The following is a 63,817-nucleotide window of genomic DNA, read 5'->3' as shown; positions in this document are numbered from 1 at the left end:
GCACGTACGACGGTGTCTACGTGGGAGAGCTACATTTTGTCGCCCTTGTGTGGCAGAACCACCTGAATTATCCCGGCTCAAGTGCGCAGTCCATCACCAGAAAGGCAACACCGGCTCAAACACACTTCAAACGGAACAATTCTTGGTCTGTCGGGTAACGTCCCGATACAACCACCGGTTCTCGGATCGAACAAGCATACCCCGCACGAAGGCGAGTCCAGAGATATTACAACCACAAGTTTACAACATAGGCAAAGTAGTGATTACAAACCAGTTCAAACCATTATTACAAAACCAAATTTAGTAAAGCAGTTATACAAGTCATAAGTGTAAAACTTCAGAGTTTAACAGTGGAAGATAAAACACGACGGCTACAACACGTCGCCAAAGTATACCAGGCTAGCCCAAGCATGGTATTACTCGTCAAAGTCATTGCCGGCCGAAGACGTATCCCACTCTACGGACCAGCCAGGAGGCAAGGAGCAGGGCCAAGATAAACTAGCGACCTGGTCCTCAATACTCATACCTGAAAAAGGGTTTTAACAGCAAGGCTGAGTATTCTAATACTCAGCAAGACTTAACCGTCAACGGGTATACTTAACCCACTTTAGCTAGACTATGCAGGGTTTGTGAGGCTCTGGTTTCCTTTGCTGAAAAACAATAAAGAGTAGGTCCTTATTTCACATTTTAGCTTTCCATATTCTCGTTGATTAACCATTCTATGTAAGCAACTACTTTTCAACCATAGTAGAACTTTAAGCAAACATCAAGATTAATCATAATAATGTTGCTCTTGTTACTCTGTGTGGCAAAGAGATCAAGCAGTCCCAAACTGTGAGAAGCAGACGATTCGAATCGAATTTGTTAACCTGGCCAGGCAGACCTAACACACACGTTTGGAACACCGTCGGGTCGTTCCCAAACAACCGTTGATCTTTCTTTCCGGCTTGTGGATAGGGTCACTCTCCCCGACTACAGGGCTCCAAGGTCCACCCATAACGGTCCACCCTTGTCCCTTGAAGTCGCAGTGTTGATCAACAATAACATTTAAAAACCTATCTCTAAAGAGAGAGTGATAGGTATATCCACTCCCCGGTCCAATCGGCTACTAGGCTTACCGCGTACCATATTTATGGCATGTGGCTAGTACGTTCAAAAACTTAACCAGCACTACCACACACCGCGACCTTAGCAAGTTCATCAACACAGACGGGGTCTCACATAAGGTCATGATATCGAACACAACCCCGTCCGTCGTCCTTATATTGATAACAGAAAGTAAACAAGTAATTTCTATAAAGCTCGCGAGTGACAGGCAATCACTCGACTTTTACCGGTCCTATAAGCTTAGCAAGTAGTCGAACTCAGGTCTAGTGTTCAGTACATAGGTTCCTAGGATCATGCATCTAGGGTTTCAATTCAAATCCTAAGAACTGTAAATGCACAAGTAAGTAATAACAGTAAATGATAATAATTTGAAATATAGGTTATGTCCGGGGCTTGCCTTCTCGGTAGTCGCTAGCTAACACAGCCTTAGGCTCTTCCGAACTTTGGTTCGGGGCTTCAGTTAGTTCAGCTGCGTTCACCTGGACTTCTGGATCACCTCCGTCAGACTCCGGGATCAACTCGTACGTCCCGTCCGTCAAAGCAGTCGTATCTATATGGAATGCAAGAGACAGAATTATAAACACATTCACATCACGATAAAGTTGTAGCTTAACAACTGGCAAACATTCATAACACATGGGCAATCATTTATAGAGTAGCTAACTAACAAATCTAACTACACAAGGCATCATGATCAACAGCACAAATGAAGTTGACTAACTTCATAAACAAGTGGGGGTGGTTTCTTATAACAAGCAAGTCATGGTTTGCTAATAAATCCACCACTCAGTGCACAATAAGTAATAAATTTAGAAAAAATTACCCTAAATAGAACATGAACAGAGTAGGCTATCCTGTAAAAATCATGCTAAAACTTATAGCCAATTATTCATAACAAATCAATCATTCAGATCACACCTAGAACACGATTGAATTACACAGGTTAAGCTAAAGCAAAACAGAAGCTCAAAATTTAACAGCAGACCTACACAGGGATTAGTTAGCTACTGTGAATTTTACATGATTTTATCCACACAGAATTAATTCTGAGAAAATAAACAAAACAGGCATCAGATTAGCAAGATTCATTTTTAGCTCCTGTTCTAGTCATGAACTGGGGCTCAAACTTCATGTACAAGCTAAGCTATTCAAAACAATCACTCAGAATTATTTTCATGATTTATCATCAGCATAAACTATTTATCATAATTAAAGTCTACTAAACATGGATTAAATCAAATAAATAGCTACACATGAGAACTGATCATGAAATATTTATAGAAACACTAGTGTCACATGAATACTACACCATAAAATTTTCAGAGCAAGACATGGTTTCAAGAAATAGTTAAGAAAAAGATAAAATCAACTAATATTTATGCACTAGTAACACAAATCAAATTCTACAGCAAAAACTTGCAACTAATGCCTAACATATTATGATTCTACTGCATATATCTCTTCAAGAGGATTCCAAAACATCAAGATTTGCTATTTACGAATTTTCTACGAATTGATATTGAATTTCAAAATTCACAGCAAATCATAACAAACAAGTCCCTATAGCACTATTCCACTGAGTCTTGGGGTTTGCAGACAGCCCCCTGGGCTTCTTTGAATTCCAACCCGAGATCCTTAGCCAAGGTCAGAGAGGGGGAGCGACGTTGACCGGCTGATTCCGGTGTCTGGGCTCACCGGCGGCGAGGGTTGGGGTGGGGAAAACAGAGTAGAGGTCGCCGCGATGCTTTGGAGGCTCTTGGGTCGCGAAATGATGGCCGGAGGGGTTCGGTCCACGGCGAGCGGCGGCCGGTGGAGCTCGGAGCACGGCGGCGGGGTGGCTCCGGTGGGGTTCGGGCGAGGGAAAAGGGCTGGGGAGCTGCGCGAGGTCGAGGCGCGGCTAAAGGAGGGGTCAGCGTGGGCGTGGAAGCTGCGGAGAGGCGGGTCGACGGCGGCGTGGAGCTCGCCGGGGTTCTGTGGGTGACGGCGGCGGCATTCTGTGGCGTGGGAGCGAGGAGGAGGCGAAAGGAGGAGAGGAATAGGTCTCTGGGGTCTTTGTGGTGCTTGTGCGCGCGCTAGAAGGGGTTCTGGGGCTCTGCCCGGGGCTATCCACGGCAGCATCGCGGTGGCGGCCGCACGGCGGCTCTGGGCGGCGTGGCAAGGCGAGGAGGCACCAGCGCGCAGCCAAGGGCGGTGGAGGAGGAGCAGCTCGACGCGTGGGCGCCAGCGCGATGCAAGAGGGGGCCGGGCTGGCTCAGGGGCGGCTCTCCCCGACGGGCGGCGCTGCATAGCGGCGACGAGGGAAAAAACAGAGGAAGGAGCTAGAGGAAGGGGATAAGGATCTAAACGCAATTTCCAAAAATTCCAGGGACCCCATTGTAAATCAGCGATAACTTTTAAAATAGGGCTCAAATGAAAAAGTGCCCAACATGAAAGTTGTTCAACTTTTCAAGATCTACAACTTTGATGTTGTGCAAAAATTTATTTGATCAAAGATTCAAGAGCTAATTTTCAAAACATAAGAGAGATTTTGAATTCTAGGAATTTTGTCTTTTTCAATGCAATTTCACTTCAAACTTAGGCTGATTTGAAAATTTTCCTGCCATGTAATGATTACACTACATTTTGCAAATACACCCTCCACAAAAGCAATAATTGCACACCCTATTCAAATAAACTACAAAAAAGGAACTTGCATAAAATCATAATTACACATATAACCTTTTATATTTACAAAAAGATCTTTTTTCAAACAATTCACACATGAAGCATAGCAAACAAAAGCAGTTTTTATTGTGCAGACACCTAGGGTGTCACACCTTGCCTCACAAACATTTTCCACATCGGGCGTTGGCCACCACTGCCTCAAGGTACGGTTGTGAATGCCGGGAATATTTCGGATCGGGAATGATATATATATACAACCCATTCATTCATGATGGATATAACAAGAAACTAGGATTTATTTTATATCGGAAAATAATGGCAATAAAATTGACTCATAAAACGTACAACAAGAGATCGGGAATCAATCCATGAGTCGAGGGTGCTCCATCCTAGCTACGGGTGTTTGACGCGTGCACGTACGACGGTGTCTACGTGGGAGAGCTACACGTTGTCGCCCTTGCCTCACAAACATTTTCCACATCGGGCGTTGGCCACCACTGCCTCAAGGTACGGTTGTGCAAGCCGGGAATATTTCGGATCGGGAATGATACATATATACAACCCATTCATTCATGATAGATATAACAAGAAACTAGGATTTATTTTATATCAGAAAATAATGGCAATAAAATTGACTCATAAAACGTACAACAAGAGATCGGGAATCAATCCATGAGTTGAGGGTGTGGAATCAATCCGAACTCTTGTTGTGCCCATTATAAGTATATTTTGTTTTAATTAGTTCCTTTCCTGGTCCGAAATAAATCTCAGTCTCTTGTTATATCTATTATGAATCTTTTATTATACTCCATCCGTCCCATAAGAAGTGCAATTCTGTGTTTGAAAGAAAATCCTACAAAGAGTGTAATTCTAGAGGTTGGATCTCATTTAACTGCCTAATTAAATGATGAAATTTGATTTGCATGCAAAGACTAACAATATGTGGCAAACAAATAAGCGTATGAGAGTCTTTTCATGTCACCACTAATCTCCCTAAAAAAATCTAAAATTGTAAATTTTATAGGATAAAATATCTATCATTTCCGGTGCTGAATAAATCCTAAGTAAGCGAAGGGCTTGGCTGGCAACCTCGCTCGAGCTTGGCTCATTGACAGCTCGTCCGCTCGGGGCTGAGCCGCTCAGGGGTCAGGGTTCACTGGCTCAGCCGTTCATCTCCTCCCTCTGTTTCTTAATTCTTTCCCTTCTCTCGGACTCTCTGCTCTCTTCCTTCCCTGGCGGCGACGACTCGGCGAGCGGCGGCACCATTTTTCCTGTCTTCGCCCAGCCTTTTGCCGGCGACGAGCGCATCGTCCAGGTATGCCTGCCCCCTTCTCTTTCCTTCTGCTGTGCGAGACGGAGCACCCCAAACCCTAACAAAACTATTTGTATTCGGATCTGAATCGAGTTACAATATATTACCTACTGACTTTGATTTCGTTTGCAAGAATTATCGGAATCTCCCCATATCGAAATCTCCGATGATGGCTGTGGCAAATGGAGTGGTCGGTTCATCTGCAAAGGAACCCTTGCTTTCGTTTGGTGTAATTGCTGATGTGCAGTATGCCGATATCCCAGACGGCCGCTCGTTCCTCGGTGTCCCGCGCTACTACCGCCACAGCATCAGTGTCCTCCAAAGGGCTGTCAGTAGATGGAACAAACATGGCAACATTAAGTTCTCGATCAACTTTGGCGACATCATCGATGGCTACTGCCCGAAGGACAAATCGTTGTGGGCAGTGCAGAAGGTCCTTGATGAATTTGACAAGTTTGACGGGCCGACCTACCACATGTTTGGCAACCATTGCCTGTACAACCTTCCTCGCAGCAAGCTGGTGTCTTTGCTGAAGATGCCAACTGATTCGGATCATGCTTATTATGACTTCTCGCCATGTCCCGAGCTCAGAATTGTTGTTCTGGATGCTTATGACTTCAGTTGCCTTGGCTGGCCTCATGACCATCCTGTGACGGCAGCAGCAACGAAGCTCCTGGATGAAAAGAACCCAAACACTGACAAGAACAGCCCTGATGGTCTGGTTGGCGTCGCCAGGCGATTTGTGATGTTCAATGGTGCAGTTGGCAAGGAGCAGCTGTCATGGCTCAATGATGTCCTCCAGGACGCATCGGCACTCCATCAAAATGTCATTATATGCATCCATCTCCCGATGGATCCCGGCGCATCTTCCCCAGCAGCTCTCATGTGGAACTACGATGAGGTGATGGATATTGTTCGCCGGTACAGCTGTGTCAAGGCCTGCTTTGCGGGGCATGACCACAAGGGTAGCCACTCTGTGGACTCGCACGGTGTGCATCACCGCACTCTCGAGGCTGCATTGGAGTGTCCTCCAGGCACCAGAGCATTCGGGTATGTCGAAGTGTATCCTGACAGGCTGCTGCTTGTTGGTTCTGACAGAATGGCGGATACTGAGATCCCTTTTTGAGCCATTAGAGTGATCTGTCTAGCACAAGAAAATTCTTGTGGCTTCATTGTTTGACGGAATAATGTCACTGATACTGAATTATCTTCAATAATGAAATGAAATCCATATGATCATTAGCTTCTGTCAAGGATTGTTCTATTGATACTTGTAGACAATCATATTGTGATGCTCTTGTCTGCAGCTACTCTACACGAATATTTGTCTAATATCTGTAGAAGGGATCAAGGATTGCTTGGTTTGAAAGGACTAAAAGAAGCAGTTGCAGCCATGGGTTGACATCATATTTTCTCAATGACTCCAACCCCATGAGGCTGATCAAACTTGACATTTGTACACTGTACTGTTAACTGTTTCCTTTTCGGTTCTTGGCTTGATTTTCAGACTAAATGGTTGCATTCACAGCATCTTCATTTTGGAATTCCTTGTTGAAGTGCACATGAGGTTGATCAAAACTTGATGCTTGTACAGCCTTCAGATTATTCACTATTCCTACAGTTTACAGTTTCTTGTATTATGCAGTTTCATATTTATGCCACATGTGTCCGATTCAGAGCAAAAGTTGATTGCAGGGGCATAATATATATGATCATACTGTCGCTATATCAGCAGCTGTGCACGCATCAGAATAAAACACGAATCTTGGCGAGCCGCGAGCTCCCTTGGTCAAACTGGTAGACCCACCAGAAAGCGTACGCTACCTCCCTACCGCAGCCGATCCCCTCCCCCCCCCCTCCCCGGTATAACAATTCGCGCGTTTTCCTAGCATTGCCTCCGCGACCTCCTCGTCGCAATTCCCCCAATTTCCCGATTCCTCCAAAAAAGTTTTTCCCCAATTCCCCCCTCCCCGATCCAGGAACCACGCGCTAATGGCGACGAAGTGCGCTGCCGCCGCGGTCGATCTGGCCACCGGGCGCCCCCGCAAGCGTGCAAGGCCTGGCTGGGACGTGGCTCCGGCTGCCGAGGTAAACGCCCCTTACCGACTCCGCTGCTCTCCGACGTGCTATTCAGGATACGTTTTGCCTAAATATGTGCAAGGCGATTTTGCATGGATCGATCACCTGTTTCGTTAGCTATGTCATCACCTTGTTATGATTTGTGGATAAATGGATCCTCTAGATCTAGGTCTTGGTGTTGTATTTAGAGACTGGATCCGCAGAATTTCAAAATTAGCATGTTAAGGTTCTGGACAGCGCTGTAATTTCTTTAGCCTGATTGACTAGGATCAGGCTTTTGTTTCAGGTTTGGCCTAGAATCTGCATGCTTTTCTTTCTTTCATTTTTTGAGAACACACCCTGGAGCTTGCACATAGTTTTTTTTTTAAAATACCAGAATATTGGGGTCGATGCACATTAGATTTTGCATCTGTGGATAATTCCCCTTTTATGTTCTGCTTTAATTTTTGGACTGGACTATTGGCATAAATTTGCTCCTTGAAATCATGAAATAGCAACATGGTTTTAGATAATTCATCCAAAGCATGCTGTTGCAATTATTATTATGCTGGATCTACATGATTATGATCTAACTGAATTAAATTAACCAAAGAAGCACCCACTGATAGCATTTCTGAATAGCGATCTATGAAAGTTTGCATGTTAGTACAATTATTGTAGCTTGCCGAATTCCATTTTTGCTGTGTGCTCAAGTATGGATGGAATGAACGGAAGAATGCACAATACACTGCTATTGTCATGTACTACGCCTGAGTTCCTTGTGCCATTCTCCACTATATCTCCGTTTTCTTATTTGGCTCACTTATCGCTGTTACCATCACATGGGGAAGTATTTGTTTATATTTTTCTTTTGCATGAAAAGAATGAATGGATGGATGTGTGTAGGCTCAGATAGGAACATTTTGTGGGCAAGAAGTTGGTGATGTGACCAGACTGCTATTGTCAGCAAATCCTTCCGACCATACTTGTTCGTCTCTGCTCCCGAAGGGTGTGGCTCGAAATGCTTCCCCTCCTTGGAGAGAAGACGATAAAGATGGCCATTACATATTTGCTGTTGGAGAGAATTTGACCTCTCGCTGTAATTACACTTGACTATCATTATTGGATTAATATCTCTGTGATATGTGATGTTTATCCTTCTTGGATTTCCCTTTTCGATTCCTTTGGAAAATTTTGTGGATTCCGTGTTAGCATTTTTCTCTTTGGAAAGGACTTTGCAGTTTAAACCTTTTATTTTCTTTCAACATACCTCAATGCTAACATGGTTGATCTATTTGCTGTCATACCCTTGAGACCATTTTTTTAAACAACTAATTCATTCAGCAATGGGTATTTAAAAAATGTTTTACTTGAATGTTCCTATTTCAGTTTGCCTTTCTAATCAGTAGTGGTTCAAGGTTTTCAAGGCCGCCTGTGTTGACTTACTTTATAGCTAAACCCAGTTATATTACCGTTATGTTTTATCTTGGCTTAAGCTCCTTTCTTCTTGTTCCATTGTCGGCTATCTGTTTTCTTATTCCTAAGTGCTCTGAACATGTTGCACTCATAGAAATGGCACTGTTCTAATATATCTTTTTTTTCCCCTTTCTGCAGACAAGATATACAAAAAAATGGGTGAAGGTTAGCATTTCTTTTTTTATCATGTATTCATATTATAAAATGTTAACTGTTTAATTTTGGTTTATGAAATTGTGAATATAAGGTGGTATATTATTTTCTTTGAAGGATGGTGTCCACCGAAACTATTTCTATGATGGAATTGAGAATAAGTTCCCGTAATATTTGATCTCCTTTTGTTGTTTAGGTACTTTTGGTCAGGTACTAGAGTGTTGGGACCGAGAAAGAAAAGAGATGGTGGCTATTAAAATTGTTCGTTCTGTAAAGAAGTACAGCGATGCAGCAATGATAGAGATTGATGTCCTGCAGAAGCTTGCAAGAAATGATGCAGCAGGCAAACAGTAAGTCCTACTTTACTTGTCCCTAAAATGAAACCAAAGAAATAACTTCCTAGAACTAAATTATGAGCTGTCTTAAAAACTACTATGTTGCTACTGTAATGAAGGAAGGTCACATGCTTATGAGTGTTTTTGCAGTTGTGTCCAAATACGGAACTGGTTTGACTATCGTAGCCATATTTGTATTGTAAGTATATGGTTGATTTATAGAATTTTCCCCAATCTGTCAAGTAGACATTGGGGTCAAATCAATCAATAAATTTCGGTGAATGGACAGGTCTGCGAGAAGCTTGGCCCAAGCTTATATGATTTTCTACGGAAAACTGGCTATCGCCCATTCCCAATCGATCTAGTTCGCCAGATTGGAGAGCAACTTTTGGAATCTGTTGCATGTGTGTAGAGACAGTACCATGCAAACTTCAAATATGTCAATTTTTTCTATTAAGATTCTTCCCCCATTTTTTTATTCCATTTCTGATGTCTTAATCATCTTTAGCTTCAACTGAATATTTTGAGTTCAAAATATGTTAACACATTTGAAAAACAGTGGATTGTACTTTTCATATTTTTCCTTTCTTTAGCAAACTTTTTCATATTTTTCAAATATTTTTTTTGCCTATTTTTTTGCTGTTTTCTTTATCATTTGGGATTGTCAATCTTTTATGCCAGTACTCGTAACATGGTTTCACATAACTTCTTTCTTGTGTATCCTGATGTTTGCCTTTCCTGCCTTGCAGTTATGCATCGCTTGCAGCTAATTCATACTGATCTGAAACCAGAGAACATTCTCCTTTGTTTCTTCTGATTATGTCAAGTTACCTGATCCCAAGGTACTTTTGCCATGTACATGATTATGACATATTTTAGACATATTTTGACCATGCTCACTGCTATGGATGCATTTGCATGTGGAAAGGAGAGATGGCCGGCTGGGGGCCTGAGCTCTTGGCATAGCAATAATTATTTTTCCTTATTAGTCTTGCTTGATTCAATGGGATACACCAGCTCTTGTTTTTGTAGAGCCTGCCCTTACAAACTTGATCTCATTTGGCTATAACAATCCAAAGTCTACCTCCTACTTAATTTAGCTAACAAGCAAACTTAATCTAATTGCATGTGGTTGCTGCTTGTGTGCTTGGACCTACATGGTGCTGTGGCTGCTAAGGCATAGCCCATAACTCCATAAGACATACCAGTTTACTATCGAGTTCATTGTGATTTTTCTTGAACTATACTGTCTGCTTCATTAGTTATCTTCACTACAAAATTTCAATCTAGGATGGATCATTCTCAAGGAAACTGCCAAAATCAAGTGCCATCAAGTTGATTGATTTTGGAAGCACGACATACCATCACCAGGATCGCAGCTACATTGTATCTGAAGGGAATAAGTCTTGTACTCTTGGTCTTTGTGGGGCTGCAGCATCTCCTTTTTTGCTGCAGCACGCAGTGGGTTTGTGCTGCCCCTAGAGGACAGCATCTTGGACTGTTTTTCAGTTTGCTAGGACAGCTGCAGTTAGTAGGACAGCAGCAGTTAGCATCTACTTTTCTAGGACAGCAGGGGCATCTTAGACTAGGCAGTTAGCAGCCACTTGGCTGGCTGTATATATGTGTGGCCACCCCTCCCGTTGGATGGCATGGCATTGTGAGTGTGAATGAAGAAAAACCCAGAAAACTTCCCCAACTTGAGTGTCATCCTCAGCTCAATGAGAGTGAAAATTGAGCTGCTAACATCTGGTATCAGGGCCGTACTTTCCTGTAGACTGGATATCTCCTGTTCTTCTCCCTCCCAAGCAGCAGTAGCAGCTAGCGCAGCAGCAGCAGTTAGCGCAGCAGCACCTGCAGCAGCCCCTCTTCCACCTTCCTCACCCGAGCAGACGCTGCGTCTTCTCCACGCAGCAGCCCCTTGGAGGCGCGCCATGTCCGACGCACCGTCTCAGCGCTCGGCCAGGGCGGAGGTGGAAGCAGAGGCGGCGGAGGATGCAGCGCGTGCGGCGGAGGTCGAGGTTGAGACCTTGTGCGGCAGCCTCAGCGGCTCCATCGCCGGCGACACCACCGCCGACGGGGACCTTGAGGAGTTGGAGAGGGAGAGAGCGCGGGAGCGGACCGCGCGGTGGGCAGCAGCCCACCCTGGCGGCGGCGGCCTGGAGGGCGGCGCGCCCGGCGGCGGCCTGGACGGCGGCGCGCCCGGCGACGGTCCAGGGGGCCGCGCACCCGGCGGCGGAGGCCGCGCCCCTGGCGGCGGCGCGCAGGGCGGAGGCGGCGCCCCTGGCGGTGGCCGCGCTCCTGGCGGCGGCGAGCAGGGCGGTGGCGGCGCTCCTGGCTGGGGTGCGCGCGGCGGCACCCCCGGCTACCATGGCCTCCAGGCAGTGGTCAGAGACGTCGGTCCCGGCGGTGGGTGGCCCACCCTCATCAAGACCAACTACGTCGAGTGGGCCGCAGTCATGGAGGTGAAGCTCCAGGTGCGGCATATGTGGGAGGCAGTCCGGTACGGCGACGTCGACTACGATGAGGATCGACGGGCGCTGGATGCTCTCATCGCAGCAGCCCCGCCCGAGATGCAGTTCACGCTTTCCAAGAAGTGAACTGCCAAGGAGGCCTGGGACTCCATCGCTGCGGCACGTATCGGCAACGACCGCGCCCGCAAGACCACTCTCCAGGCACTTCGCAAGGAGTGGGAGAACCTGGCCTTCAAGCCCGGTGAGGATGTTGATGACTTCGCCCTCCGTCTCAACACTCTGCTGCAGAAGGTGGTGCAGTTCGGCGACGACACCTACGATGAGGAGAGAGCCGTCGAGAAGCTCTTCCGCTGCGTCCTCGAGAGGTACAGGCAGACCGTTCGCTCGATCGAGTCTCTGCTGGACCTCTCCACCATGACGATCGAGGAGGCGATAGGTCGCCTCAAGGTCGTCGACAACAACGAGCCACAACCTCCCTCAGGAGGCATCTCCATCGGTGGGAAGCTCCACCTTACTTAGTAGCAGTGGGAGGCCCGGCGCGGTGACAGGAGGAGGGGGAGCCCTCTTCCTTGACTGGTGGCCGCAATCGCGGCAAGCCGCGAAAGGGGCGCGGAGGTGCCCAAGCCAGGGCACGAGGGCGCGCCGAGGGTGGCGCCCGCGGAGATGCTCAGGGCGGCGCCGCCGATAGGCCCAAGGCGGCACGAGACGACGCCTGCCACAACTGTGGCAGGCCCGGCCACTGGGCCAGGGACTGCCCGCAGCGGAGGCGTGGGGGCCAAGCCCACGTCGCGGAGGCCCAGCCGGATGACGAGCCAGCTCTGTTCCTACTCCACGGGGACATGGAGCCGCATCCGGTGGCACCGCCTGCCACCGCTCTACTCCACCTCGACGAGCCACGTGCCCGAGTCCTCGGCAACGGCTCCGACGACGACAGGGTCGATGGCTGGTACCTCGACTCCGGCGCCACGCACCACATGACCGGGCGGCGGGAGTACTTCTCCGACCTGGACGTCGATGTAGGTGGCTCCGTCAGGTTCGGGGACTCCTCCGCCGTGGAGATCAAGGGCGTGGGCTCCGTGATCTTCACCGCCAAGTTCGGAGAGCACCGGATGCTCACCGGAGTCTACTACATCCCGGCGCTGCGGAACTCCATCATCAGCCTTGGGCAGCTCGATGAGAGCGGCTCCCGCGTGGTGATCGACAGCAGGGTCCTCCGCATCTGGGACTACCGTCGCCAGCTTCTCGCCAGGGTGGTTCGAGGGAAGAACCGCCTCTAGATCCTCCACGTCGGGGTGGCCCAGCCTCTTTGTCTTGCAGCTCGCAGGGATGACGAGGCATGGCAGTGGCACGAGCGCTTTGGACACCTCCACTTAAAAGCGGCTCGGCACCAAGGAGATGGTGCGAGGCCTCCCATGCCTCGACCACGTGGAGCAGCTCTGCGTCGTCTGCGTGCTGACGAAGCAGAAGCGGCACTCCTTCCCCCAGCAGGCGAGCTTCCGAGCCAAGGAGCGGCTCGAGCTCGTACACGGGGACTTGTGTGGCCCGGTGACACCGGTCACACCAGGAGGACAGCGCTACTTCCTGCTGCTCGTCGACGACCTCTCCCGCTTCATGTGGGTGATGATCCTCGGCAGCAAGGGAGAGGCTGCGGACGCCATCAGGCGTGCTCAGGCTGCTGCGGAGGCGGAGAGCAGCCGCAAGTTGCGTGTGCTGCACACCGACAACGGCAGCGAGTTCACGGCATACTGCGCGGATGAGGGCATCCAGCGCCACTACTCCGCGCCGTACAGCCCGCAGCAGAACGGTGTCGTCGAGCGGCGCAACCAGACGGTTGTGGGGATGGCCCGGGCCCTCCTTAAGCAGAGGGGGATGCCGGCTGTCTTCTGGGGAGAGGCGGTGGTGACGGCCGTTTACATCCTCAACCGCTCGCCCACCAAGGCACTCGACGGTATGACGCCGTATGAGGCTTGGCATGGGCGTAAGCCGGCGGTCTCCCACCTACGGGTCTTCGGCTGCCTCGCGTTCGCCAAGGAGCTTGGCCACATCGGCAAGCTCGACGACAGGAGCACTCCGGGAGTGTTCATCGGCTACGCGGAGGGTTCGAAGGCCTACCGCATTCGCGGCACGGCGCGCGACGTTGTGTTCGACGAAGGGCGTGGGACAAGGCGGTGGACGACGGCTCGGCTCCGACGTACGACGACTTCACCGTCGAGTACGTCCACTTCGAGGGAGCTGGGGGAGTAGGCAGCTCTTCTTCGCCGAGCGTGCCTACCCCGGTCCCCGAGCCTCCACCGACTCCGGCGCCCGCCACACCGGCGGCACCACGCCCTTCTGCTACGACTCCGGCTGCGCCGAGTTCCTCGGCTGCACCACCACAGCTGGCGACGCCGCGCACTCCAATACCGATAGCCACTCCTCCGGGCACGTCTACTTCGACACCTGCTCGTGCTGAGCACAGTCCGGTGGAGTTCGCTACTCCGCTCTCTCACGACGAGGAGCGCGTCGACGCGTACCACGACGGCGAGCCGTTGTGATACCGTACGATGGAGGACCTTCTCGGTGATCAGCCGGTGCCGGGACTGGTGCCTCACGACCTGGAGGCGCAGTTGCTCCTCGCGTGCGACGACGGCGAGTCTCGGTCTTTGGTAGAGGCCGAGGGACACGCGGCATGGCGTGCCGCGATGCAGTCGGAGATGGACACGGTTGAGAAGAACCGCACTTGGGAGCTTGCTGACCTCCCTCGTGTTCACCGCGCGATCACCCTTAAGTGGGTGTTCAAGCTGAAGAGGGATGAAGCCGGCACCGTCGTCAAGCACAAGGCTCGCCTGGTGGCACGAGGTTTCGTGCAGCAGGAGGGGGTCGACTTTGACGATGCCTTCGCTCCCGTGGCACGGATGGAGTCCGTGCGACTTCTCCTTGCGTTGGCTGCCCAGGAGGGCTGGCGCGTCCATCACATGGACGTCAAGTCGGCGTTTCTCAACGGCGACTTGAGGGAGGAGGTCTACGTGCACCAGCCGCCGGGGTTTGCGATCCCCGGCAAGGAGGGCAAGGTGCTACGCCTGCGCAAGGCCCTCTATGGCTTGCGGCAGGCCCCAAGGGCGTGGAACGCCAAGCTGGACTCCACGCTCAAGGGGATGGGCTTCGAGCAAAGCCCGCACGAGGCGGCCATCTACCGGCGGGGCAATGGCGGAAATGCCCTGCTGGTGGGTGTCTACGTCGACGACTTGGTGATCACCGGCACCAAGGATGGGGAGGTGGTGGCGTTCAAGGAGGAGATGAAGGCCACCTTCCAGATGAGCGACCTGGGGCCTCTCTCCTTCTACCTGGGGATCGAGGTGCACCAGGACGACTCCGGGATCACACTTCGACAGACCGCCTACGCCAAGCGCATCGTCGAGCTCGCTGGGCTCACCGACTGCAACCCAGCTCTCACTCCGATGGAGGAGAGGCTGAAGCTGAGCCGTGACAGCACGGCAGAGGAGGTGGACGCTACTCAGTACCGGCGCCTTGTGGGGAGCCTCCGCTACCTCGCCCACACACGGCCGGACTTGGCGTTCTCCGTCGGCTACGTTAGTCGGTTCATGCAGCGACCGACGACGGAGCACCAGCAGGCCGTGAAGAGGATCATTCGCTATGTTGCGGGGACTCTCGACTACGGTCTCCACTACCCGAGGTGCCCCTTGGCTGGCTGTATATATGTGTGGCCACCCCTCCCGTTGGATGGCATGGCATTGTGAGTGTGAATGAAGAAAAACCCAGAAAACTTCCCCAACTTGAGTGTCATCCTCTCAGCTCAATGACAGTGAAAATTGAGCTGCTAACAGTATCTACTAGACACTATCGAGCACCTGAAGTTATTTTGGGTATGAAATTGACTGTATTTACTGCCTAATTGCGTACATCCTTTTCATTGCTTGTGGATTGAGAGCTTAATATTTGTGTCACTGTTGTAACTTGTAAGGACATGGATGGAGCTACCCATGTGATATCTGGTGTTGTGGACTCATTTGTGGGCCGCACATATGAGAGAAGGAGGAAGAAAAATGTGTGAGAAGTGTTATGGGCCGATCTAGGCCCACGAGTACTGTAGCGCGTGCGTGAACAGTGTCGAATCCTATTTGATTAGGTTAATTTGGTTTATTAGGAAAGAGATAAGATAGATTGATTCGGTTAGGATATTGCTTAGGGGTCAAGTCAGTCGTCTCTATAAAAGAGACTATCTTGTATCAATGAAGAACAAGCAAGATTAGAACCAAATACTTCCCAGAGCCTCCAACGTGAGGGCGGGTAGCCTCTAATCTTGTTATCTACCATATCATCTGGTATCACGATCCTCCGATCCTGCGCCTCCAACCCCACCACCAACCCTAGCCGCCAAAACCCCTACACAACCCCTCCCTGCGCACTGCCTCCGCTAAACCCTCAACCAGCCGTCAACCAGCCGCCGGATCAGAGACTTCCTCACCCGGCACCACCTCTGTCCGCCATGGCCGATGCCCAGGTTCCGGCGGACATCAGCGCCAAGCTCGACAACCTCCTCCACGCGGTCGAGCTCAACACCCATGAGATCAGCCAAGTCAAGAACCAGTATTCAGCACTGGACGTAGCCGTCAATCGGATCCAAACCCGGGTCCTGGAGAAGTTTCCCACAAACCAGTTCGAGGCCTCGGGATCTGACCCGCCATCCCCCCACCCATCGCCCGCGCACAAGCTCAAGTTCCCCGACTACTACGGCAAGGACGATCCGGCAATCTGGCTGCACAAATGCGAGCAGTGCTTCCAAGCCTATCGCACCCCGGAGGCGAACAAGACCTAGACGGCATCCTTCTACCTCCACGAGGCAGCCGCCCGATGGTACTTTCGGCTGGAGCGTAATCGCGGCGTTCCATCGTGGCCGGAGTTCGTTCAGGCCATCAACCGTCGCTTCGGGCCGTCCATCCGCAGCAACCCCCTCGGCGAACTGGCCCAGCTCCGTCGGACGGGTTCGGTCGACGACTTCATCGACCAGTTCCTCACCCAACTCGCCCGCTGCGACGACGTCTCCGAATGGCAGCAGACCGACCTGTTTATGGCCGGTTTGGGCGGCACACTGCAGATCGATGTGGAGATGCAGCACCCGGAGCACCTCGAGGACGCCATGAATCTCGCTCGGGCATACGAGCGGCGTTCGACTTCGATCGCCACGGAGTCGCGATCTGCGTGGTGCCCTCCCCCCCCCCGGGGTTCCAGATCATCGTCAGCAGCGGCGTCGCCGGCCGCCCCAGCGTCCGCGGCGGCCTCCCAGCATCGGACGGCGCCCTCTGCGTCCTCGGTTGTCCCACCACCGCCGCCAGATCCTTCGCCAGCGGCCCCGTCGTTTACACGCTTCCGGCGGCTGTCCGCAGAGGAGATGGACGATCACCGCACCCGCGGCCTGTGCTTCAACTGCCCCGAGAAGTTCGCTCCCGGGCACAACAAGGTGTGCAAGGGCAAGGGGGTCTACACCATCGAGATATCCGAAGACTTCCCCCTGGAAGACGACGCCTCCGACAACGACTCCGATCCGGCCGTCGAGGTGTCCATGTGCGCCATGACAGGCCTCGGCAGCACCGACACTTTCCTCCTTGAGACCGACATCGCGGGCGTCCCCATCACCGCCCTGGTCGACTCGGGATCCACGCACACCTTCATGGCGTCATCCACAGCAGACCGCCTGGGCTTATCTCTAGAGCCCTTGAGCGGCATCCACGTCAAAGTAGCCAACGGCGAGCGGCTGCAGTCATCCGGGGTTTGCCGTGCGGTCCGCGTCATCATCGGCGGCGAACCCTTCAACATTGACGTCTTCGTCATCCCACTGGAGGGCTACGAGCTGGTCTTGGGGTACCGTTGGCTGCGCTCCCTCGGCTCTTTCAACTGGGACTGCGCGCGCCAGCGCCTATCCTTCAGGAACGGCGGCCGACGGGTGCGCCTCGTGGGCAAGGGCGCTCCTTCTAGACCGCGCTTTGCTGCGGCCGTGGCGGCGATCGACTACCTCCAGCTCCTCCTTGACTCGTTCGCCGACCTCTTCGAGCCGCCGACTACTCTCCCACCGAGCCGCAGCTTCGACAACCACATTCACCTGCTGCCCGGGACGGCTCCAGTGGCAGTTCGACCGTACATATATCCCCAGCTGCTGAAGGACGAGATCGAGCGCCAATGCGCGGACATGCTGCGGCAAGGCATCATACGCCCCAGCACGTCCGCGTTCTCCTCCCCGGTCTTGCTGGTGCGCAAGGACGGGACATGGCGATTCTGCGTCGACTACCGCGCCCTCAATACCGTCACCGTCCGCGACATGTTCCCCATCCCTATCGTCGACGAACTCTTGGACGAGCTCCGCAGAGCCGTATTCTTCACCAAGCTCGACCTGAGTAGCGGCTACCACCAGGTCCGGATGTTCGCCGCCGACATCGACAAAACGGCCTTCCGGACCCATCATGGCCACTTCGAGTTCTTGGTGATGCCCTTCGGCCTCACAAACGCGCCGTCCACGTTCCAGGCGCTCATGAATGAGGTACTGCGCCCTTTTCTCCGTCGCTTTGTTCTTGTCTTCTTCGACGACATCCTCATCTACAGCAAGACATGGAGCGAGCATCTGCAACACGTCCGTGCCGTCTTCGACACCCTCCGGGCGCACGAGTTGGTGTTGAAGCGGTCTAAGTGCTCTTTCGGCGAGAAGAGCATGGCTTATCTGGGCCACATCGTCACCGGCGATGGCGTGGCCATGGATCAGTCCAAGGTAGCGGCTGTTCAGGCCTGGCCGCTGCCTAGGACACTGCGGGCGCTTCGGGGCTTCCTCGGCCTCACAGGCTACTACCGGAAGTTCATCAGCAACTACGGCGTCATCGCGGCGCCCCTCACCAGCCTCCTCAAGAAGGAGGCCTTCTGCTGGACGCAGGAAGCAACGGACGCTTTCCGCGCCCTCCAGCACGCCCTCACCACAGGACCCGTGCTACAGCTTCCTGACTTCGACAAGCCGTTTGTCGTCGACTGCGACGCCTCCGGCTCGGGCTTCGGGGCCATGCTACATCAGCTTGACGGCCCCATCGCGTTCTACAGCAAGATGGTCGCGCCCCATCACATGAAGCTGGCGGCCTACGAACACGAACTAATCGGTCTTGTGCAGGCGGTGCATCACTGGAGACCGTACCTGTGGACACGCCCATTCATTGTCCGGACCGACCACTGCAGCCTCAAGCATCTCCTGGACCAGCGGCTGTCCACGATCCCTCAACACACGTGGGTCAGCAAGCTCTTCGGGTACTCCTTCACGGTGGAGTACCGGCCGGGGCGCCAGAACGTCGTCGCCGATGCTCTCTCCCGGCGTGACGAGGATCAGTGCGCCATCAACGCCTTGGCGCTGTCACGACCAGAGTTTGAGCTCTTTGACGAGCTCAAGCAGGAGGTGGCGTCCCTCCCCTCCTTCAACGCCAAGCGCAAGGAGATCGCCGACGGCTTGGCCGGAGCAGCCTGGACAGAGCTGGACGGACTGGTGCTCCACAAGGGACGCATTTTCGTCCCCGATGACTCATCCTTGTGGCCGGTTCTTCTTCAGCATGCACACGGGACCGGCCACGAAGGGGCCCAGAAGACGCTGCATCGCCTGCGGACATCCTTCTACAGCCCACACGCGTCCAGACTCGTCACCGACTACGTCCGCAGCTGCGTTGTCTGCCAGCGCAGCAAGACAGAGCATCTTCACCCCGCGGGCTTGCTGCAACCGTTGGAGTTGCCAAGCTCGGTCTGGGCAGATATTGTCATGGACTTCGTGGAGGGTTTTCCCAGGATCGGCGGCAAGACGGTGGTGCTCACTGTCGTCGATCGTTTCTCCAAGTACGCCCACTTCATCGCACTGGGGCACCCCTACACGACGATCTCCGTCGCCCAGGCCTTCTTCGACAACATCGTGAAGCTCCATGGATTGCCGTGTTCCATCGTGAGCGATCGCGACCCCGTTTTCACCAGCAAGTTTTGGACGGAACTCTTCTCCCTCGCCGGTGTCAAGCTGCGCCTCAGCTCTGCCTTCCACCCTCAGACGGATGGACAGTCTGAGGTCACGAACAGAATCTTGGGTGTCTATCTACGGTGCCTCGCTGGTGATCGACCACGGCAATGGTTGCGGTGGCTGCCATGGGCCGAGTATTGCTACAACACCAGCTACCAGACTGCGCTTAAGACCACGCCATTTGAGGTGGTCTACGGGCGTTCTCCACCGACTTTGGCATCTTACAGGCTAGGTTTGGCGCGGGTGGTGGCCCTGGACCGCCAGCTCTATGAGCGTGACGTCTTCCTCACCGACATTCGTGATCGCCTTCACCAAGCCCAAGACATCATGAAGGAGACGGCTGACCGCTCTCGCCGTTTCGTGGAGTTTGATGTCGGAGATTGGGTATGGTTATGCCTCAACCATCGGGCTGCGGCGGGCATTACATCCAGTGCGGCTGCCAAGCTGGCACACAAGTTCTATGGTCCCTTTCAGGTTGTGGAGCGCATTGGGGACGTCACCTACCGTCTACAGCTTCCAGCTTCAGCCCGCATCCACAACGTCTTCCATGTGGTCTTCCTCAAGAAGCATGTGGGCGATCCTCCTGTTGCACCAGTACCCCTACCTCCGATCGACTACGGCCGGGCTGTCCCTACTCCTCAGAAGGTGCTGCGCGCAAGGCTCAACCTTGGCGTGTGGGAGCTTTCGGTGCAGTGGCTCGGCCTTCCGGCGGCCGACACGACTTGGGAGCCCTTGGAGTCATTCAAGGAGCGCTATCCATCATTCCAGCTCGAGGACGAGCTGTTTCGAAAGGAGGGCGGAAGTGTTGTGGGCTCATTTGTGGGCCGCACATATGAGAGAAGGAGAAAGAAAAATGTGTTTGAAGTGTAGCGCGTGCGTGAATAGTGCCGAATCCTATTTGATTAGGTTAATTTGGTTTATTAGGAAAGAGATAAGATAGATTGATTCGGTTAGGATATTGCTTAGGGGTCAAGTCAGTCGTCTCTATAAAAGAGACTATCTTGTATCAATGAAAGACAAGCAAGATTAGAACCAAATACTTCCCAGAGCCTCCAACGTGAGGGCGGGTAGCCTCTAATCCTGTTATCTACCATATCATCTGGAGTGTTGGTTGTACACTCGTTGAGCTTTGCTCGGTATGTATTTCTCTTATTTTGTTTGTAGGTATCCTGGGAATGGTCCATGTCTGATTTAATCATTGGCCTTTGTTTACAGGGTGAGACGCTGTTCCAGACCCACGAGAACTTGGAACATCTGGCAATGATGGAGAGAGTTCTAGGTCCTCTTCCGCGGCACATGCTGGAAAGAGCCGAGTATGGTTTTTGTTACCAGTGCTATTGGCATTATTAACTCCTAATGCTGGCTTTGAGACTTACTCTAGCTGTTTGCTTTTTATAAACTCAGCCAACATGCAGATAAGTACATCAGAAGAGGAAGATTGAACTGGCCAGAAGGAGCAACAAGGGAGAGCATTAGAGCTGTTCTCAAATTGCCACGCCTGCAGGTAAATGTGACAGGACTCCTAATCCCTGACTGGTTGATGGTTCCTCCTAGATTTTGAATTTTCTTCACTTTATTTTCCTACCTTGCTATTATGCACAATGACACTCGAGTTTTCTTATTTAGAGGCAGTACATCTATTTCTCCTCGGCATAGAATCTTCTGAATTTTTTTTAATTGTTCTAACAATGCTCCTTTTGTCTACGACGCAGAACCTGGTGATGCAGCATGTGGATCACTCTGCTGGGGATTTCATTGACCTGCTGAAGCGCCTTCTAGCATATGAGCCCTCAGCTAGGATGACTGCTGAAGAAGCGTTGAGTCATGGTTTCTTCACAAGACATGGCAATAGGCTGTCGCTATGACATCCCTGATTCTGAAGAAGCGTGAGTCATGGCTTCTTCAAATGATATGGCAGCTATGACATCTCTGGTTACGCTATGCCATGGTCATCCGATCAAAAAACTAACGGAAGAGCTAGCATGCAGTCGATAATTCAGATGCTATCTGAGCAAGTGCTGGTAGAAGTAGAAGCTTGTATGTTGTGATTGAGAAAACAAAATTGTAAAGCTCCCTTGCTAAACTCCGCCGTTGTAAGAACCTGTGTGCAAAATCATAGAGAGATGCCGGTCGCCGGATTGATATACGTGTACTAGGAGCACACGTTGTGTCTGTATACTGCAGTGTGGAGTTGAATTCAAACCCAAGTTTCTTAATCAACTGTTACGAATTGTTCGGCACAATGCAAGTTGCAAATTTATAAATATTCGCAGGTGAAATGAAACTTTTTATTTTGAAGAAATTGAAATGAAATTTGTTTGTCGTTTCCGAGGCGTTGTGCGGAGTTCCTAAAGCGTCGGTTTATATATTACACAAGATGAGATTCTATCCTCTCACTAAAAGAAATCCTTTCACTAAAAAAACGAAACAAAAAGGATTTCCTTGTTTATCTTGCCAGTGTTTCATCATACTCCTTTCTTCCCCGTCCCCGGCGAGGCGGCGACCTCACCCACCTGTCCATGGAGGACGGACACTGAAAAGTAGCCGCTCGCGCCAAGGTGGCGGGTCCGAGTCATCTTTCCAGGAGTCCAAACAGCCCAACAGAGCAGATCATTTCGTTTCCTGTGCAGAAAAAAATAGAATAAAATCCGAACCGGCACCTAATCAGGTCAAGCTGGTTCCCACCCCGCTAACTGAACCTGACTAAGCTAGCAGACTAACAGACTGACATGAGTATTGCTCACTGAAGAACCAGACATGGAAGAAAAAGAAATCCATCGACACAAGAAGGATAAAAATCAAAGAATGACAACATACATGCAGGCTTTGGTATTGCTCACTGAATAAATACTACTATGAATGTGCAGGATATATGAACCATAATATTGGTATTGCGCCCCAGCTGGACAGGGCATCACCAGCATCAGTAGGAGGTGTTCCAACAGAATCGGGCAGCTAATGCATTCAAACATGTTGCTCTGCTTTGTTAAAATAGTACTACAATTTTGTGTTAATTCAATAATTAATTCACGACTCCAGACTCGAGAGTTTGTTCTGTACACGAGTGTGGATTAGGTTGAGATGCTGCTGCTATCAGCTACTATCATGATACACATAATTAGCAGCAAAATAAAGTCGCATTAAGATTTAAGGCAGGCATGCAGTGGCCACAGCTGTAGTAGTTGCTACAACAATAAATAAATGTTATAGAAAACTGAATCACCACAGTTCAGTTCACTGGTACAAGGGACGTACCGATCTGCTGTTGGTTATCTACACAGTCCTTTGAAAGAAATTCTAAATAAAAAGAAAAGAACACTGTTAGCAATTGTGACACACATAAGGCAGCACTTCTACCCAACTATAAGAAGTAAGGAACTATACCTTCTCTAATCCCCTCATAAGTTTGAATGTCTTCAGCAGCCTCTCTTGCACTCACTTTATTTTGATATGTCTGTAACCAACTTTGTGTGCAAATCAATGCTTCCACCGTGCTAGTTGATAAACTGCAGCGAAGAGGATCTATAATACGTCCACCCGTGCTAAAAGCTGACTCCGAAGAAACCGTAGAAGCCGGAACAACAAGCACATCCTTTGCCAACAGGGAGAGTATAGGATACTTATTCGAGCTCACTTCCCAATAATCTAAAATGTCAAACTCTTTAGGTCTCTTCTCTCGCTTATCAGCTAGATATCTCGACAACTCTGAATCATTTGGTTCCGTCTCAACCTCCTCCATGTGTCGCTCAAATTGAGATGCTAGCATATTCCAGGGATTCTCATCCTCCTCCTCATCTACATTGATGTGAGCTGGTATTGATTTGAACCTCTATTTCTAGAAGAAGAGGCATTAACAGATTCAACATAGCAACCAAACAATTCGTTAAGAGCTGATTCAATTTTCTCAACTAGTTCTTTGCCTTCATCTGGTCATACATAAGTTCCAAGCAAAATACCAAATATTGAAGCTTGTATCTAGGATCCAAAATGACAGCAATAAATAATAAGTAGTTCAGATTGCCTTCTTGTTTCCAGTACTTGTCAAATTTGATTTTCATGAGATATGCCATTGAAGATAATGTTGGATCTTCACCTCCAAAAATCTCAATTAATTTTACACGCATCAACATTATGTCATGGAAAACAATGCTTGAAGTTACATGTAAAGAGGCTGAGAGACGAGTTGTGACCTTTCCAAATAGTTTCAAGAAACACAATATTCGCCTTGTAGTTTGCCAATCATCTGGATCGGGAGGATCTCTGTTTGGGAAGTATTCTTTGAATGGCTTGCACACTTTTGCTAGTCTTGCAAAAGCTTTCTCAAACCTTTCAGCATGCTCCAACATGAAATAAGTAGCATTCCATCCTATCTCCAAGTCCAAGGTCAAAAGACTTTTGCTGGATATTTTCTCTAATTCTGCGCATTTCTTGAAGATTTTCAATCTTGATGGTGAAGACCTCACAAATTTAACTGCAGTTCTTATCTTCTCGATAGAGTGATTGTGTTCTTCAACTTCACTCTTCACAACTAAGTTGACTATATGGGCGCAGCACCTCATATGAAGAAATTTGTTCTTTAACACAACTCCATTCCAGTCTTCGCACACTCTTGAAGTATTCAATTAGTTTGTCATTGGAGGATGCATTGTCAACCGTGACTGTGAATAGGCGATCAATACCCCAGTCCAGCAAACATTCTTCGACCCGTTTTCCAAGTGTCTCCCCTTTGTGATCTGCAATTGAACAGAATTTGAGGATCTGTTTCTGAAGCTTCTAATGATCATCAATCCAATGGGCTGTTAGACTCATATAATTTATGTTTTGACTTGAGGTCCAAGTGTCTGTTGTTAGTCAGATTCTATGGTTCTTCAAAATCTTTTTCAGTTTGGGCTTTTCTTCAATATATCGTTGCATCCAATCCCTTGCTACTATGATTCTAGAAGGTGGGTCAAACCTTGGTTGTAGCACTTTGGAATACCTTCTGAATCATTCACCTTCAACAGATCTAAAAGGCATCTCATCAATTATTACCATCTCAGCAAGCGCTTTGCGGCAATCTTCAATACTGTAAGACTGTTTTGGTGTCCCTTGGCCCTTCCTTTGCATGTCCTGACCTTTGAGTGGCTCTTTTGGGCATAAGGATCTTAGATGGTACCATAAGGTGCTAGTTCCATGAGTAGATCTATCACATGCATATATTTGTCCACAATATTTGCACACTACAACAGGATCTTGCCCCCTCAATCCTGTATCAAAATGCATCCATACTAGTGATTTTTTTGAACCAACTCTTTTAGTTCTTTTCTGAACCGGAGAGACTCGAGTTCATGGGAAGAAGGATAGAAGGGAAACCTGATTAGCAAGGGTCTCCGTGGAAAGATGTGGTGGCGAATCCACATCCATGTCCAAGGACCCAGCAGCCATGGATGCGACAGCCTCCCTCATTTCCCATGTTGCCTCCGCAGTGAGTGCAGCCTCCACCTCGAGGCCTCGAGCAAGGCCGTCGCGCGGCATCTTCGTCCTGGCCGCCGGCCGTCGCCCGCCGCCACAGGCCGTCCGTCTCAGCGGCCGCCGCCGCCCTTTGTTGTTGTTTCGATCATACTGGTCTCGGTGGGTTTCACGGCTTAGACCCGTAAACCAGTAGACGGGTCTTCCGTCGCATGGGTCCACAGTGGTCCGGGCCGAAACGACGGGTCCGTGTGGGTTCGGTGTGGGCTGGTACCCGATTTTGCCGCACCGACGAACAGGGCGAACCCTGCCGTGCCCGGCTCGCGCCCAATACAATACACACCGACCCCGCAAGGAAGATACCTCCCCGTCCACGCGACGACACAAACCCACCACCACGTCCAGGCCGGCCAATTCCGGCGCCATGGCCGACGACGACGACGACGCTGTCCTCTCCGACGTCGACGAGGACCCGCTCCCGCCTCCCTCTTCCGCCCCCGCCCGCAAAACCCTACCACAAGCCCAGCCCCAGCCCGACGCCCAGGCGCAGCAGCGGCGGCTGCTGGACCTGACCGCGGAGCTCGAGGAGGAGCGCCGCCTCCGCCGCGCCGCCGAGGGCTCCCTCGCGGACACCGAGAACCGCTTCGCGCGCCTCAAGGCCTTCGCGCAGGACGCGCTCCGCAAGCGCGACGAGCTCACCGCCGAGGCCGCCGCCTCCGCGCGCTCCCTCGCCGCGCTCCAGGCCGAGTCCGCCGCCTCGGCCCGCTCCCTCGCCGCGCTCCAGGCCGAGTCCGCCGCCTCCGCCCGCTCCCTCGCCGCGCTCCAGGCGGAGGCCGCCACCGCCGCCTCCATGCTCTCCTCCGGCTTCGAGAGGATCTCCGCCAAGGCCTCCCCTTCCTCGGCGCCTGCCCCGCTCCCGACCTCCCAGAAGTACTCCGCCGGCCTCCCCGCCCTCGCGTACGGCGTCCTCAAGCGCGCCAACGACATCGTCGACGACCTCCTCGCCCAGATCGACGCCGCCAACCGCGACCGCGACCGCGCGCGGGAGCAGATGGAACATCGCAACTACCAGATCGCCATCGAGGTCTCCGAGCTCGAGGCATCGCTCGCGTCCAGGTCCGCCGAGTGCGAATCCCTCTCCAAGTCCCTCTCGCAGCAGCAAGCCGAGATCTCCGAGCTCCGTGACAAAATTGTCTCTCTCGAGGGGAAGCTCGACGCGCAGAGGCCCGTGCTCGCGGAGCAGATTGGCTGCGCCTCCAAGCTTTACGATGAAATCCGGGAGGTGGTCAAACTGGTTGATGCCGATGCTGCCAGCACGTTGTCAGACTCGGTTTTTGTGTGGAAGGAGACAGACGTTGAGGAGAGCCTCAAGGTGTCCCTGGAAGGGACGAAATTGGCCTATGAGCTTGCGGCAATGGCCTTGGAGAAGGTTGGGGCATGCATTGATGACAAGGAGAGCAAGCTGAGGGGTTTAGAGGACAGGGTGGATGAACTGATTAAAGAGAAGGAGCACATTGGCGTGCTGCTCCGGAGTGCACTACAGGCAACTACAAGCGAAGTGCTAAAGGTTGCAGAGGATGGGTTGAGGGAGGCCGGCATTGAGATTGGACTCAACGAGCGAAAGGAGCACAGGCCAGGGAGTGTGGAGAAGGACGAGGTCTATACCCTGGTAAGTACAATAGATATTGCCATCCATGGTATTGCAAGTTCTTGAGCTTGCATAGTGCACTAAATTGTTTGTTATGTAATCAACATTGCAGGCAGGGGCACTAGAGAATACCATGAAGGAGTCCCAAGTTAAGATTGTTGAGCTTGAACATCTTGTTGAAGCACTAAGGTAGCTATTATGACTTTTTAATTTTGGAACTGTTGACAGATATTTAGTTCATTTCCTGATCCAAGTTTGTTCACGCCTAGTTCTAGGGGTAGAGAAGCCCCCTGTTTCAAGTACTTCTGCGTCTGGTTCTTGTTTTCTCTACCTGTTGAACTTAGTGACTTTAATGAACTTAGAAGATTGTTTGGCTAGATTTTGTGTAAACTGACTTTTTTATTTTTGAAGACATGCTTAGTGAACTTCTGTGCACAAAAGGAAAAATTACACATTGCTGTGAGTGTGGATGCTTTGAATCATTGTAAATTGCTTCCTGCTTCTGATCATCTATGTAATTTGTTGGTTTTAAGGGCGGAGTCTGGCCTGCTTAGAACAAGGCTGGAAGGGCAAGAAAAAGAGATTGTCCAGCTAAGAAAGCAAATAAAACACCTTGAGGAGAAGGAAAGGGTGGCAAATGAAAGTGTAATTTTCTTCCCCATGTCTAGTTTGATGTTTCAAGTACACGAATCTCCTTTTGAGGTTATGATCAATAGGTAACCTCATTCTATGCACACTTTTCAGGTTGAGGGCCTGATGATGGACGTGACAGCTGCTGAAGAGGAGATTAAAAGATGGAAGATGGCAGCAGAGGAGGAAGCTGAAGCTGGTAGATCTATTGAGCAAGAGTTCCAAATTCAGGTGCTTTAATACAAACATATTCCATATATCATGTTTTTCACCTTTGCGTAATGGTTATCTGACTAGAAGGATTTCTTTTGGAGCAACTTCTAGCACGAGTTTGTCCCATGTGCAATCAAACTACCACAATTAGTTTGCAATTTATATATGTTTAATATATTGGCAGTGATCTACAACACAAATGTAAGAAAGCACAAAAGACAAAGGCTTGCCTGCAACTCCTAGAGTATAGCATACATGAGAATGACATTGAACAGACTTATTCCCGTAAAAAGGATATTCAACAGATTTTTCTCTGCTACATGTTGCAATTTATCCAAAAGACACATATTGAAAAACTCTTGTGAATCATATGTACTGCTGTGTGCCATCTTGCACTTGTAAATTCTAAATTTGTTTTTTATGTGGTTATAGGTTTTATGCCAACTTTTTGACTCCCTCTGTTTTTAAACAAATGAATTAATTAGCATATCTCATATATATTTAAAAATGGAGGGATTATGTTTTTGTTGCCCATACTTAATGTTATTATTATTTTACTAGTATTCCTAAGTGCATCCCTTGATATGGCCCTGCCAGCTTAATCAGTTAATCATATAAATAATTTCAGTTTAGAAACAAGTTAGATGCCTTATGCCATTATCCCGTCGTAGATAAAGATAAATTTGCCTATTGATGTGTAATGTAAGGAATGCCTTGTGCAACTACTGGTGGCCTCAGATGCGGCTGAACCAATAGCCAGCACAGTGCCATGACAATCGTGTGAAGCATTCAGCAGTCTGCAAGGGATCCCTCGTATAGAGCCTTTATATCCTTGATGTAATGCTATGGCTTTGGAATTTGTGTTCAAGCGAATGTAAATAGATTAACTGATGCAAAGGAATGGATCGTTTGTTTATGATGGTGAAGCATCGCTTTCAACCATTTATTTTTACTTTAGACTAGTTGAGCTCAATCTAATTAGGCTTTGTTTGTCGTGCAGATCTCATCTCTTAGGAAGGAACTAGACGAAGCAAAGCAAGCTATGGTGGAGCTTGAAAACAAGCTGAAGTTTAAGGAAGAGACAGCAGCTGCAGCGATGGCAGCACGTGATGCCGCAGAGAAGTCACTAAAGCTAGCGGATATGCGATCATCCAGGCTGCGTGAGAGGCTGGAAGAGCTTAACAGGCAGCTCGAGGAATCAGATAATAGAACCGACTCAGTCAGTCGCAATGGCCATAGGTACATGTGCTGGCCATGGCAATGGTTGGGACTGAACTATGTGCGGTTACCTCCTGCAGAGACAGATCAGACATCCAATGAGATGGAGTTATCTGAACCCTTAATAATATAGGTGTGACATATTTATACAGTCTACAGATACAGGTTCCGCTCCTTCATTTAGAGAAGGGGAATGGTAGAATTTTGTTTTATTCGTGTTCTTGTGTAGTTGTTTTCCCAATTTGCTGATGCTTGTTTGGTGGAAAACCAACGAGGGTGTCGGATGGCTCCGTGTAATTGTAAAAGTTGATATAGTGAAGATGCTGGGATTTCCATTCTTTGGCAAGATTGTTCCATTTTAAGGTGAAACGAACGTCACTCGGTCTTCCGTGCGAGAACAATTTATACTTCTTTAGGTAGATGACACAATTTAAAGGGGGAGATGTCGAATATTTGAGAAGCTACTCATGGGAATAATCAGCAGAGTGAAGCTGGAAAATTCATGTATCTGAGCTGCTAGCCTACTGCCGTTGGATGTAGCAGAGGAATGACTCGTACAAGATGCCACTCTTGGTCAACAGCTAAGTCAAGCCGTGTGCCGCTCGCTGGACGCGGAGTGCCTTTTCAACCTCCTCCAGGTAATGGCTGTTCTTGGAATTATCTAGCGCGTTTCTGCAAACAGGATGTTGATATATATTGATCTTGAACCATCATCCAGATCATCCCAAGAACGCCAGAGTTTCAAGTGCTCGAGGTTCATACGAGGATGAGATTTTGACGCTGGCCATCTAAACCCAGGACCCAGGACATAACACCAAACCAGCAAAAAGAGAGGAATATCCCAACAAAGCTTTTTGCTCCTTTTCCAGGTATAAACGAATGCATTGCCAAATCTTGCTACCTTTCTTTCCTGCTGTGTTTTCCTGTACCAGTACACGACGAAAGTTGGACATGACGCATCTTTGCAAAACTTAAGTGCGAGCTCGTCAGTGAAAATATTTTAGTAAATACTCTCTCCGTCCTTATTAGTCGTTTAGCTTTTGTAGGTGTATAGTTTTTATTATACATTTAGATTTATATTATATCTAGGTACATAGCAAAATCTATCTATATATTTAGAATAGAAAAGCTAAAATAACTAATAGAAAAAAGTTAAAATAACTAATAATTTGAACTGAAAGAGTAACATAGTAGCACCCTTAAAAAAATTCGTGGCAATCACCCACTAACACCATGACACCACCACACCGAAGGCCACTCGTTTCAGCGTGCCCATCGACAACATTTGCGCGTCGCGGCCTCTCCAAGTCTGCTGCTGGGTCGTCGTTGCCTTGCAATTTCATTCCGGGCCAATCGCCTTCACCTTCTCCAGATATAAAAGGCTCGAGATGCGAGTGCGACTGCCCAAGCTTGCTTGCTTGCTTCTCCCGGCCGATTTCACTACCATTCCTTGCTCGACTTTGAGAGCGGTGGAGAGCCTTTGTACGTAGCTGCAGCCTGCAGATGATCTTCTCTGCTTTAGTTCTACTGTTCTGCTTCACCTGGTCCATTCGTTTCAAGACAGCCGCCGCTGCAGGCCATGGATCAGCAGGAACAGACCAGAACTATGGCACCTTGGATCAGGTCAGCCGTAAGCGACATGTTCACTTTTGCAGTTTTACTCTCTGTGTGAGAATCACAGATGCATGCCTGACACACTGCTGCCGTCTTGGGCATCTCTCTTTCCTCATCCAGGTGAAGGAGAAGCTCCAACAGGTCGGGCTCGAGTCATCTAACCTTATAATCGGGGTGGATTTCACCAAGAGCAACGAATGGACAGGTAGAAATTTCAGTCAGTTTCTGCTTCTGATCTGACCAACCATAGATCCCCATTGTTATTTTTCCTTTTCTCCAGTCATGATCTCACTGCAGTATATGGGTTAACTGAAATTTAAGGGAAGCATTGTTTCGACGGGAGAAGCCTGCATCACCTCGGCGACGCTCCGAACCCTTACGAGCAGGCGATCGGCATCATCGGGAGAACGCTGTCAGCGTACGACGAAGACAACAGGATCCCATGCTTCGGCTTCGGGGACAGTAAGCTCTCTGATTCTTCATCATTCCATCTCTGCAAATTACGAACCAGAGAGAGTTGTGGTGTCCTCATTTGGTTCCACGCGCTTTTTCAGCATCAACGCACGATCGAAGCGTCTTCAACTTCTACAGAGATGGCCGGGCGTGCAACGGAGTTTCAGAAGCACTGCAGCGATACAGAGAGATCGCCCCTCACATTCGGCTCTCTGGTATCATGGATCTTTGATTCATTTTCGTTCCTCTCTCTCTCCCTCTCACTGACCGGCCCGTGGATTCTGGTTTAGGGCCGACATCTCTAGCTCCGATCATAGAAACGGCGACGAGAATTGTTGAAGCTTCTAGGCACCAGTACCACATCCTACTGATCATAGCTGACGGCCAGGTATGCGTGCCATTTACTGTGCAAATGCTCTGATTAAAAACTCATCTATTATTTCATATGACAGTCAGATTCGAGCATTTTGTCATGTATGGTTCCTCTTGTATTGTGCTATTGTTTTTCTTTGTGTTCTCTTAGAAATGAGAAACATCAGGATTTGTATTCCTGCGACGATTGACAAAACAAAGTATGAAGAGTGTGGTCGTTCGTCGTTGTCCATTGTCGATGTTGCCCTTCTTTAGTTTCTGACGATTTACCTCTGCTTTGTTGGCAAATTTTTAAGCTTGTATTTGCTCATTTTGCCCCAGGTTCCGACACGTACTCGTGCTCATTCAGCAAGCTACCCGACTGAGGCAAGATCCATGAACTACCTTGAAGAAAGGACTCTTCAAGCTCTCATACGTGCCAGGTAACTGTCACCTAATTGATAGACACCTGATGTTTTCTTAAAAGTCAGCTAATTCTACTTGTCGACAAAACCCTTGTTTAGTTGCAAAATTCAAAATTCCAAATCTATCACATCGAAAGAGAATTTTACATGCATGAAGTATTAAATCTAGATGAAATAAAAAACGAATTGTATAGTTTGCTTGTAAATTGCGAGACGAATCTAATGAGCCTAATTAGACTATGATTAGACACTAAGTTGATACAGTAATTGCTACAGTACACATGCTCTAATGATGAATTAATTAGCCTCGTTAGATTCGTCTCGTAGTTTACAGACAAGTTCTGTAATTAGTTTTATAATTAGTCTATGTTCAATACTTCAAATGTGCAAAGATTCCATTTCAAAAAGTTTATGGGCACAACTAAACGAGGCCAAAGCTCAATCTGCTTGCAAAGATCCATGCTTGGATATAGAGTTGTTAATAAATACAGTTTGTTTGTCGCAGTCATTTCCCTCTGTCTATTGTCCTCGTCGGGGTTGGTGATGTGCCATGGGATGATCGCATTCACCGCCACGATAACCGACGTTTGTTTGATAATTTCCAGGTGTGCGATAGTTACACAATGTTCTCAGCTAGAGGACTTTGCCTTTCTCCCTCATGTACTAGATCTGACTTTTGTTTTTCTGTTTCTGCCATTGGTATCCCTTGCAGTTTGTGGATTTCACCGAGATAATGTCGAGGGAAACGTCGCAAACCGAGAAGGAGGATCAGTTTGCGCTGGAAGCTCTGAGGAAGATACCAGCCCAGTACAGCGCGATAATCGACAAGTGGATCCGGTATGTGTCTGGAGAAGAAACTGATGCGGTTAGATGTTACATTACAGGTTTGCTGCCCTAGAGTTGTGATTGTTTTCCAATGGCGTGATCTGCAGGGAGCAGGCCGCAAGCGCGCCTTCGGGGACTCCTCTTCTCCCACCTTGCTGAGACCGTTCTTGTGTGTGGCGGTAGCCGGGTAGGTTTCTGATCTGATCACATTGAACTTGCACTATGCTCGCACATTTCTCTGAATTTACTTGGGTATGAATCTGAATCTGACGAAGCCTTGTTTCTGATGCACGCAGGTGTAGCGTCATGGGGGATGGCAGATGATGTAAAGTCTGAACTTTTCTTCAAAAAACAGTCTGAACTCTGGAGCTTGCTACCACTTGGAGTTGAGTCAGTTGACACTTGACAGTCGGCATTAGCATAACCGTAGATTTCCCATCACATTAGAATTACCTTAGACCGACAGTTTCATGAGTCGGTACTTCTGGCATCTGTAAATGTTTTTCTATTCTTGTATATTTTCATCTCTTGATGTGATTACGTAATAATGCGTATTGAAATTTAGCAAATACTAACAACCATTTGGGGAACTTAGTTGTTGATTGCTGATTTAAAATTTAAAATGCGAGTCGCAGAATACACGGCCCGGCCCATGTAGGACAGCGGTCGCGGCCCACAGGATGGAAAATATCGGCTCGTCCCCTCTTCCTCGTCCGTCTCCTGGTCCAGGCGCTGAGCGTCCTCACCCCCAAAATCCTCTCCCGGCACGCTCCTCCCTCCCTCTCTTATCCCCTCCCTCCCCCCTCGCGCGGCGCCACCATGGCCTCCTCCGTCGCGGCGTCCCTCCGCGCGCTCGCCGCCAGCACCCCCGCCTCCCTCGCGAAGCCCAGCGCCACCCCGTCCCCCTTCCTCGTCCTCCTCGCCCCGACCCCGCCCCGCCGCCCGCTCGGCCTCCGCTCCGCCCGCCGCCTGCCGCTCGCACCGCTCGCCGCCTCCGACTCCTTCGAGTCCTCCGTCGGCGTCGACTACGCGGAGCCGGCCGCCGCCGAGTCCGGTCGGGAGGAGGAGGAGGACGCTGCCGCCAGGGCGTCCGCCGCCGTCAAGGAGGCCGCGGACGAGGGTGACGGCGAGGAGGAGGTCGGGGAGTACGTCGAGCCGCCCGAGGAGGCCAAGGTCTACGTCGGCAACCTGCCCTACGACGTCGACAGCGAGCGCCTCGCGCAGCTCTTCGAGCAGGCCGGTGTCGTCGAGGTCTCGGAGGTGAGGCCGACCGTTGCTTCCGCCTCCTTAATCTTTACGCCATGCATAAAATTTGCCTCGACTGAAACTGCTCTGCTGCCTCTGTTCTGTAGCGGCATTACTTTTTTAGTCGGTTAGTGTAAAATGTTTTTATGCGGTGGCTGGTGAAATGCACTGTTGGAGCTGCAGACGTACTTGCCTGACTTATGATCTTGTTCCTTCAGATATTTAGGTTCCAGTATGTTGTAAACTTGTAATGTGGTATTGCGTCATGAGATGTTCTTGCTGTACGTTGTGATGTTGCTGCAACTACAGGTTCTTATCGGAACAACATCTTTGCTAAGTGATTAAAAACCTGTTACGCTCCTTTAAGTAAAAGGGTTCTAAATAAACCTTGTGCAGCTTTTAGTACAAATTTTCAGCCTAGGGCACTGAACATTTACACTTGACACCTTGTCGCTTATCCCCTTCATATGCCCCTTCACGCTTGGAGGTGCCTACCTTGCTATATCTGTCAGTTCTGCATTTAATGGATATATTTAGATGATAATCCTGGTTCAAGGATATTCATGATTAGCTCTTTCGAACATATGCCTTTCTGACTTCCTGTTCCCCATGTTGCTCTGAAATGAGCTTAGTTTGCTGTTTTGCTCTGAAATGAGCTTACTTTGTTGGTGTGCAGGTCATTTACAACAGAGAAACAGATCGGAGCCGTGGATTTGGTTTTGTCACTATGAGTACTGTCGAGGAGGCTGAGAAGGCTGTGGAGATGTTCCATCACTATGTGAGTGTATTTGATGGAGCTATTTTTCTTGACAGATTCTGGGTTTAGTTATGGTTAAGATAGCCTGTTTGCTTATGGTAGCTACAAGTCATTTAATCAAATTCGCACACTTGTGTTATGCTGTTCGCAGTTTGCATATAAACATGCTTCATGTAAACATTAATATATTGGTAGGGCATAGGGGTATCGGTTTCTCATTCTTAAGGCATGGAGGTTCAAATTGGTACACCACTAAATTCATCCGAATTGAAAATTTGTGAAATGTGCTAACCCCTTGTAGAACCCAGAAGTCATTAATTAAACAAGTAACAAAGTTAGCACTTTTCCCACCTTTCTCCTGTGCTTCTGCAGCTGCTCTCTCAGCTGGTGTTGGAAAATATAGTTTTCATTGTTTCTAGCACAGGAGCTTCAAGTTGAAAATGGACCTAAAAATCCTTTCCTAGCTCCCTCCCATGCAATGTCTTGGAACAAAGAGCTAAGTGCTCCCAGCTCCTCTATGAGAGTAATGCACACATGACATGCTGTAAGGACTTTGATTTTAGACATACATGATTGTGTTTATACTGTTCAAGTGAAGGCTTCGTTGTAAGTGGTATAAGGAACCCAGTTCTATGTCAGTATGAACAGCTAGCTATATATCGGAATTTCATGATTCTATCCTATATAGATGCCCGGTTTATAACTTAAGAATGTTCAGTTACATGTGTACCTGATTACCTGTTTATGTGGACAGGATATCAATGGAAGACTTCTTACTGTAAATAAAGCAGCTCCTAGAGGCTCTCGTGTGGAAAGACCTCCCAGACAATTTGGTGGTCCTTCTTTCAGGATTTATGTGGGCAATCTGCCATGGCAAGTGGATGACTCTAAATTGGTGCAGTTGTTCAGCGAGCATGGCAAAGTGGTTGATGCCAGAGTTGTCTATGACCGAGAATCTGGGCGCTCGCGGGGATTTGGTTTTGTCACTATGGCAACACAGGATGAATTGGATGATGCTATTGCTGCCCTTGATGGACAGGTCAGTGTCGATTCCCTGCCATTTGCATAACCATAGTAACTGGATGCAGCAAATTTTGTAGTGCTGAAATGATCAGTATCACAGTGAGGCTGAGGCAATGCTATCTTTTCCTTTTTCTCTAACCTGGCCAAATTAAAGTTCAGTATCACAGTGAGGCTGTGGAGGCAATGCTATCTTTTCCTTTTTCTATAACCTGGCCAAATTAAAGTTTTTCTCACCCCAAAAATATGACTCTTCATCCTCGATTGTACAGAGTTTAGATGGCCGTGCCCTGCGAGTGAATGTTGCAGAGGAGCGACCCCGGCGAGGTTTCTAGTGAGGCTGTGTGGGGGTGGACAGCAGGCTTGTTCCATAGGACAGGGTGGTCTGATACTGGTTTAGACCCTGCATTCTCTTTTCTTGTGTTCTGGGCTCCCGATCACCCTGTCTTATTGTGAAGGGGGAAGTGTTCTCTGCTATTTCATTAACTGTTGGTTGTGCTCATGAGTTCATGTATTGTAGGCTACTGTTATGGTGCACCTAGCTCAATTTGTCGATGCAATTCGAAATTTTGTCTGACATCTGTTCGAGGAAAACAATTGTGTGTGTGTGTGTGTGGGCAGTTTGGCTCTTCTGCTTTCTGAACGAGTCAACGAGACATGTTCACTGTCACGGCTACAAGTGCATCTGCCAGGCACGTATGGGCCCACATGTCAGTGTTTAAAGGGAAGAATGCACGACTAATGTAGTTTTAAAGTGGCGCATGTTTTTGATGCTAGAGCTGATAGACAAAAATTTCCTTTAAAATGGGATATTTCTATTTAGTGGCCTAAGTATGTTTGTTTCTTTTTTTTTGTGTGGCATATTAGGATTTAAAAAAGCCGAACCTCATAAATTTGACAAAAATTGGTGAATTATATTCTGCTTGCCGAGAAAGAGAGAGAAGCGAGGGATGCTTGGCTGGAAAGAAGGTTGCGACTAGAAAGAAAAGGAGGTTGTCGCATGGATCCAAGAACATGCTGGCTTAGCGGAAATGGACTAAGGAAGATGAAATTGGTTTGGAGTTTTGGACTGGAAAAAGGACAATAGCTAAGATGGGTTGATCTAGGGGTAATCTGATTAGGGTTTAGAGTGATAGTGCTGGTCGCCGGAGCTGACGAACGCAATATCATTGGAAAACGTCGAAATTGAGATAAAGATTGTTTCGAGTGCGATTTGCTCGAGGTGAAATATTAGAGTTGGGAATTCGATGGGGCAAAACAAGTTGAATGTAGTCCAAAAAGAAAAGAGAAATGACTTCAATTGCTCAAAATATATTTTTTAATATGTGAAAATATATCCCAAAAATTCCAAAAATTTTAATAAAATTCTGGAGATATTTTGGAACACGAAAAGTCTAAATAAAATACTTGAATCTCATGAAAAAATTCTAAAGAAAAACTGGTCGAAATAGATAGGGTCTTAGAAAAGCGGGAGGGGTGGCAGGGAAGACCGCGCGGCGGTGATAAGTTGGAAGATGGCGGCGATCCGTGGCAGTATGGACGCCGCTGGCAAGGGGGTGTCGGCTTCACAGCCTATGGGCTAGGGACCGAGCGGGGTGGGTGGGGTGCAGGAGGGTGGTGGGATCAGACGACGAGCCGTCTCGGTCTAATGACCGGCGCGGCTAACACCTTCTGCGATGCCCGCCCCAGCCCCCCTATTCCGGAATTTTTTTAATAATATTATTTTAACAAATAATCGCAAAAATAAATGTCAATTTGAGAAAATTGCAAAAATAAGTGTCAGTCGGCTCTCCAAGAGCCGACAGGCCTGTAATCGGCTCTTGGACAGCCGATTAGTACCTGTAATCGGCTCAAGGGCCGACTAGTGCTAGCCACGTCAGCGGCGCCCGTGGGCGAGCTGCCAGCGAAGCACCAGCGAGGCATGTCGGCGACATAGGTTCCTGTCGGCCCTTGGAGGGCCGACAGGCACCTATCGGCCCGATAAGTCGTCTTATCGGCCGTTGGACGGCCGACAGGCCTGTCGGCCATATAACCGGCCGTTTCACCTTCCCCCGGCCGCATTCAACTTTGTCCGCCGCCGCCTGCGCACAATGTTTTACAGTCGTCCGACTAATCGCGATTAGTTGGGCTTATCGTTCCTGTAACACCGATAAGGAGTAACGACTAGGTCTGGGCGACTAGAATTCTAGTCGTCCGATTAGTCATCGATTAGTTGCGATTAGTTGGCCGACTAGGCTGAAAAACGATCAATCTTGCTGTTATGGGCCGTGTTCACTGGGCGTTTGGACTACTGGGCTGGTATTAGGCCCATTAGGTTTTAGGTATCCTATGAAGAAGGAGATGGTGCAATGCATATTTTGCAAAAAGGTTGTTCCTTCAGGAATTAAAAGGTTCAAGCAGCACCTTGCTGGGGTTATGGGGATGCAGTGAAATGTCCGAAAGCTCCAGAGATGGTCAGGAAAGACATGCATGCTTACTTGAAGAAGAAATCAAGAACTGTGCTTGTGCAATTAGATGAAGGTGAACAAGAGCAAGGGGCTGAAGCTGCAAAGGGTGAAAGGGGTGAAGCTGCTGAACAAGAACCAGGAGAACAAGGAATAGCAAGAGAGTACAGGTACCAAGTTTTGGGACAAAGATCAAGCATGCCAAGATGAAAATTGCTCAAGCTGCAATCACTTCATTCATAATTTCTGGTCCAGTAAAACCACAAACATTGAAGTACTTCAAGTCAGTAAGTTCCATGCTTTGTGATCCACCAGAAGTAGTAGCAGCAAATAGGCATCAATCGAGGACTTCTCAACCTACTCTAGAGCACTACATCATTGCGGTGTTCATGCTTGATATATACAATGTAATGTATAGTATACATATCATATCGGTCCTTGTATGATAGGACGACTATACAGACGACTAGGCTCGACTAATCGGCCTGATCGACGACTAATCTCGACTAATCACCTTATCGGTGCCATGGCGACTAGGTTCGACTGGACGACTGTAAAACATTGCCCGCGCATCGCCGCCTCCCCATCCCGCGCCTCGCCGCCGCCGCCTCCTCCGCCGCGCGGATCCGCCGGCTTGTCGTTGGTGCTCCGCCCCCACCGCCGGGCGCTGCTGCCCCCTCCCTAGGCGGCGCTCATCGCCGTCGTTCGGCTCGGCGGCGTGAGGGGCCCGGCGGCGGTGGAAACTCCCGCACCGCTGGCCGCGCAGTAAGTTTTTTTATTTAATTAGGTCTTTTTTAATTACATTAGTTTATAATTATAGTCTTATTTAATTAAGGTTTTCTATTGCTGTTAGATTTAATAAACTCCCCCACTGCGTTCAGTGCGCCACACTACTGCACTCGCACGCCAGGACAAGCAAAGCAATCAATTAGCGTCCTTTCAACATCAAATTATGTCACTTCACTCCATAGTCGAATCCAATGCATGATTAAATGAGGCCGACACAGCTCTCAACTGGAAACTCATACATTGCTTCTAGAAAATCCTCAGGGCCAATGGAACCGGGCCACACTATCAGTGCTCCTTTCCTAGCCCCCTTTACTCTCCCAAAGCCGAAACCCTTCCCACTAGACGATCCCCCACTAGCCATTACTACTGCAGCTAATTTTTTGTTGACACTGGCCTGAATCGAGGCCTATATATAGGCAAAAGTGGAGTGGGGCCCACAGGGACCTGTCAGGTCCCTGTCGGCAGTGGAAGAGCCGATAGGACCATGTTTGGGCCGACAGGTCCCCAGAGCATTATTGGGCCGACAGCCCAATCGGTCCGACTGGACCCTGTCGGCCATCCAAGGGCCGACAAGTCCTTTTGGTGCCGACAGGCCGCGTCCGTGTGTGCCACATCAGATGCCACGTGGGCCGTCGGCTTTTCAATAGCCGATAAGGGTCCTGTCTGCCGTCTAACAGCCGACAGTCTGCTATTTTTGTAATTTTCTCTAATCGACATTTATTTTTTGCGATTAACTATTAAAATAATATTATTTAAAAAATTCCCTGTTCCGCGAGGAAGAGATCCAGCCGCTGAAATAGCCCAGGTGTCCCTTTATAAAAAGAAGTTGAATATAAAAATAAAAATAGAACCGTAGCAAGCTGGGCCGGAGCCCGGAGCCCAGGGCGCACCACAAGCCCACCCACGCCAACCTAAGCAGACCGACACAACACAAGCGTCAGCCCAGCCAAGCCTCCATTCCCGACGAAACCCTCTTTCTCGCACGTCTCCGATGGCCGCCGCCGCCGGGCCGCTCCGCCGGCTGCTCCTCCGCATCCGCGACCCGCCGCCGCTCCCCTTCAACGCGCTCCTCTCCCGCCTCCCGCCGCACCTCCAGCAGGGCCCCATCCTGACCCCGGAGCCGCCTCCGCTCCCGGCCTCGACGCCGACCCGGACGCCGCCCGCGAACCTCCGCGACTCCCTCCTCTCCTTCCACCCGGGACTCCAGATACACCCGTGCCTAGATCCGATCGGGGATGCCCCCGCCGTGGAGGAGGGCGGCGGAGAGGCGGCGGAGGTGTGGGCGGACAGCGTGAAGAAGAAGCGCAAGCGCAAGATGAACAAGCACAAGCTCCGCAAGCTTCGGAAGCGACTCCGCCGCCAGACATGAGCTCTCTCTCCGCTTCGGTTAGACCTCTCGCCATTGCGTCGCGTCTGGTGGTTTGGTCTCTCCTTTGCTTGCTGATCCGTAGAGACAGAGGAATTACGGGGTGAATGATAGATATAGCTGTGTAATGAATGAATGATTTTAGTCACCATTTGTTGCCCGTTCGCTGTGCTAAAACGATTTTTTGTTGAGTTGATCATCTTTCATGCGGAACACAAATTTTTATTCAGTACTCTGTTATTTAAGGTGTGCAAATGGAAATGTTGTATTGCTCGATGCATGCCTGCCCGATCGTTTTTATCATTCCCTGCTTTCTTGATGCTGTAGAAATATTATGCTTAGGACCTTAGGTGACCTCTGTTTCTGTATAGGATAACCTAGAGAGTTTTTAATTTTGCAAGCATAGCTGCGAAGCTCACTTTGTTCTTCAACAAGGGATAATTGTGAGTTGAAGCAGACATTGATGCTAGCTTGTAAAATCTGTCTCTCATTCCATTTTTAAGCTGTGTGCCTATGCCGCTTTAAAGATATCTATGCTGGGTTGCTAGGTAATCTGTAAACGGTAAATCCATACTTGCAATTATATTGCTGGTTCAGAGAAGCACAGTATTCTAGCACAGCAAAACCTTGAGCTCACTTGTGCTGTTCTGCTCTCTAATTCTTGGTTTTGTCTATATGATTAGGTATGAAGGTTGTTGGACTTGAAACCAGGGTCTCCAATGCCATTACACGCTGGTTCTGGGCTGACCACGGCTGCGGTTTTTTGTTTGGCAAAGGAGCTACTTGTTCAATAGCAGCCATCAATTGTTGGTACTAACATTCTAGAAACAATGACAGAACTCATAATGAAACTGAGCCATGATCGAGCTAGGTTTAAATCTTGATTTCTGCCAAATAAAAGCTCCAGATTCAGTTGTTTTGTTGCTGCGGAAGTGCTTCACAAATTTTATTTGAGGGAACCTGAACTTTTGCACTCTTGAGTGCTGTTTATCCTGTTGATACCTGACAAGTTAGTTGAGGCCTGCCTTTATGGTATCACCTGGATCTATACTTACCTTTCACCTTTGTTTGTTCATGGTGAATTTTGGAGTCTGTCGCAGTGGCATATGAGCTACATTAGTCCTTTGATGTTGCACGTGTTCCTGGAGACCTGCTCACACATTTCATTCGAGTGGTGGGATGTAAAGCTCGGGGCACAAGGCGCAAGCAGCGTACACATTTTAGGCACATGGCGGTGTGGTCTCATTTGACTGTTAAAAGATAGTAATGAAGTTTTACAAAAATCAGCAGGTAGCTGCTTATCAACCTGACTGCCCAAATTGGGTACACACGACTACCATCTTCTGAACGTTCTGACTAACATTAACATACACGCACAAGTATATGAGAATACTGGAGGATCGACATACTGCTATAGGTGACATACAATACATTTACATCAGGTCACTTGTAAAAGACTGAAATGTTCTTATAGCTTGGGTCGACGGCTTGGTGCAGTTACCCCAAAGAATGATGTAGAAACTAAAGCTAATTTGAGCAAGCTGGTATCACTACTACGCGCTAATAGAGGGTGCCGTGACTGATCGATGCCGCTGCAGATACCATAAGGCTCAAAGGAATAATGGCAATCTGAATGTGTTTACATATCCCAACCATTGCTGCAAGTGCATTTCAGATTCTTGATTCTCCAGATAGTGCTGGGATGATCTGAGGTATACAAAACCACCTAAGCTTTGAGTCACTAATGTGGCTAAGTTTTCAGAAATATTGTATGGGTCCATCCAAGCTACCGGATGCAAACTGCAATTCACAAGTGACTAATATCAGATAATGCCAGGTGCTAAAACTGGCTAAATAAAGAGTTAAAGACTAATCTAATTGCATGCTCAAAAACATCATTAAACTTAGTGCATAACCTGTTGAACAATTGGATTAGTTGATGTTGTGAACTCATGTGTCATTCCTTCCCAAACTACCTTCCCCTCGTGAAGAAACAGCAACCTGAAACAAATATCAGATACTAGCCTAGCAATAGACTACAAAGACCATGAAAGAAAAATGTAGCATTTGTTCTAACCTATCAACAGCTCTTCTTATTGTGCTATGCTGATGAGTCACAACAGCATAAGAAGCTATTTTCCCTGGCTTGCCTAGAGCATCCCGTCCAGTCATATGAACAGAACGTATAAGGTCTTCGACAACAGTTGACGCAATAGGGTCAAGCCCAGCTGTAGGTTCATCGTACAAAAGGACCTAGCAGAGGAAGAAATTTGAGAAGTGTAAACTTGCGACAAGAACAGCCGTTCTGTTTCATAGGTTCATAGTGCATCAGGTAATAAAAGGAGGAAAATGCCTTGTTATCTCATAATCAATCAGGGATATACCTCTGGCTCGATTACATCCTTTGTATCATCAAATATTATCGAACGAGCTAGAGCAACACGCTTTTTCATGCCACCTGACAACTCGGACGGCATGCGATCTTCAACACCCTGCACAAAATGATCATGTTTTATTCAATTTATTCAGCAGTACTACAAGTAATGCTAAAACATTTGCTTATGATTCTCAAACATTTTAAAGATACAACAGTAATTGTATTGCAGCAGACCAGTTCCTCTACTGCAGATTTCTTTACTGTATGATTCTCGTTTTAACAAACAAAAAAGCATCTTGCAAAAAAAAATTTTTGCGCTCTCGACTAAAGGTACCATGTTATTCCTTGTATGCATACAGCATGTACTATATAAACCTTACAAGATTACTCTTGCATTACTGTACTATTAGAAAGCGTCTTTCCATAACAGCTGGCAGTTCATCGGAGAAGTTTTCCTCATGCAATGTACTCATGTGACAGAAAAACAATTTACAAAATAGTCCAAATAGGGTGTCTGTTTTTTTCTTCTATTGTTGTTGTTGTTGTTTAAGGGCAGCCACAGCGTGCATCTGATAAACGATGCTCCAAACATCCAATCCGAACCGATGCTTGGTTTCTCATTTTGGCTGCAAAGAGCAAACTCTTGATGGTGGGACCCACTCTGCTGATATATAATCACAGCTCTCATTCCTGGCCATGACATCGCACGAACATTCAATGCCCTTCGTCCTATTTTACCCATCCATCTGCAGCAAAATCATTTTGTATTCATCTGGCATTGATGCATCTAGAGTCACCGGTGCAGTGGTGGTGGCACCGCGCGGACTTGGGGGAGGGGGGGGGGGGGGGGGGCTCCTATGCTCGGCATGTCAACTCTAATAGGTAGTAGCAAATTACATGATTAGCTAAGTAAAATCATCACTTGCAAATTAAACGAGTAGGATTGGATTTTAACATTAAAAACAAGTAGTTTGAATGTAACAAATGCACTCTAAGTGAATTAGAGCACGTAACTTAAAGCCTTTTAGAAAAAAGTTCGATATACTCCAACTTCACATTGGAATAGGGAATGATAGTACTACTCTAGTGCACATCTATCTTTTTCATTTAGGACTTGTCACAACTTTCTTTCAAGAATCTAATTTTAATCTAAAGAAGTATTTGGTTGGAAAACGTGATAGGATGGGGGTGAATCCAGCCATCTGCGCCGCAGCCAAGTATGGAGCGTATATTTGCTTCCTACAATGATTGTCAAAATTCTTATTGCCCCCCCCCCCACCTAATATTAAATTCTAGCTCCGCCCCTGCGCCGGTGCAATGCATGGATGATTGCAATGTGCAAATCAATGCTTCAATAGGAGAGAAAGTTGAAGTATCATTTTTCCAGTACGCTGTGGCTACTCCAAGGGTTGGCTGTTGCATAAATATCATATGCCTCTCCAGGAAAAAAAAAACAATGGCACCCAGATACTCGCTTATTATGAAAACAAGTGCTTACTTAAATATATATGAAACCTTGACTTACCTTTAGTCCTACTGCAGCCAAAGTTTCTGTCACTAATGTACCAATGCGGTCCTCGGGTAAGCTTGAATTTTCATATCTAAATCAAAGAATGGATGGATCAGACATGAAAGCTGAACATGAAGCAATTACTGGAAAAATGACTTTTAGTATGCATCTCCCTTACAGAAGGAATCCAACATTTTCACGAACTGTGAGAGAATCAAAAAGTGCAGCACTTTGAAAGACCTGTATCAAAATACCATATCAGAATGTTCAAGAACATGCAGCTATAAGGCAATCATGACATTTCTTTCTTCAACAAAGTACAAGGAAAGTATACCAAACCAATGCGGAGACCCTCAATATCCTCGTCACTAACTAAACCATGTCTTTTCTTTCCACAAATGATTACCTCACCCTACATGTTATTGCAGAGAGAGAGAGAGAGAGAGAGAGCGAGAGAGAGAGAGAGAGAGAGAGCATTAGCTTTGAGTTGACCAGCCTGTAGTGATAATGTAATGATGTACTGCTGTAACAGGGCAAACTAAGAAGATAAACAACCATGTCTGGAGCCAGCAGCCCTGCCATAACCTTCAAAATAGTTGACTTGCCGGTTCCTGAAGGACCAATTATCCCAACTGCTTCACCATGTCTAATCTACACAAGAATGTAAAATTATTTTGAATCATAACTAAAGCCAAACTTACCAAGTCCTGAAAACACCAACCAGTCAAAGATAAAAGTAAAAAGAATGCATAGTGAGTGCGATGAGGTGAGTAAAAAGTAGAATAAATAGTATTCCAATTACGAATTGTGTGAACCTGGGAATTGAGAATTACATAAGGATATGAAGGTATACTTATGCCATTTTAATGCTACTTATGCCGATCACTGGTTCCGATTTGAGTTATGAAAAGCATATAAGAATGAAAGTGGAAAGTGAAGGACCGACCTTGAAGCTGACACCTCTCAATACATGTTTGTCTCCAAATGACTTATGAACATCCCTACATTCTATGAGTACATCATGGTCATCATCAATCTGACCATTCAAATCCCAGCTCCTTGACAAGCTTGAACTCTACAGTACATGCCCAAGAAAAACAATTCATCAAGACAAACTTCATTTTATGCCAATTCAACTAAATACTAAAAAAATCTCCACAAAATTGCAAGTGCACACCTCATGCAGATTGTCAACGTTGCCCAAACCAGGACTTCTAGCAGCCAAAACAGGACCAAGACCTGTCTGCCACCTTTTCAATGGCATGTCGACTATCCTGCAGAAGAAAGAAATGGAATGAATTACAACTGCATCATAATTTTACAGAACTACAGCACCAATGTCACGAAAATTAACCACAAAATAATCTGACAGATACATGTGGCTCAGTAAGCTAATCTCTTTCATATAGAGATTAAATTTCTTTATTTAAAAACATTTGATTATTTTGGTACAGGCAATCGATCTGGCTACAAAGCATTTATCAAATTATGGAATTTAATAATAATCTGGATTGTCGAATTCGGGCCAAAAAATCCGTCTGATTCTAGGACCAGGACACTTGAAGTTCAGAAGAAAACAGATAATGTTAAGCAAGATCAGCAAATAGCTGGCTACCCTTTTTTTTCCTCCTAGTAGAAAACGAGAAGATTTCAGCTTGTTCTTGGAGCATTTGATGCAACTATAGTTGTTTATGGAATGAGCAGCTGGACAAAAATGCACCATAATTAACCACCACCAGGTCGACCGACGCAACAAAAAGGTACATGGCGCGGCGCCGCGGCGGCAGAAACTAGATGTGGCGACAAGAAAGGAACAAGTCTATGAGAAAGAAATTTTTGCCTGAACGAGAGCGCGGAGCGCGAAGTTGGGTCCCCGGACGGATGGGAAAGGAGGATGCCGCCGGCGGGGAGGTGCGGGTGGCGGACAGCGGCGGGGATGGACGGCGACGCCATGGTCGTGCTCGGGCGGCGCGCCGCGTGGTGGGTGCGGGGGAAAAGTGGTGGGCGACGGTGTGGATGGAATCCACCTCCGTGTGGAAGGGGACGGGAAATCAACGGTCTTTCAGGGGGGTTTCCGCAAAGCGGCAACTGACATGTGGGGCCAGAAGCAGTTGCCGCACGTTCAGGTTGGACCATCCAAGCCGTTCGTTCGTGATCCAACGGCCAACGCACGCCTTCGTGACATCCAAAAGCCGAGCAGAAATTACGCAACTGCCCTGCGCATCTGACGGCCCCGCCCTCTCTCCCAGCTCCGGCGACGATTCCCCGATGGCCTCCGCCGCCGGCAGCGCCGTGACACTCCGGCGGGTGCTGCTCGCGTCTGCCGCGCTCCGGCTCGCACTGGTGGTGTTCGGGGAGTGGCAGGATGCTCACCTCGAGGTGCGCTACACCGACGTCGACTACCTCGTCTTCTCCGATGCCGCTGCCTCCGTCGCCGCCGGCGGATCCCCGTTCGCCCGCGCGACCTACCGCTACTCTCCGCTCCTGGCCTTCCTGCTTCTTCCGAACTCACTCCTCCATGCCGCCTGGGGCAAGCTCCTCTTCTCCGCCGCAGGTAACCCCGCTCTGCTCACGCGCTGCATCTGTTTCTAAAACTCTTTGCTTCCCTATCTGTTGTGATGCCAGTGGTAACTAATTTCAGTAGATCTTTGTCAGTATACATAGTTTCTCGAACGTATGCTTGATCTACGGTTCAGTGATGTTAGTCCTTGTGAATTGAGAATTGTTACATTACATGAAAGATTTCAGTGTGTTAGCACTTTTGCCCATTTCTATCATTTATATATTTCTGATCACAATACAGATATTGTTCAGCTTGTGATCTTTATTTTCAATTGGAGGATGTGGCATTTGGATTTGATGCAGTAAAGTCCATTTTTCTTGGCCACACATTCGCTTTTAGTTTAGGAAAGGAGCTTTTGATACTGAAGCAGTAATTGCAGTAATTTGTTATGATTTGGGGACAGCTGAGCTGGATGTATTAGTTTTTTTCTGTGTGTACATGCCTTGGTAAACTTTCTGATGGTCATATATGATTATTTATTCTGCAGATTTGCTAGTGGGATTGTTCATAGATACCATTCTGAAACTACGTGGAATCCCTGAGAAAATGCGGATGTGGTCCGTGATAGCTTGGCTGTTCAATCCCTTCACATTCACCATTGGTACAAGAGGAAACTGCGAACCAATAGTCTGCGCTGCCATGCTCTGGATTCTCATATGTTTGATGAAGGGTGTAAGCTCTGATTCTCTTTTGCTGTTTGTTCAGTTTATCGCTACCTTTGTATAAAGTTGTTATAAATGGAATATGATAAAACCACTGAAGGCATCCCATTATGTGCTCTCAATTCTCATAGACCTGGTTTTATAACTGTTTTTTTTTTGTTCTTTCATGTAAAACTTGGGATATGATTGTTTACTAGAACCTCTGTATGTGATGTATTGGTAGACCTGGCTTTACTTATAGTCAATGAAATCTAATACTTACAGAATGTTGTTTGTTACTTTGAAGTTTATGGGTATTTATGTCACTTGTGCAGACATCTAGTTTACCAGGATTTAAATATGTAGTGTGTGTATTTGTTTCTCCTTGAAGACATTAAATTCGTGATCATGTTTGCTCTATACATTAAGGTCTTGTCAGAACAACTTATGTTGTTTTCTCGGCAGTTACATGGGATAATATCATGAAGAACTTACTGATGTTCATCTCAACTCTAGGAAGAAAGATTGTCAATTGTTAATTGTTGGGTAGATCAGCATGGTATATTACATTTTAGGTCTTTTGCAGGTAGAGTATTGCAGGCAGCGTTCTGGTATGGGCTTATCGTGCACTTCAGAATATACCCAATCATATATGCGATTCCTTTTGTAATTGTTCTCGGGAAGAGTTATGCCTGTCCTTCTGGTAGGCCTACTCTTACAATGTGGAACTCCGAACAACACTTGCAAAATGACAAAGCCAGTCAAAGAGGAGGACCAACATCAGTACTGGCCATTCTATGGGATTTCCTTTCAAACTTTATAACAAGAAATGCAATCCTATTTGGGTTATTCTCAGGATTTATGTTCTTTGCCTGGACTGGTGTTTTCTTCTATCTCTATGGGTGGGACTTCCTAAACGAAGCATTACTTTACCATCTTACTCGGACCGATCCAAGGCACAATTTCTCAATATATTTCTATCATATTTATCTACATCATCAACAAGGGTTCTCAAGTATTCAGAGGCTTGCTTCGTTTCTGCCTCAACTGATCGTGCAACTGGCACTCATCACCCGATTCTCTAGGGACCTTCCATTTTGCATGTTTCTCCAAACTGTTGCATTTGTTGCTTTTAACAAGGTATACCGTGAATCATACACACATTTCTAATATTTTTTGCACTCTGGTACCTTGAAGTATTGACTTTCAGTTAAATGGGTAGGTGATGACGGCACAATACTTTGTGTGGTTCTTCTGCCTGTTGCCCCTCGTCCTCCCTTGGAGCAGCATGAACCTTAAGTGGAAAGGTCTGGCCTGCATGCTAGTGTGGATGGGGTCTCAATTGCACTGGCTCATGTGGGCTTACCTGCTGGAATTCAAGGGCCGAAACGTCTTTGTACAGCTCTGGGTTGCAGGCCTCGTGTTTCTAGCTGCCAACACCTTTGTTATGCTCATGGTGATCAAGCAACACAAGTACACCCCACTCTTCTCGTCACCAGGGAAGCCTGGCCGCAAGGTTGCTACCAAGAAGGAATAGCCTGCGCACTTGCACTTTCTATTTTGCCAACCGATGTGTGATTAGAACACGGATCTTTTTTTCTTCTTCTTGTGTGTTTGTGTTCTGTACCAGATCATGCGACTTGTATCCTGTAGTTTTGCCGGTAGCTAATGCGGTGGCGTTACATGAGAAATATTCTTTTGTTATCAGATTTTAAAATTAGTTCTGATTCTAGAGGTGGCAAAGGTGGCTGGGATTGGCTTTAATTTGGTCAGATGGTACCTGAACCCAGGTGGTTTTCTCTGCGCGATCAGACAACTTTTGTTTTTTAGTTTTTTTGTTTCTAAGCGTATGTGCTTTTTGCTAAACTCTCTACCATGGCAATCATTGGATTCACGTAAGCAACATGAGCCCCCATGTGTAAATAGATGTGGCGGTTATAACTAATTAAAAATTGGTCTTATACAAACAGACTTTTTGTTTGCCACATCTATTTACTACACATGGGTTATGTCAAAATGAAAAGGAAAATCTCTGCGATTCACAACAATGCTCTTCACTCTTCAGGTAAGAACTTGGGGCACATTTCACGTGTGTCTAGAACTCTGCTCAGGAATTGCTTCATCTTATTGCCATTTATGCCCTCTGCAGAAGACTTCTTGCTTTTGTTGGGCAAACTTGTCTGATGAAAGGACTTAAATGTCGTCGTACAAACACTATACATCAAGACCGCGTGGCCTAATGGATAAGGCGCTCGCCTCCGGAGCGGGAGATTGTGGGTTCGAGTCCCATCGTGGTCGATAAATTTTTTTTACGCCGCCTCCGTATCGCTGTTGCACCGAACGCTGTCGTGCCCGTCTGGCTTCTCCTACCTCGACCCGCCGCCGGTGTCCCCGCCTCGCGGACCTCTACGAGCAGGCAAGCAGCTACATTCCGTGGAACGGGATCTCGGCCTGCTGGACCAGCTGGAGGCCTGGAGCAGCGCGTGCGCCTCGAGGCGGCCGACCTCCGGCGCCAGGTGAGGTCCACGGAGGACGCCCTCAAGGACGAAAAGGGAGGCACGCCCCACGTCGCCGAGGACCACGCCGTCGTCGAGGAGGCGGCCAACGACAGCAGATCGCGCGGCTACTACGTGCGGGTTGGCACCACCGTCGACCGTGGGCCCCTCAAGCCTTCGGCCACCGTGCTGCTCCACGCGTCCCCGTCGCGCGCGGTCCTTCAGGTGCTGCCCGCGGGTCTGCGCTCCGCGACGCCGTGGAGCTGCCGCTGACGCGCCCGGAGCTGTTCGCGCGCCTCGCCGCGGACCCGCCGCTCGGCCCGCCCGGGACCGGCATGACCATGCTCGCCAGGGCCGTCGCGCACCACACCTCGGCGGCGTTCTTCCGCGTCGGCGGCGCCGCGCTCGTGGCCCAGGATGGTGCGCGACGTGTTCCGGCTCGCCCGGGACAAGGCGCCGTCGATCGTCTTCATCGACGAGGTGGACGCTGTGGCGATGGCGCGATCGTCTTCATCGACGGGCGGCGACCGCGAGTTGCAGCGCTTGCGGGTTGAGCTGCTGGCCCAGATGGACGGGTTCGACGGCGTGCGCGTGATCATCATGGCGACGAACCGCGCGGGCGCGCCGGACCGCAGGATCGAGTTCCCCCTGCCGGACAGGCGGCAGAAGCGGCTCATGTTCCGAGCGTGCGCGGCGGGGACGAGACTAGACCAGGGTTGCCATTACAATTTCTCGAATTTACTGATCTGCCATTACAATTCACCTATTTGGAGATATGCCATTACAATTCGTTATTTGCTTAAGATGTGCCATTTTGTATGTATTTGATGCTCCTGGGTCCACTCGCAGGTCTCTGCATTTCTGTATGGTCCAAACTGCCCCTGCTGCCTCTATTCTCTCTCTACCCACTGACATTAAGTCCCCACATGTCATCCCCTACCTCCGTCCCTTCTTCTTTCCTCTGCTTCTTCTTCATCTCGCCGCCGCTGCTGCCGGCCTTGACCGGACGCCTCCGAACCCGCCCCAGAACCTTCCAGAACCCCCGCCCCTCCAAGCCTCCCGAGCTCCTCCCCCCGCGCCCTCCCCTCCCAACTCCATAGGCCGTCGCCGAGGCCATGCTCGAGCTCAAGGGATGCTGCCGCAGGGGTGGGTCAACACAGACCTCAAGACGGCGTCCGCTGCAAGGTTCGGGATAAATTAGCCGGCAATACAAATTGAAGGGAACAATCGTCGTCCCTAGAGTTCAAATCGAAATCTTTATCCAAATCAAAGCACAAATCAACGCACAAACACATTAGAATGTAGTACTCGAGCTATTGATGGCTTGGATACAGTGCACGAGCTAGCGAAGCACATGAGAAAGATGAAGCTTGCAGCATCAGCAAGTTGCAGGCTCGCTGATGCAAAGGGAAAAATGAAATTAAGAGAACTACCGCGTCACATTGCTGCTTCCCACTGCTGCGTCACTCGCCGTAGTGCCGCACGCCGCTGCTCTCGCCGTAGCTGTTGCGTCACTCGCCGAGCTGCTCGAGAGCATGCCGGCGCCGGAGACGGCGGCGCAGCTCGGCATCATGGACGCAAGCAAGTTGTTCTACACCGCTAATCACAGCGAGGCAGCAGCAGAGCTCGCACAAACAGAGGTGTCCCACGACAGGCACACGACCGCGGCGGGCAAGCCGGCGCGGCGACGGGGGCATTCCTGGCGGCGCAGCGAGGGAAAGGGTCGGGGATGGTCAAGGGCTCACCGAGGATTCGGTTTTTAAGGTTGAAGGGCGAGGAAGAGGGCCAGAGGTGGGGGTTCGACGGGGAGTAGAAGCTTCGGGTGGCTCTAATGGCGGCCGGCGGCGGCGGAATCGATTCCCATCGATTCAGTCGAGAGGAGCTCGGCCAAGGTTTGGGGAAGGTGGAGGAGGTGGTTGGGGGAGGCTTGTGCGCGAGGAATCGGAGAGGGAGGAGATGGGGACGGCGAACTTGCCGTCGCCATTGGGACGACGGGTCTGTCTTGGAGCAGCGGAGCAGGCGGAGCGTGCCCCGGCGACGACGGCGGCGGCCGCTGCTGCAGTGCCTGCGACGCGGGGGCTAGGGGACTCGCCGGGGGAGGAGATGCGCACCATGGGCGCTTGAGAGAAGAGAGACCAGTTGGAGAGGAAAAGAAGGAGAAAGAAGATGATGTGGGACTCACATGTCAGCCGGTGGAGAGAAAGGAGGTAGCAAGGGCAGTTTGGACCATACAGAAATATGGAGACCTGCGAGTGGACCCATGAGAATCAAATACGTATAAAATGGCACATCTCAAGCAAAGAACGAATTGTAATGGCATATCTCCAAATAGGTGAATTGTAATGGCAGATCAGTGAACTCGATAAATTGTAATGGCACAGATCCAATTAACCCTTAACCAAACCGGTGGGAACCGGTCCAGTCAAACCACCGGTCCGGCCCGGTTTCAGTTTGGGCCGGTACCAAACCGGGCCAAATTCAAAATGCAAATTTAAATTTAAAAAAATGAAAAATTCCCAAAAAAAATTTAAAAATACTTCAAGGTGCGACGAATCTAATGGTGTCAAATTTTCTCAAAAATTCGTCTATTTAGTATAGTTTGCGGGCATATGAAGTTAAATCAAAAAGAAAAAAATGGGCCGACCCATTCAGGTCCACCGCATATGGCGACCGATAAACCGGTCAAACCGGCCGGTAAACTGGTCAAACCGGGGAATCACTTTTAAACCATCGGATTTTTTGGTTAAAACACCGTTAACCGGTCAAACCGGTCAGTATACCGGTCGGAACCGGTTACACATGTGCTTTTGAATTTGGATTTAAATGCAACCGATTTCCACCGGTTTCCGATCAAACCGGTCCGATAAACCACTACCGGACGGTTTAGCGGACCGGTCGGTTTTGTAAACCTTGGATTGGACAGCGATGCCGATGCGGACCTGGAGAGCCTGGCGGCGCAGCACGACGGGATGAGCGCTGCCGAGATCGCGGCGGTGTGCTTCGAGGCCGGGATGCAGTGGTGCGCGGCGACCGGTGCCGCGCTGCGTGGTAACGCACCAGGACTTCGAAGAGAGGTATCGCGCCATCACCAAGAACAAGAAGAGGCCTGAGTGCGGCGCCTATTATGAGCTTAGCTTATACACTTGAGACTTGAGATTACTTTTTTTCCAGAAAGGGCCACGCCCGAATTTCATTACCGTGTGAGTAACGAAATTACACAGTTTAACCGGATCGGATTACCAGCGTAGCACCAAGATCGCTTACAGAGCTCGGACCAAAAGTACGATGAGCTAACAAGCAGTCTACTTTAAATCCGAAACTGGAACAAAAGAAAACTAGGACAAACGATGCACGCAGGCGCCCCTCTCAACATGCATCAGAGGTAAAACAGTCACTGAAGAAGCACCATCCCTGCATCATCTCCGGCAGCCTTGGTGTGGAAGTGCAGCGCAGCCTTCAGGAGAGCTTTGGCACCAGCTTCCAAATCCTCCTTGTTTTGTCCTGATTGTAAACCTGCCCAGTAGTTTAGAAATGAGCTAATTGAGCAAACAATTTTTGTAGGAGATCCGATTGACTTTTTTTCAAAGCAACTGTTATTACGGGCTGTCCAAATCGCCCAGCAAATGGCTGTCAAGCCAGTCATATGAAACTGTTTTCTGTTAGGTAAAATGATTGCAATCCAATGCCAAAATTGGCCAAAAGAAGTAGGTCTATGTGTTGCCCCTAGCACAAAAGCTACCAGACTCCAGATGTATTTTGTTGTAAGGCACTCAAAGAAAAGGTGATCAATGGATTCCAGATCACTACAAAAACGGCAACGCAGATCCCCTGACCAATTTCGTTTAGCTAGATTATCCTTGGTCAGAATAGCGTTGTGTTCAATCAACCAAAGCCAGACTTTGATTTTGAGAGGAAGTTTTGCTTTCCAAATCTATGAGCTCCCAGTTCATTCCTGCTTAAATGAAAATAAGTTGATTTAACCGAGAAGATGCCAAAGTTTTCCCAACTCCATTTGGGTTTATCCTTTTCAGTGTTGACTGCAAAAGAAACCAGAAGATCCTTTAGCCTTCTGTGTTGGCATTGCAGATCTTCATTCAGCCATCTTCTGTATGAGAATTGCCAACCTTGACTTGCTACTTTTTCCACAGTGATCTCAGTCTCATTACAAATTTCAAAAAACAGTGGAAATTTGTCCATCAAAGAGGAGTCACACACCCATATGTCCCTCCAAAAGCTAGTTTGATCCCCTTTCCCCACAATCATCTTTCTTCCAGAAGTATAAATATCTTTCACAGAGAGAAGCTGGTTCCACACTGGGGAATTGGTGGGCTTCTTTTTAAGAAGAGATATACAAGTATTCTTAATGTATTTCTTTCTCACTATTTCTTGCCAGAGTCCATCCTTCTGTTCCAACTTCCACCACCATTTACAAAGGAGACTGACATTCATTTTGCCAAGATCTTTGACTCCTAAGCCACCTTTCCTCTTTAACTGGCAGATTCTTTTCCACTTGACTAAATGATATTTCTTTTTCAGACCACCCCCTGCCAGAAAAATCTTTTTCTGATGCAATCAATTTTTTTCAATATAGTTTTAGGGAGTAAGTACATTGACATGTTGTAAATAGGAATGCTGCTAAAGTAAGCATTCAGCAAAGTTAGGCGCCCTCCCAAGGACAGAGCTCCACCTTTCCAGCCATCTAGCCTTTCAGCAATTTTCTCCACTAAGGGGAGTCAATCAGAAATTTGAATTCTATTCCGAGACACATGGACACCAAGATACTTGATAGGCCAACTTTCTGTTGCACAGTTAAACATTTCAGCATATCTTAGAGTTTTCTCACTATCTTGGGATATCATAATCACTTCACTCTTACTGAAATTTATTTTAAGCCCCGACATGCTTTCATATAGATATAGAAGTAGTTTTAGATTCTGAACCATCTCCATGTCATCTTGTACACACAAAATTGTGTCATCAGCATACTAAGTAGGGCCAAGCCCCCTTCTATGTACTCTGGGATCAGACCTTGAATCAAATGGTTTCTTTGGCTCATATGCATCATTTTGGCTAGAGTATCAGCAGCTATATTAAAAAGCAATGGAGATAGAGGGTCTCCTTGCCTTACTCCTTTTCCACTTTTGAAATAAGGCCCCAACATATCATTAACTTTGACACTAAGAGTACCACTTGTTACTACTCCTTTGATCCAGTTGCACCATTTATCTGGGAAGCCCCTTTGAGAAAGACAGTCAAACAAGAAATCCCAGTTTATTTTGTCATAGGCATTTTCAAAATCCAGTTTCAGAACTATACCATCTTTCTTTTTGACCTTTGTGTCATGAATTATTTCATGTAAGCACATTGTCCCTTCCATAATATTTCTTCCTTTTAGGAAGGCAGTTTGCCCTTTGTTTATAATCCTCTCCAGCACTGATTCCAGCCTAAGCATCAAAGTTTTAGAGAAATTTTTGAACACAACATTCAAAAGGCAAATTGGCCTATATTGCTGTATTAGATTGGCTTCCTTTATTTTGGGGATCAGAGTAATAATACCATAATTGAGCCTACTGATTTCCAACTTGTTTTCAAAGAATTCATCAAACATTTCCATTAAATCCTCTTTTATATTTCCCAACACACTTGAAAGAATTCCACTGGCATATGATCAGGGCCAGGTGCTGTGTTTTTTTCCATATCAAAAACAGCATGCTTAACCTCTTCCATTTCAAATTTCCTACACAATCTGTCACAGTCATCCTGTGTAACCTTTTCCTCCAAAGTCCAGCAATCCTGGTTAAGCTTAATACCACTTTTTGTTGATTGGCCAAAAAGATCTTTGTAATAATCTGTAGCCAAATCTAGAATTTTGCCAGTATCTTCCACCTCCGTGCCATCTTTCTAGATACTTTAGATGGTGTGTTTTTTTTTTCCATTTGCTATTCTGTGAAAAAAACAGTGTTCAGATCACGCTCTAGTAGCCATTTGTTATTAGATCTCTTATGCCAGTATAACTCCTCTTCTTCAAGCAACCTGCTATTTTCTGATAAAATAAAAGTCTTCCTTTTTAAGAGATGAGCTGGTAGTGGTCCTTCTTCCTCCACTTTCTCCAGAGCTGCCAGCTCCTCTCTCAGGCACTTTTTATACTTTTTGTTGTGGCCTTTTAAGCTCATTCCCCAGCCTTTCAAAAATTTCTTAACTCTATTCATTTCGATACACCATTTGTCAACAGCATCTTTCCCTACCACCTTGTCCTTCCAGATATCACTGATCTTAGGAATAAAATCCTCATGTTTCAACCAGGAAGTTTCAAAGCAAAAGGCTTTAGACTTCTTTGTGGTACTTTGCTCAGTACATAACAACAACAGAGGGTTATGGTCTGAAAGCTCTCTTGGTAGTTTCCTCAGACTACATAAGGGGAAAAGTTTTTCCCAACTGTCTGAAATGAGCACCCTGTCCAGTCTTTCTAGAGTAGGGTCTTGATGGTTATTGCTCCAGGTGTAGTTACCACCAATCAGAGGTAAATCTCTCAGTTCATGTGTGTTGATAACCCAATTGAAAAGATCAGTGAACTTGTTCCCAGAGAAACTTTTATTTTTATCCGAGCTGAATCTTAGGATATTAAAATCTCCACCAAGGATCAGTGAGACTTGAGATTACTTACTTGAGTAGTCTGTTTCCTTCACTCGGCCATCAATCTCTCTGTAGCAATGTAAATTTGCTCTAATGTAATGTTCATGTCAGTTCAGATTCTTGTAAACTAGTATGTGCATTGTTTGATTGCTGTGGGCCGTGGCCATTAACCTTGGGTATAATGGGCAACCAATGCAGATTTGTAGAGCTTTCCTTGTGGCGAGTTAAACAACCCAAAGTCGCAATGAAAATCATTCACTGGCCATTGTATAACTGAAATGTTGAAAACAAATTATCCCCTCGTTTTGCAGTACAGGTGATCTGGTCTGAACCTTGACCCAAACCCTATACCCTAAATCCTAACCAAGCCAAATACACACAACTCTGTCAAAATGAGATACAACACTGGACAAGTACAACCTCAGCCAGGGAAAACGTTTGGCACGGGTGGATTGCTGGACGCTATCTCTTCGCACCATCCTTCTTTGAGAACAAGCGCAAGTTTGCAGTTTGCCGGCGCCAATCATTTATCGGTACCTAAAGCATGCACATAGAACTGTTAGAATTAGCTTATTATTACAGTATAAGTACAAAGACGGGAACAAAAGTTAGCACTAATATGGTTGTTGATATATGCTTACAGCAGGGAATCCACCATAGTCACCAGGCTTCTGAATATCCTTTGTCACCGAGCTATTTGCTGCAAGACGAACCTGCAAAAAGATTGCAGGAAGAGTGAGAACAATGACAACAACGAAAAAGAAGCCTGTTGGTCAAGTATAAGGAATTTCATTTCAATTAAAAAAAAACACAATACAACAACAACAACATAGCCTTTTGTCCCAAGCGAGTTGGGGTAGGCTAGAGATGAAACCCAAAAGACACAAATGTCACGGTTCAGGCACGTTGAATTCAATGTTCCATTGAATTCAAACTAGTTTGATACAAGGTGCATAAGAAAGGCAAATCCTTGCATGGAGCTGGGAAAAGGAGCACCTTTGAAACAATTGAGACGTGGTCCCGAATTGCCACCCTACCACCCAATGTAATATAGTCCCCCAGCCTGCATGCTCAGAACAGGATGAAACTTGAAAAATGGCCCAGAAAAATCATGTAAGTTTCCTAAGCATAAGAAAACATGTAATAACCAATGAAACAAAGATAAACATACATGGCAGAACCAGCAATCCCTACTTGCCCACAAATCATGCAGTACTTTCCAATGACTACATTGTGACCTATCTGCAAGTGAAATTGTCATTTCCCAGGGAAGGGAGAAGAAACCAATCAATGTAGGAAGGATAATACCTGAACTAGATTATCAATCTTGGTATGATCTCCAATCAATGTCTCTCTCCAACTACAGTTAATAAAAAAGTGACAACTTTTCAGCAAAATTCTACTACAGCCAAACATATAATCAAATGCAGAGAGTTGATTGCACAAAATTTTAGTTAAATGAAAATCATGGGCCAACTAAAAGAAGAATCGCAACCACATTCTATTGATACCAGCAGCACCCGTGAGCATTTAATATTATCCAATGTAAGGCTAACAAGTTACCTGCCTCTGTCAATGCATGTGTTTGAGCCTATTTCTACATGGTCTCCGATTCTTGCATTCAGCATCTGACAAATAATGAGATTTTTCAGTATACAAGTATTATTTGATATGATCCCAAATCACGTCCACATAAAGATTCTCAAATAAGCACATACAGAGATATGCCAACTAGTTACTATAGGCCCTGTTTGGTTACAAAAAGTTTCTAGGCTACTTTTAGTCCCTGGGCTAAATCGTTTAGTCCCTATCTGTTATTCTTGCATTCAGCATCTGACAAATAATGAGATTTTTCAGTATACAAGTATTATTTGATATGATCCCAAATCACGTCCACATAAAGATTCTCAAATAAGCACATACAGAGATATGCCAACTAGTTACTATAGGCCCTGTTTGGTTACAAAAAGTTTCTAGGCTACTTTTAGTCCCTGGGCTAAATCGTTTAGTCCCTATCTGTTTGGTTCCATGGATTAGAGGGACTAAAGGTCATTAAATGAAGTGAACAAAGTACCCTACTACCCCTATTCTGCATGCATGCAGCCAGCCATGGTGGAGCTAGAGGAGGGGGGACCACGGGGGTAGGGTGGAATTGTAGGCTAAAAGTCCCAAAAAGCTCCTCGAGAGGGACTTCTCATTCTTTAGCCCCTAACCTACTTTTAGCTCCAAAAAGTCTCTCATGTTTGGTTCTTTAGCCCCATAAGTCCTAGGGACTTATACAAAAGTCTCATGAACCAAACAGGGTCATAAAAGCATTGGACTGTCGGACTTCAGTTTAGTGGAATGGATTAAGTGTTATGAATGTCAGACTAAGCTTTTCCTTGTACCTATATAAAATAATATTGAGTTTGAATATTCGTATTAACACTAGCCATAAGGCACCTCAGTTATGTACTCAACAATCATTTCCCTGGCGTTGAGTTTGATTTCTACTAATTAATAATCTTTGCATAAAGAAACAACGAAAAATTTACTACAGTGACAATGGTGAGCAGTGAGCACTAACCTGTGGCTTCTTCTTAACCTGTCCATCCTCATCCACAAAAAATCCAAAACCTGCAACATAAATAAGATGTTGACATCAGCGTATCATCAGAAAGTATGAATTACATTTTTTAAAGGAGTAAATAAAGCAATCTTCACCATGTATTTTTTTAAAGAAAAGGTTTGTGAGTCGCCAAAAGGCAAAGCAGAACTGATATTCTGCAGTATGCTCGCAGGAAAAAGAAACCGTGCCTCACAATCTTAAGTGAACATGTATATCTGACTGAAAGACATGTATATCTGACTGAAAGAGATTTTAGAACATGCTACCAGCAACCTCATGTTCGTTTTAGCACAGCATAGGATGATCTGAAACACATGCTTACCATCTTGACCAATACAGGCTCCATTGTGGATCGTACAGAATTCACCCACTGAGCAATTGCTTAAGACAACGTTGTACCTACACATTTTAACACAAGTTTGATTCTCAGCAAATCAAAAGTGGGTACACATGGGTGGTGCTCAAATTGAGTCCAAGAATCAGCATACCCGATCCTAGTTGACTGCCCGATGGACACTGAAGGCCCAACGACGGCTCCAGAACCAACAACGACCTCTTTACCAAGGACAGCACCGGAGTGCACGAAGGCGCCGACCTCCACTACAGCGGTGGGGTCAACGGAGGCCGTCCTGTGCAGGATGCCCCCGCCATTGTGCCACGGCACGAACTCCACCGAAGCCGTGCCAGCATCTGACATTGAGCAAGTCACAGGACACACAAATCTCAAAGCGAATAAAATGGCTCAGAAAATCAAGAAACCGAAGCTATGAGGCAGTTGGAGTCAACGATTACTTACTGCTGCAAGCAGCGGAGACGCCGCCCAGGGACCGCGCAAGGTGACCGGCGCCGCGCAGTGATTGTGCCGCCTCCGCCGCGCTGCGGACGGTTCTAGGCAGGATGGCTGCCATCCTTATGTTCCAGAGCTAGTGGGAAAAAAAAACAGCAAATGAACATCAATCACCCTAGCGAATGTTTCTTTGGGGGGAAACGGGACTAACATCAATCACCACAATCGATCCAGATGATGACCTTGCTGTAGGATTGTGGGGGATGGTAAGACAAGCTGTGTCGATCCTCCTAAGCGAAAAGACGCGGTCGGGGGATTGGCCGTCAGCGAGCAGGAGCTTAGTCCCGAGAAAAATCTGGGCTCTCAAATCGAACTCGCATTTGATGCTTTTTTTTGCTTGTGTGGGTAGGGGGCTCTGGCTCTACTCGATCGATCGATTTGCGCTTGAGCAGCTGATGGCCGGCTGTGCTCTGGTCACCGGCGGCGGCGCTCGCCGAATCCGAGAACGAGAAGAGCCGCTCGGGAGAAGCAAGGGGGCGTTGGTGGGCCGTATAATGCGTTCCTGGGCCGTAACCCGGTTCCCCTCATACGCGGTCCACTGCATTTCCTAATCCAATTGTGTCGTTAGTAACAAAGCGTTCGAAATACTGTGAGGCTCCGCGTGTCGGTATTTTTATTTTCGCAACCGTATCTAGTACGTTTTTCATTAAAAAAATTTAAATGTCGATATTGGAGGATTTTTCATTAAATTCGGTTCAGCCTATCTATTAAAATAAGTTTAATATTAAAACAATTTTTTTTGGATGCAAATGCAAATGCTAGATGGAATTCCACTATAGGCAAATATCTCTTTTGCCATGCTATGGCTAGAGGGATGAGAAGTCAAGGTGCCAATGATTCTCAATCTAGATCAAACCCGTATCGAACCAATTATAATTGTGCTTAGCAATCAAACCCTCCAAAAACAATCTGCTCATCTCAAAAACCAAACCAAACTAATCTGACTACGTCAAAAACCAAAACGGAACCAATACGTTGATGGAAGCTATGAGTTGTGACTTTCCTAATTGCTAATATGCTAGTAGGTCAGACCAAGCCACACTGATCCATTATAACTGCTAGCCACACTGATCTATTATAACTGCTAGCCCCAACCAAACCAGCTTATTTTTGGAAGAAAAAAAAAACTCCACCATTAACTTTCTTAGCCCATTTACAACCAAACCTAATCGATCCAAAAGGAAAACCAGACTATAAAATCATATTTGAACCCAAACCATTACCATCTTGACTGAGAAACGCATCTATTTATAGGCGCTTATAATTGTTGTGGCAACTTTCACACTCTTGTTTACAAAATTATTATCCAACCTTAAATAATATCTATTTTTTGAGAAATTATATTTTAACATGAAGTATGACAACTCTACTCTCTTGTCACATCAAAATACTTGAACTTTTCTAAGTATGCTTCGTTATTTTTAACAATTGCACTAACGATTTTAAACCGGAGAGATTCTCATTTTATTTTTTTCCAAGAAAAACTTGTTATGTGATAAATATGTGTTAATCTTGATCCTTTCTTATAAAATGGGATAGAAAGTCTGAGTTATTAACATGTTTCATGTCGAAGCATTAATACTTGATGAATGCAGCACGATTTTTTCTGTAAATTTAAATCAATCTCAGTGCACAGTTTCATCGCATAGTTACTAACACTAGAAACTAGATAACTATATCAGATGAGTTTCATGGGGATGAAACGTCTCATCCCATAAAACTCTTATCTTCTCTCTTCTTGCCATGTCAGCTAAATTAATGATGTGCCATAGAAGTTAATATCACGAAGCTCTCAATGCAATTCCCATTAAGACTAGTCTCAATAGGGGTTTTATGAAGGGTTTCATGGCATTAAATATCATCAATTTTGCTGACATGGTAAGGGGAGAGAAGGATGAAGTTTCATGGGATGTGAGAAGAGTTTTCACCATAAAACCCATCTGGTACAGTTATCTAATTCCCAATAGATCTGGGCAAATATAACCGAGAATCGAGAACCGAACCGAAAAACCGAGAACGGGAACCGAACTGACCGAAACTGAGAATTTCGGTTCCTCTTTGGTTCTTGGTTCTTAGAAACCGAAGTACTCGGTTTGGTTCCGGTTTTTAAGTCGGTTAATTGAGGAACCGACCCATTGTACGTTAAGCCCATCAACATATTAGTTTGTAGTGTGTTGTGAGTGAATCAATAAATTTTTTGTGATTGTTGCTTGTTTTCCTTTGAATTTGAGAGAACCATAATAATTATGTCTTGTTGTAAGGATCACCGGGGTGTCCGACCCTAGAGGGGGAGGGGGTGAATAGGGTCGCTAATCGCTTTTCTATCCTATGGCTCAATCTAATTGCATAAGATAAACCTAACACGTCCTACACATGCTAGTTATGACTAAGGTTTATCTATGCTACCCTCTACTTACCCCAAAAGACTTGCAACCTATAGCCAATCCTAATCAAACTAACTAGGAAAGTAAAGGTAAGCAAGAAAGAGTAAATGCGGAAACGTAATGTGGTAAGTACAGCGGTAAGGGAGAGGATATGCAAACTCCCGTGAAGACACCAAGACACACGATTTAACGTGGTTCGGTTAGGACACCAAAGTCCCTCCCTACGTTCACGGTCACTTGCTCACAAAGAACAAGTGTGATGCCGAGTCTCTTCGCTTGATCACCGTCTTGCCACGCCTCCAAGGCTCCCGACAAGCAAAGGCTAAGTGACGCCAAGTCACAAAGACGAGGTCACCGCCACCGTCTATCTCGAAGCGTCACCACGGCACCGTCTTCACTATCTTGGAGCTTAAACACCAAGTAGGGGCCTCCTTCCCCGCACAAAGTGTCGTTGCCACTCCACACCAAGTCGGAGGGTCACACGACGAGTACACAAGTTGCTTGCCGCAGCAAGACTTTCTCTCAAGCTAGTTCTCTCAAGAACTAAGCCTAAACAAGCACTAAGCACTCTCACAAGTGTGCTTAAGCCTATATGATGTACAATGAAGCTCTATGGTGGTTGGAGATGATCTTTAGCTCTTGTATACTTCTTTGAACTCCAGCACTCCCAAATGACCCGGCCTTGGGGGTATATATAGGCAGCACAAGCAAATATAGCCGTTGGAGAAAAGCTGCCAGAAATGTGCTTAACGCCGGTTAATCTGACGTACCCCAAAAGCCATCATCGGTTCAACCGGTGTATGTAAACTGCTACTTGAAAAATTAGCCGTTAGCAATTAACCGGTGTATCGCCGGTTTAACCGATGCAATCAACCGATGTATGTAAAATTAGCGTCGGTTTAACCGGTGATTGTAACTTCTTCACGTTCTTCCAAAAACCACCTCTCTGGACAACTGAACCGATGCAATTGACCGATGCATCGTTGGTTCAACCGGTGTATGTAATTTCCTCGATTTTCATCTGGCAATGCACCGACGTATACATTTTCTTCAACGTCGGTTAATCCGGTGTTAAACCCTAGCCCGCAGACCTTCTCTGTGATTGCACCGGTGAGTTCATTTTGCCCTACGTCGGTTTAACCGATGATAGCAAAATGCCTCAATTCTTGTCCCTTGGACCAAAGAGCCTTGCTACGCCTCTCTTCTCTTTGTCATCACTTGAACCTAAAAGCCTGAGAATAGTCATCTTAACAATCACATTAGTCTAAGTGTTGTGTGTGTCATCAATCGCCAAAACATTATATTGAAATATGGCATGAGAGGCCATTTTCGCTACACTTGTGTTGTGTGGATTGCATAAAAAATAAGGCGAAAAATAAGTTTTAGGAACCCAAACCTTTTGAGAGCCATTCATGGTATGAACAATATCCTTGGGCACCCAAATAGATTGGTTCCATCCATATGTTCTCCACCCCATGACATGAGCCACCACCTTGCCATTCTTCTTCTTTTCAAGTATGTAGTGGTTGCTCTTTTGCTTGTTCTTGTGGGTGGGCTTGGTGTACATGTAGGACGCCTTCAAGTATGGAGATGTGTTTTTCTTGATCTCCTTAGCCTTCTTGTTCTTGTTCAAGTTCTTGGGCTTGCTATTTTCTTTGCCCTCTTTCTCCTTGCATTGATAGGACTTGTGACCTTCTTTGTGACACTTGAAGCA

General features: G+C 47.5%; 8 protein-coding genes, 1 long non-coding RNA gene, 1 other non-coding gene and 2 pseudogenes across 13 annotated transcripts; 9 read left to right on the top strand and 3 right to left on the bottom strand.

The window, feature by feature from the left end:
* Positions 1-4,884: 4,884 nt before the first annotated feature.
* Positions 4,885-6,713, top strand: LOC120659981 (manganese-dependent ADP-ribose/CDP-alcohol diphosphatase-like). The gene is made up of 2 exons (XM_039938289.1): positions 4,885-5,086; positions 5,217-6,713. The coding sequence occupies exon 2, from the start codon at positions 5,250-5,252 to the stop codon at positions 6,207-6,209; it is 960 nt and encodes a 319-aa protein (XP_039794223.1). The 5' UTR covers positions 4,885-5,086; positions 5,217-5,249; the 3' UTR covers positions 6,210-6,713.
* A 230-nt stretch (positions 6,714-6,943) lies between these two features.
* LOC120659982 lies at positions 6,944-21,878 on the top strand (annotated as a pseudogene). The gene is made up of 14 exons (XR_005669297.1): positions 6,944-7,171; positions 8,048-8,240; positions 8,756-8,782; positions 8,967-9,120; positions 9,256-9,304; positions 9,395-9,509; positions 9,855-9,947; positions 10,396-10,491; positions 15,391-15,439; positions 15,538-15,568; positions 20,702-20,735; positions 20,815-20,912; positions 21,004-21,103; positions 21,312-21,878. The product of XR_005669297.1 is annotated as a serine/threonine-protein kinase AFC2-like (transcript).
* A 55-nt stretch (positions 21,879-21,933) lies between these two features.
* Positions 21,934-25,191, bottom strand: LOC120659983. Its single transcript, XR_005669298.1, has 3 exons — positions 24,952-25,191; positions 22,984-24,845; positions 21,934-22,896 (listed from the first exon to the last, which is right to left on the bottom strand). It is a non-coding gene; the product is annotated as an uncharacterized LOC120659983 (long non-coding RNA).
* A 187-nt stretch (positions 25,192-25,378) lies between these two features.
* On the top strand, positions 25,379-29,102 carry LOC120659977 (uncharacterized protein At3g49055-like). The gene is made up of 5 exons (XM_039938286.1): positions 25,379-26,716; positions 26,808-26,884; positions 27,229-27,340; positions 27,440-27,556; positions 28,539-29,102. Exons 1-5 carry the CDS (start codon positions 25,472-25,474, stop codon positions 28,887-28,889), a joined length of 1,902 nt encoding a protein of 633 aa, XP_039794220.1. The 5' UTR covers positions 25,379-25,471; the 3' UTR covers positions 28,890-29,102.
* A 9-nt stretch (positions 29,103-29,111) lies between these two features.
* LOC120659979 (E3 ubiquitin-protein ligase RGLG1-like) lies at positions 29,112-33,018 on the top strand. The gene is made up of 12 exons (XM_039938287.1): positions 29,112-29,394; positions 29,475-29,625; positions 30,010-30,379; positions 30,491-30,575; positions 30,692-30,832; positions 30,925-31,038; positions 31,114-31,211; positions 31,517-31,617; positions 32,105-32,204; positions 32,312-32,436; positions 32,532-32,611; positions 32,721-33,018. The coding sequence occupies exons 3-11, from the start codon at positions 30,260-30,262 to the stop codon at positions 32,581-32,583; spliced, it is 936 nt and encodes a 311-aa protein (XP_039794221.1). The 5' UTR covers positions 29,112-29,394; positions 29,475-29,625; positions 30,010-30,259; the 3' UTR covers positions 32,584-32,611; positions 32,721-33,018.
* A 131-nt stretch (positions 33,019-33,149) lies between these two features.
* On the top strand, positions 33,150-36,035 carry LOC120659980 (28 kDa ribonucleoprotein, chloroplastic-like). Its single transcript, XM_039938288.1, has 4 exons — positions 33,150-33,684; positions 34,346-34,447; positions 35,181-35,465; positions 35,719-36,035. The coding sequence occupies exons 1-4, from the start codon at positions 33,244-33,246 to the stop codon at positions 35,779-35,781; spliced, it is 891 nt and encodes a 296-aa protein (XP_039794222.1). The 5' UTR covers positions 33,150-33,243; the 3' UTR covers positions 35,782-36,035.
* A 3,570-nt stretch (positions 36,036-39,605) lies between these two features.
* LOC120659976 lies at positions 39,606-41,106 on the top strand. Its single transcript, XM_039938285.1, has 2 exons — positions 39,606-40,065; positions 40,729-41,106. Exon 1 carries the CDS (start codon positions 39,671-39,673, stop codon positions 40,046-40,048), a length of 378 nt encoding a protein of 125 aa, XP_039794219.1. The 5' UTR covers positions 39,606-39,670; the 3' UTR covers positions 40,049-40,065; positions 40,729-41,106.
* Positions 41,107-41,263: 157 nt separating this feature from the next.
* Positions 41,264-45,960, bottom strand: LOC120659975 (protein TRIGALACTOSYLDIACYLGLYCEROL 3, chloroplastic-like). Of its 2 annotated transcripts, none has more exons than XM_039938283.1 (11): positions 45,773-45,960; positions 45,110-45,206; positions 44,879-45,007; positions 44,488-44,583; positions 44,267-44,344; positions 44,111-44,172; positions 43,948-44,023; positions 42,430-42,537; positions 42,123-42,298; positions 41,962-42,046; positions 41,264-41,845 (listed from the first exon to the last, which is right to left on the bottom strand). In XM_039938283.1, the coding sequence occupies exons 1-11, from the start codon at positions 45,883-45,885 to the stop codon at positions 41,804-41,806; spliced, it is 1,062 nt and encodes a 353-aa protein (XP_039794217.1). In that variant the 5' UTR covers positions 45,886-45,960; the 3' UTR covers positions 41,264-41,803. The 2 variants fall into 2 exon arrangements, with proteins under 2 accessions (XP_039794217.1, XP_039794218.1); XM_039938284.1 differs by lacking the exon at positions 45,773-45,960 and adding an exon at positions 45,548-45,718.
* Positions 45,961-46,140: 180 nt separating this feature from the next.
* Positions 46,141-48,906, top strand: LOC120659974 (GPI mannosyltransferase 1-like). The gene is made up of 4 exons (XM_039938282.1): positions 46,141-46,486; positions 46,983-47,165; positions 47,723-48,276; positions 48,359-48,906. The coding sequence occupies exons 1-4, from the start codon at positions 46,201-46,203 to the stop codon at positions 48,671-48,673; spliced, it is 1,338 nt and encodes a 445-aa protein (XP_039794216.1). The 5' UTR covers positions 46,141-46,200; the 3' UTR covers positions 48,674-48,906.
* Positions 48,907-49,137: 231 nt separating this feature from the next.
* On the top strand, positions 49,138-50,511 carry LOC120662479 (annotated as a pseudogene).
* On the top strand, positions 49,362-49,434 carry TRNAR-CCG. Its single transcript has one exon. It is a non-coding gene; the product is annotated as a tRNA-Arg (tRNA).
* Positions 50,512-56,503: 5,992 nt separating the features above from the next.
* LOC120659973 (probable UDP-3-O-acylglucosamine N-acyltransferase 2, mitochondrial) lies at positions 56,504-60,220 on the bottom strand. 2 transcript variants are annotated; one of them, XM_039938281.1, is made up of 11 exons: positions 59,871-60,220; positions 59,669-59,795; positions 59,361-59,562; positions 59,195-59,271; positions 58,831-58,880; positions 57,828-57,892; positions 57,573-57,624; positions 57,436-57,506; positions 57,261-57,327; positions 56,906-56,977; positions 56,504-56,801 (listed from the first exon to the last, which is right to left on the bottom strand). In XM_039938281.1, the coding sequence occupies exons 2-11, from the start codon at positions 59,778-59,780 to the stop codon at positions 56,727-56,729; spliced, it is 843 nt and encodes a 280-aa protein (XP_039794215.1). In that variant the 5' UTR covers positions 59,781-59,795; positions 59,871-60,220; the 3' UTR covers positions 56,504-56,726. The 2 variants fall into 2 exon arrangements, with proteins under 2 accessions (XP_039794215.1, XP_039794214.1); XM_039938280.1 differs by having other exon boundaries at positions 59,902-60,220.
* Positions 60,221-63,817: the final 3,597 nt, after the last annotated feature.

The sequence above is a fragment of the Panicum virgatum genome, chromosome 2N (genome assembly GCF_016808335.1).
Source record: "Panicum virgatum strain AP13 chromosome 2N, P.virgatum_v5, whole genome shotgun sequence".
Lineage (NCBI taxonomy): Eukaryota > Viridiplantae > Streptophyta > Magnoliopsida > Poales > Poaceae > Panicum > Panicum virgatum.
The sequence above is the reverse complement of the archived record's forward strand: the minus strand, read 5'-3'. Positions and strand labels throughout refer to the sequence as shown.

Coding starts and splice junctions, on each gene's coding strand:
- LOC120659981 (XM_039938289.1), top strand. CDS start 5,250: ATGATGGCTGTGGCAAATGGAGTGGTCGGTTCATCTGCAAAGGAACCC.
- LOC120659977 (XM_039938286.1), top strand. CDS start 25,472: ATGGCCGACGACGACGACGACGCTGTCCTCTCCGACGTCGACGAGGAC. Junction 27,341..27,439: donor AAAGGGTGGCAAATGAAAGT/GTAATTTTCTTC, acceptor CACACTTTTCAG/GTTGAGGGCCTGATGATGGA. Junction 27,557..28,538: donor AGCAAGAGTTCCAAATTCAG/GTGCTTTAATAC, acceptor TTTGTCGTGCAG/ATCTCATCTCTTAGGAAGGA.
- LOC120659979 (XM_039938287.1), top strand. CDS start 30,260: ATGATCTTCTCTGCTTTAGTTCTACTGTTCTGCTTCACCTGGTCCATT. Junction 30,576..30,691: donor CAAGAGCAACGAATGGACAG/GTAGAAATTTCA, acceptor CTGAAATTTAAG/GGAAGCATTGTTTCGACGGG. Junction 31,212..31,516: donor TGATCATAGCTGACGGCCAG/GTATGCGTGCCA, acceptor ATTTTGCCCCAG/GTTCCGACACGTACTCGTGC.
- LOC120659980 (XM_039938288.1), top strand. CDS start 33,244: ATGGCCTCCTCCGTCGCGGCGTCCCTCCGCGCGCTCGCCGCCAGCACC. Junction 34,448..35,180: donor TGGAGATGTTCCATCACTAT/GTGAGTGTATTT, acceptor TTATGTGGACAG/GATATCAATGGAAGACTTCT. Junction 35,466..35,718: donor TTGCTGCCCTTGATGGACAG/GTCAGTGTCGAT, acceptor TCGATTGTACAG/AGTTTAGATGGCCGTGCCCT.
- LOC120659976 (XM_039938285.1), top strand. CDS start 39,671: ATGGCCGCCGCCGCCGGGCCGCTCCGCCGGCTGCTCCTCCGCATCCGC.
- LOC120659975 (XM_039938283.1), bottom strand. CDS start 45,885: ATGGCGTCGCCGTCCATCCCCGCCGCTGTCCGCCACCCGCACCTCCCC. Junction 45,207..45,772: donor CGCTCCGCGCTCTCGTTCAG/GCAAAAATTTCT, acceptor TTTCTTCTGCAG/GATAGTCGACATGCCATTGA. Junction 42,299..42,429: donor AGGATGTAATCGAGCCAGAG/GTATATCCCTGA, acceptor TTCCTCTGCTAG/GTCCTTTTGTACGATGAACC.
- LOC120659974 (XM_039938282.1), top strand. CDS start 46,201: ATGGCCTCCGCCGCCGGCAGCGCCGTGACACTCCGGCGGGTGCTGCTC. Junction 46,487..46,982: donor GCTCCTCTTCTCCGCCGCAG/GTAACCCCGCTC, acceptor TTTATTCTGCAG/ATTTGCTAGTGGGATTGTTC. Junction 48,277..48,358: donor CATTTGTTGCTTTTAACAAG/GTATACCGTGAA, acceptor TTAAATGGGTAG/GTGATGACGGCACAATACTT.
- LOC120659973 (XM_039938281.1), bottom strand. CDS start 59,780: ATGGCAGCCATCCTGCCTAGAACCGTCCGCAGCGCGGCGGAGGCGGCA. Junction 57,328..57,435: donor GGGATTGCTGGTTCTGCCAT/GTATGTTTATCT, acceptor CTGAGCATGCAG/GCTGGGGGACTATATTACAT. Junction 56,978..57,260: donor ACGTCTCAATTGTTTCAAAG/GTGCTCCTTTTC, acceptor ATCTTTTTGCAG/GTTCGTCTTGCAGCAAATAG.